At 33.4% G+C, this 61,775-nt stretch overlaps 1 protein-coding gene and 1 long non-coding RNA gene across 3 annotated transcripts; one reads left to right on the top strand and one right to left on the bottom strand.

Annotated features, from left to right (window-relative positions):
• Positions 1–2,218: 2,218 nt before the first annotated feature.
• On the bottom strand, positions 2,219–41,219 carry LOC143068591 (DNA-directed RNA polymerase I subunit RPA1-like). Of its 2 annotated transcripts, none has more exons than XM_076242775.1 (34): positions 41,077–41,219; positions 38,404–38,584; positions 37,335–37,462; positions 36,435–36,645; positions 34,853–35,033; positions 31,666–31,951; positions 28,948–29,091; positions 27,781–27,921; positions 26,864–27,084; positions 24,761–24,890; positions 24,063–24,146; positions 23,234–23,372; positions 22,567–22,681; positions 21,526–21,634; positions 18,905–18,988; positions 18,225–18,389; positions 15,847–15,966; positions 14,861–15,072; positions 13,984–14,065; positions 12,845–13,045; positions 12,177–12,305; positions 11,570–11,728; positions 10,279–10,454; positions 9,519–9,648; positions 9,060–9,170; positions 8,210–8,434; positions 7,375–7,430; positions 6,600–6,767; positions 5,884–6,098; positions 5,060–5,187; positions 4,549–4,629; positions 3,944–4,099; positions 3,242–3,352; positions 2,219–2,542 (listed from the first exon to the last, which is right to left on the bottom strand). In XM_076242775.1, the coding sequence occupies exons 2-34, from the start codon at positions 38,564–38,566 to the stop codon at positions 2,246–2,248; spliced, it is 5,058 nt and encodes a 1,685-aa protein (XP_076098890.1). In that variant the 5' UTR covers positions 38,567–38,584; positions 41,077–41,219; the 3' UTR covers positions 2,219–2,245. The 2 variants fall into 2 exon arrangements, with proteins under 2 accessions (XP_076098890.1, XP_076098891.1); XM_076242776.1 differs by having other exon boundaries at positions 41,159–41,216.
• A 15,514-nt stretch (positions 41,220–56,733) lies between these two features.
• On the top strand, positions 56,734–57,188 carry LOC143068590 (uncharacterized). The gene is made up of 2 exons (XR_012976203.1): positions 56,734–56,923; positions 57,138–57,188. It is a non-coding gene; the product is annotated as an uncharacterized LOC143068590 (long non-coding RNA).
• The last annotated feature ends 4,587 nt before the right edge of the window (positions 57,189–61,775 follow it).

The following is a 61,775-nucleotide window of genomic DNA, read 5'->3' as shown; positions in this document are numbered from 1 at the left end:
TCCTGTTCTTGTCACTGCAACTCCTCTGAAACCACACAACAAAATTTCATGAAACTGTAGATAATGAGGACATAACTGGTACTATGTAGAGGTGCATATCAACAGGAAATTATGATTCAATTTTCCTTCTAAGAGTTATGCCCCTTTGCACTTAATATGTGAAGGTAAGCATTTGATAGTGTTCATTTTTCTTGTGAAGTGATATTTTGTTAGTAGAGTGACAATATGAAGAGGAGGGGGATGTGATAAAATTGAGAATGGAAATGGGGAATGTGTCAAAGAGACAACAACCCGACCAAATAAAAAAACAACAGCAGAGGGTCACCAACAGGTCTTCAATGTAGCATGCTCGCAAAGGTTCCTTAATTAATGTATAAAATTATGTAAACTAAATGTATCTGTATGGCAGGGTTAATCTGATCTGGACCTCAATTTTTTGGTTCATTATTCCATGTCAAGTTTTTCTGGTTAAGTCTAAATATTGGTGTATACCATGATTTTAAGGTGTACTTGTCCCTTTGGCAGAGTTCATCTGACCTTGACCTCATTTACATGGATCATTTATAAAGTTAGGTATATGTGATACTTAAATTAAGATCTAACATGTTTCACAATATCTTCTGCTATTCTCAGTGTACAATGTGTATTTTATGTTGTATGTCTTACTTGTTACCACTTTGGTAAAAGATTATAACTTTTATCTTGAATACTCTCATCATAAAATAAATCATGGTTGGGTATAATGGCAGATCTTTGATAGTCTGTTTAATTTATTCACAGCTTTTCTTGTACTCACATTTTGACCTTTGATGTTATGAGGTTGCTGTCCAGGACACTGTTAGCAAGGACAAACATATAACAGGATCATCCAACGATAAGACCATCTATGGTCATCAAGCAAACAAAAATAATTCACAGGAAACAACCAGTGTTGATTTTAATACGCAAATGCATCCTTTAGAGAATGGCTCTGGTACAGTCAGACATATGATAGAGCAAACATTTCTATTTTTTAATAAGAAATAGCAACAACTATTCCATATTAACATATGCAGGACTTTCAATCTATGGGACACAGAGGATGCCATCCCCCGTTGGCATATAAGATTATAAAGAGACATAGCTCAACAACAGTAAAAGTGACACTTCCCAAATTTGTATTTAATCTGGGTTTTGTGGTAAGAAGCATTGTGTATAAGTTTCATCACATTTGCTTGAGGCTAACTAAAGTAAGAGAACGGAAATGAAACATGTCGCAATTTTTCCATTTGTAAAGGGCAAAATTCTAGAATGGTAAACGTGAAGCTATCCAAATTCAAACTTGATCGCTGTTTTGTGGTAATAAGCATTCCATATATCGGGTAAGTTTCATAACATTTGTTTGTGGCAAAGTAAAGTTGAGAACGGAAAGAAAATTCAGCATTTTTTCAATTTGTAAAGGAAGTACACCACTAATTCATGGACCCATTACTTTCTATGTTAAATTCCTCCATTTCAAGCAGGCACACCTCTTTCATTTCAAGTTCAAATAAAGTGGCAATCATTGCATGTCAAAGCAACACTTAATGGTGTCTTGTACTGAAAAAATCACCATACCTTTAATGGCATATAAGAAAGAACTGGTTCCCCGAAATCCGGATGTACCAAAACAGGTACCGTACTTCAGATCTGACAAACAGACAAAATGTACCCTCTTTTTAAAATTTGGTGCAGATTTTTTAATATTTAAAATTAAAAGTCCAAAAGTGTTCTACAATGATCACCAGTTCTTCAGCTTTCATTTGATGCCAAAAATATCCTTCATATTTTGAATGTTACACTCATGCGTAGGAACTATTTTGTGTTAAATATGTACTACTTTCTGGTATGTGCTTTCTGGCCTGGCCTGAATTAGTGGTGTTACACCTAAAGGGGCATAACTCTTGAATGGTAAAAGTGATGCTACTTAAAATCAAATTTAATGTATGTTATGTGGTATTAAGTATTGTGTTTCTGTTTCAAAACATTTGGTTGAGGCAAACCTAAGTTAGGGAACAGAAATCAATTTGGGACGTACTGGCGTATGGACGGACGTAGGTACAGACAAACAAGGGTTAAACTTAATGCCCCCTAGACTGCAGTGGGGGTATAAAACTTATGTTATGTTATATCTACTTATATACATTTATAGTGTGATTTTCAAGAGATATAATAAAAAATGCCAGATTAAAGAAACATGTAAACAATTTCTCTTTATTAAAATCTGTCAAACAGTTATTCTATTCATCAATTCAAATGATCCAGTACCACATGTAACAAGTCTTCCTGTCACTAACTGAGCAGATGGTGATTTCAATGAATCATGACTTCCATGGATACTAGCATTCACTAGAAAGTGCATTGTTGTTTCAAAACTCATTTGTTGTAAAGGCGAAGAACATGTTTCCATAGCAACTCTATTGAATGGTTTATAAGATCCTTCAAATGTCATATAGTCTGCTAACAAAGAAAGATGGCGGTAGTCTACATCAATACCATAAGCACCAAATACATTCTGTACTTCCTGTAAAAAAATGAAATAACAAAAAAATGAAATAACAAAAAAATAAATTAATGTGCAACATTTACAAAATTGTCAGTTCCCCATGTCAGGTCTTCAGAATAAATAGACGTGCAGATAAAAAAAAAACCAACAGGATTGCACTGTATCTAAAGAATAGAAAAAATACTGTAAATTCAGAAATTATTGCGTGCATTTATTATTGTGTTTTTGCCATTTTAGACTTAAATGCAATTTTAATTTTTACGATTTTGAGAAAAATCCTATTTAATTCATATAAAATATTTCAAAATGCAGTTTTAATTATTACGTTTACAACTCTGTTTGCATTTTTTGCAATAACAAAAACCTCGCATTAATTTCTGAATTTACAGTACTCTATGCAGTATTCTGACTCAAATGACAAGTCAGTTTTGCCATTTATAGTTTTTTTTTAAATTCAATAAAATTGAAATATAACTTTATATGCATCCCATAATCAACTCCTGAACCAACATTTGGTAAATGATTATTCCATAATTGGCAAAGAAGCAAAATGGGAAAAAATTGTGCAGACAAGAGTGAGAGGAAACAAATACCTTGTTTACAAGGTTAGGAAATACAAGTTTGGATAAAGGAACAAAGATGCAGACACATAAATCACAACATACCCTGCTTCAATACATTTAAAGAGGAAGTTGTACAAAAAACAAAAGAAATTACCTTTATAATAACTCTGCCAGCAGCTTCTATACCATACCTCTCTGCCATAGCATGGATATCGTTACTATATAAACGGGATATATCCAGGAAATCAGAATATTTGTACACTTCCTACAACAAAAGTATTCAATTATGAGGTCAAACAGTGCAAACAAAAATAATTCCCATATTTTACCATTGGAATTTAATGTTAGATTTGAAGGACTATACCTTTGAGAATCATGAATACTTAATAACATAGCATCCATTTCTAATGCCACAGAATAACAAATAGAAATAGTCTATTTTTTAAAGTAGAACTAGTAGTTACAAACTTATTCAGAATGGTTAACATTTTAAATCAGTTACTGAGGTAAAAAATTCTACCAAGATAAGCCTATGCATGTATATGAATTCAACAGCATTCCCAATATCAATGGTCAACTATTTTAACAATCAACTAATTAGCATTTAGATGTTGATAAAAATGAAAAATAAAAACATTTGACACAAGCAATATAAATTATTGTAAATGGAACCCTGTGTCTCACCAGCAATTGCTGCTGTTAGTGTAAACGTTTAAGAATAAAGAGTGAGTCCACTTATCAGTAAAATACAGAATTTAAAAACAAAATCAAACTTTTCCCCACCCGCTCCCCTTACATCACTCAATTGTAAGTTGCTTTAGCTGTTTGTATATTCCCATTTAAATAGAAAAGTTACCAAGATATTAATTCCTTCTGTTTTGAGATGAACTTCTCCATTTTTCTGTGTGGACAGGAAACACCTTGTAACACCTGGTACTTCATGGACTACTGCTTTTCTAATGTCAAGGTCAATCAATGATGGTAAATCTATCTTACTGTCCAATATATTAAACTGTAAAAATATACAATTAGATGCTGGATTATAATTCAAATGTTAAATGTTTGCAATTTGCATACTAAAGGCAACCCTATCAAAAATACCCCCCTCCCCCTTTCTTATAAAATTACTATTGATTGAATGTCAAAATGTATTGTCCTTTTTCCTGTAACAGTGTGTTATATGCAATTTTTATATTGCACCACAACAATATCATAAATGCATAGTCAGTATTGTTTTTGAAAGTTTTTTCTATGTACATTACAACAAAAAATAAATCAGTATTGAATTGTTTGTTTTCTCTATTTATCAATAATTTGGTTATACTTGTGAGATTTAGACCATGACTCTAATGCTTGGTCCTATAAATGTCAATTGTCACCCCTAAATGTCATTTTCATGATTTCTTTTATTTTCTTGTTTTTTTACTCATTTACTTCTTATTCATGTTTTAAGATATATACCTGTAAAGTTACTTCACACCATTCCTCTTTTTTAGTATCAAATTTGTAATCTTTTACTACTGCACTTGACTGTAACACACTCTGCAATTTATATGTATCAAGTAGATGATATTTTGCTGTAACAGCGTCACATGAAATATACATGTATCAATATATTTATGTTGTACTTGTGTAAATAAAAAAAGATAATGACAGAGACAGCTATGATTAAGAAAATATGTTAGGATTGAGAAGGATAACATCAACTAAAACAGGTTTGGAATTTAAGTATCTCCCATAATATTTAGTCCTATTTAAGACCAGTTATTCAGATGTGACAATTGGTATTAGAAGAATACAGAATGCAACCTTTATATTAGAGGTACAAATCTATTATTCTAAAACATGAAGTGTAATAGTTACAACCATTTATTTTCATTCATGAGTATAACTTCTATAAGTTATTATCTTCTTTGAATTACAATTATCTTGTACAATCAGAATAGAACTTATTTTCTATTCTAACACTCACATTAATTCTAACTTCAGTTTTCTTTTTCTCCACCTTTATTGTACTTGTGATTCCTTCTTCCATTTCTTCTTCTTCAAGGTCATCCTGTGTTCCTTCCATTTCTACTACTTCTGCTTCTCCCTCTGGGTCTGTAATAATGTGAAGTAAGTAATAAGTATCAGAATTTGATTTGATATAATTTTTAGATTTTTTTGTGTTTTAACATCACTTCTAAGCACCGCATTTAGGTTATTTCGTGGTATCCAGTTTTTATTGGTGGAGGAAGACGGAGCACCTGGAGAAATCCACCAACCGTCGATAGAAAAATTGACAATCCTAGTAAATTAAGATTGGAGTCAAGTGCACATGCACAAGTGAGGATCGACTCACAACCTCAGTGTTGACTGGCTAGTGATTACAGTAGTAACTACTTAGACCACTCGACCACCAAGCTTAAGGCCACCAGTATCAGAATGGAGATCTTGTCTGTCTTTCCTTGGATGGTAAACTTTAATTCAGTATCAAAGCTAACAGCATCAAGGTATTGTGATGCTACAAAAAGCTACCTTAATCATTTTATAATGATGCTGTGATGGATGTGATACTATAATTTCTTATATAAAATGTTATTTCAAAATTCTTGGTTTAACTGAATGTTATATGAAACGCTGTTCAAATGATAATTGTCACATAATAATACCACTTCTCTTTAATTTTATTTATTTTGTTAAGTTAGCAGATAAAATTCACAAACTAAATAGACAACAAACAACATCACTCCTTTATGTCATAAAACAATTACTTGAAAAAAATATTTTAAAAAGTTAAATAACAACTTTTTTTACCATCAATATCCTCTGCTTGTGTTTTATTTTCTTCATCTTCTCCTTCCTCTCCATCCTCATATTCCTTCTCCTCTTCCATCCTTCCTCTCTCCTTCACAGCAACAGCATCCCCGTCATCCTCTTCTACATCAGATAAATCTTCCTGCAGAGCTGTAGCAGCATCATGATTCACCCTTGGTGGTGGCCTCTGTGCTATTGTCCCTGTACTAGTCAGCCTAAATAAGAAAAATAAAAAGCGTTATATAAACTATAAGTGTTTTTTAAATTGTTAAATATCCCTACCAGTCACATAAAAAGCATATATAATGATATTATAGGATGCTCCTTGTGAGCCCATTTTATGGAGATAAAGCATCTTCTTCTTCTTACTCTTCTTCTATACAGCACCTCTTACTGAGAGGCATCTGTTAAACTATGTTGAGTATATAATTATGCAGTAACTACCACATCCAAAAGTTTGGGACATCAGTTAGAAATAAATATATGTGGAACTATATGTATTTTATTTTCTCTGGACTCTCTCAAGAATATATTCATCAAGCAAACTGTTGTAAATTAGGGATATTTTTTTTAATTTCTGGTCAACTTTTGAATAAGGAAACATTAATGTGTTTTTTTAATTTCATACAGGACTTCAGTGCCAACAAAGATCTCAATGTTTGCTGAAAAAATAATAATAAAGCATAGAAAACACACAATTTTCTAAGTAACTATACCTTGCATCTTTTAATTCTTTGATCTTTTTCTTGATCAGTGAAATGAGATGTTTGATGTACACAGTTTCCATATAATGTAGAATATTTTTTGGTCTGACACACAACTTATTCTTATAGTTTGCTGCTGGTAAGAAGTTAAACTTTACTCTGAATACTCTACTTCTATGGCTGGAATAAAGATGAGAACAACACATGCATTTTTAAACCAAATTAAGTAAAGTGAATTCACAATTGGTATAAGGCCAAAACAAATAATATGTGTGATTCCTTTACATCTTTGAAAAAAATAGGGTAGTTATAGGTAGGTATTTTTTTTATTTTACTATTTTTTTTTACATTGAGTCTATCGGAGGGACATTATGACTTTAACAGTGCTTCTCTAAAAATGACAATAAACATTAGGGTAGGCTATTTTTGAGCTTTAAAAACAGAGAGGGTAGGGAAATAGGAAACACACATATTTTTTATTTGGCCTAAGAAATCATCAACAAATTGTTCTTGAATACTGTGAATTCAAAAGTTATTGCAAGGTTTTATTTTTGAAAATAATGAGACTGGGTGAGTATTGCAATAAATTGATTGATTGATTGATCGATTGACTGCTGGTTGATTAACATCTCAACTTTGGTCTGAACATATTGTATAATTTTCTTTTTATGACTACTGTATTTTTTGAAGGATCCTCCAAGTACTTTTTCATGTACAAGTTAGCTAAATGTTTTCTGTGAAGTTGCTTCTAGTGTAAACAAAATTAAATGTAAATATATATAGATACCTTTTATTAACTCCTTTAACTTTCAAATATTCACACACCTTTACATCTCGAAGTACCTGTCAAGCAAACAAAATCAGAAGTGAGTTTTCTATAGAACAGTAATGACACCAGTCCCTTTCTAAAGAAGATACAAAAACTCTTCCCTTTTGTCACACATATCGTTCATATTGGTTAATTTTGTGATTTTGGCTTATTTCAAAGTCTTTACATCTTTTTCAAATTTATATGGTATATTCCTGTATTTCCATGAAAATAAAGCAATCATACATGATTTGAAATAACAGGTGTTTCCCTGGACATTTTCAACAAGTGGCAAACAATTTATGATGAATTCCATTGGTTAAAACTGAGCTGATTATGTATAAATGAATTATATATAAAAAAAAAATTCTTCTATTTGCTACATCCAATTTCTGTGATAGCATGACCAACTTCAAACCAACTTTTTTTCGCAAATACTTTATTTCGCGTTTAGCCCTAACTATCCAATTTTGCGATTTTTAAATTTGCTTGATGTTGTAAAATAAGGAAAGATCCAAGTTTTACATATTCCCATTATTTTTCTACTTGTGAAAATCACCAAAATAAAACGCTCGAGAAAATTAGTTGCTTTACAGTATTCTAATTTGCAGGGGTTAAAGTAATGCTGGCAATACACTAATGATATTGTGACATAAAATAACAATGAGAATTCTTTATCATTTTCTCTGTATAACATCCTTTCATTTTAGCAATTTATATTCAATTATGAAATAAACAAGTATACATCTCCTGAAGTGCTATTTATCTTCATCAAGATACATTTTCAATTTCTCAACATGGTTTATGTACCTACCTCATTTAACAATACTCGATTGAACTTCATCTGTAAATGTTTAGCAACCTGTCTGGCTTCGTCAGTGTTATTGACAGGTATATCCATAGAGGGAGTTTTAATAGCTGCACTGGCTACCATCAGAATTTCTCTTAATCTAGGAATACCTAAGGTCACGTTCATTTCACCACGTCCAGCAAAATGAAAAGTATTCAATGTCATCTGAGTTGAAGGTTCACCAATTGACTGAAATATATACAAATGCATAATAAACAAATTGAAGAATCTTAAGCTTTTAAAAAGATGAAATTTATGTTTCATTTCAAATCTGATACATGATCTTATGTCATTCATCATCAAAATTTCAGAAACAGTTTCTCAGATTTATTTTTCAAGATATTGTGCACAATGTCTAATGTAACTTAATCCTATATCTTTTTAATTTAGTTTGAAAGCTTTCAGAAGATTCGACGAGAATCACAATAATTAGAATTCACATACCAATAATTTCTGAATTTACAGTATGAAATAGTTTTTGTTTATATAAACTGTAACTTTTAAGTTGCAAAATCATAATTTAACAGCAACATGAGCCTATACATACTTAGAACAAGAATAGGACACCTTACTTCATTGGCAATATCACATTTTATTATTTAGTGAACTCTAATATTTTGGTTTTATCCTATTTCGATATATACTTTTAAAGTTCACATCAAAATGAACATGCATATTAAGTTTCAAGTTGATGAGCCGAGCCCACAACTTCATGGTAAAATACTTTTCGAAAAGATTTTAACCTGATACAGGAAGGATGAAATGATAAATGGACAAACAAACAAACAGACTATAGTTTACAGTAATTATTTACCTGTGAACACAACAATCCTACAGATTCACCTGGTTGTGCTAGAGCTTGCTGTACCTTGCTGTATAACAAGTTTGTGAACTCTTCTGGTTTCACATCTTTTCCTGCTGGAAGCTGTAATAAATATATGCATAATACTTGGTAAAAGTATATAAACTTGTGTATAATTCATTTAAATATTAAGTGAGATAAAAACAAAATGTGATGAAAGTTTCCTTGGTACAACAAGTGCTGTAAAGTATCAAAATATCAGCAAGTGGCTGCATAGCCTATGTAAAAATTCCTTAATTATCAACTTTATCAAGCTTCAGACCAAATATTAAATGATTTGGAAGATAAGAAAATTTTTACAAAAGTGTTCAACCCAAGGTCTTTCTGACAGACAGACTGACAGAAGAACTGAGACTATACTGGCTTTCGGCAACTCAAGTAAAAAACAAATATGAAAATGATTTGAGTTACCTTTCCGAGTTCTTGGTGAGCAAATTGTTCAATCATACTGCCCATTTTTTCTGTAAATACTCCATTCTTCTCAAATGGTAGATACTTGGATGTAACAGGATCAGGACAAGGTCCCTTATTACTACAATATCTGTAAAATAGGAAAATATTGAGTTATTCTAAGATCTCAATATATATATCATATTAAAATACAAGCCCTTGAAATATTTCTACATGAATTCAAACCCCAAGGTCTAATTGACAGAGGGGACTCAAATTCTGTGTTAAAAGGCTTTCAGGAACACTTATATTCATTACTACTCTGTATTGTAATGGAAAAAAATGAACAATTTACAATTACTTTTTTCTGTCTTAAAATCGTAATTGTCAACACATTTTTTTACTAGCGTGGCAGTGCGTTTAAACAGATTCTCCTACTCATCAATTTCATACTTTTTTTTAAAACAACTAGACAAAAGAGGACAATCCAACAAACACATGATGTGATAGAGAAGGGCATTACAGTGTATCAAATTATCTGTAATACAATATGAACAGATTTTTCAAAGACAAATAAAGACCATGATAAGAGTTGAATATTTTTTAAGAATTTAGCATAACCCTCACCAATTCTGAAGACCAGGGAATTCTTGATGATTTGATAAAGGTCTACAAGTTAAAAGCTTATTCTAATTTGATTTTGACTGTTTTTATAAACCTCCACTTTTTGAATAAACCATGATTAAGTATTTTTAGTTTTACATTTTTATTCTACACTTACTTTTCCTTTTCACCAGCGTCTAGATTTCTCCACATCTTGGCCAACTGAAGAGCACCCTTTGTACGTCCATGACTATCTATTGTATCGTCGTCACCTTCAATATCACTGTTTTCTCTACAAAATTCTAGGAAGCCAGAATCTCGATGATTCCCATGATTTCTGTGCCATTTCCTTATCTAATGGTGAGATTATCGAAAATATTCAATATTTCAGTAAAACAAATCAAAATAGCTTATTAAGAAATATACACTACTACAATATTCTTTTCAAGGGTCAAAACCAAAGTTTTGTGTTCAGTCTACAAATTTTTTTTTTTGCAATATGTTAATTTTCATAAAATTATAATTGTATTTGAATGTTTTGTGTATTTTCTTGGTTGTTGCATGGTATTAGGGAATAGCATCATGAGTTAAAATTTCTCTGCACAAGATAGCAAATGAAAATAATATTCAACAAGAATGTGTCCCAAGTACACGGATGCCCCATCCGCACTATCATTTTCTATGTTCAGTGGATTGTGCAAATGGAATAAAATCTCTAATTTGGCATTAAAATTTGAAAGATCATATCATAGGTAACATGTTTATTAAGTTTCAAGTTGATCGGACTTCAACTTCATCAAAAACTACATTGATCAAAAACTTTAACCAAAACTTTAACCTGAAACGGGACAGACAGATGAACGGAGGAACAGACGAACGGATGGACGGACGAACAAACAGACAGAGGCGCAGACCAGAAAACATAATGCCCATAAATGGGGCGTTAAAAGGAATAATGTTTACTTGTTTTGATTCAATAACTCTTTTGTTGAATGGAAAAATTATAAAAATGAGCTTCATTAAAAAACTGCAGGCACTACGCGCAAAGCAAGAAGTGGGACAAAACAACAACCCAGCTTTGAAAGGGGGGTAATAAAGATAACATGGATTGAATTTGTATAATTATGGAAGGTTTCTTTAAAACTTTAAGAGATTTTTCTACCTTTTAAATATGTGAAACACATAAATGTAAATAACAAGTAAAACTGTGAGCTACTGCTCATTGATGATACCCCTGAGAAAAATGTAACGTAAATATTCATGGGATGAACGGACTGACGGATGGACTGACGGATAGACAGACAGAGGTAAAACAGTATACCTCACTTTTCAAAAGCGGGGGTATAATAAGAAAATGCAATTTTCTCATTTAAGAAAATGCTCCTGTCTACAATGTTTCCAATTGACCAAATAATCATATCAAATTCCCATATCTAAAATACTATATCTTTCCCAGTCCTAGTACATACCCTCTTCTGCCATTTTTTTACTTTCTTGTCAAATTCCATTTCCTTGTTTCCACCTTGTTTACTCTCTAAGATGTGTTTATTTTCTAGTAGTAAAGGGAACTGCTTCTGTTTTAGGAAACCTGTTTTGCAAATGTCAAGGCCATCTTCACCATAATTGAACTGAAAAAAATCAATACAGAATATAGCTAAACATTTAAATATAATGAAATACTTTAACATGATTAAAAGAAAAATATTTCAGCACAATTGACCTTCGTCGTTATCATTATCTTATTTGTAAATTATGTAATTGAATGTGCTTTATAACACACAAAATTTCTGAAAAATTTGACAAACATTTTAGTATTTTTCACCAAAAACACTTAGAATGGCTGTTTCCTTGATGTCACAACTACATCTATTGCCATATCATGGATTTAAATTACTTATTGTCTTATTAATGTCTAATTTTGCATCATCTGAATTTATACAGACACAAATTGAATACTTATATAATAAGTTCAAACTTCAGTAAAAAAAATAGTCCAACTAAGGTTCCTATATGCCACAGACCTTTAAATTTTGGATTTTTTTAAATATTTTTAAAGAAGTCAATAACAAAACTAACCTGTACAATACTTCCATCACTGTCTCTAACAGTCATATCATAATTTACCATCACTCCCTCTAGATGTTTTATCAGACATCTCTGTAAATAGCCACTACGACTTGTCTTTACAGCTGTATCTACCAAACCCTATAATAAATGTACTTGGAAAATTCTATATACTGTCATTTTTTAATGAAAATGTGTAAATCGATGTTAGTAGTTCTTTGTTAATTTATGTATCATTGTCATATTTTAAACTTTCTTTTGTTACCTATTCTGACATCAGACTCTAACTTCTTTTAAACAGAGTTTTATTGTGCGTGTTGATGTGTGTTTTGGCTAGTGGTATAGGGGGAGTCTGAGATCTAACAAAACATGTTTAGCCCACCTCATTTTTGTGTCTGTCCCAAGTCAGCAGCCTCTGGTCTTCATTAGTCTTGTATGATTTTAATTTTAGTTCATTTATATATTTCGAAGTTTAGTATGACGTCCATTATCACTGAACTAGTACATATTTTTGTATAGGGGCCAGCTGAAGCAAGCCTCAGGGTGCAAGATTTTCCCGCTGGGTCAAAGACCCATTGGGACTTTGGCTATTTTCTGCTATATAGTCGGGTTGTTGTCTCTTTGACACATTCACCATTTCCATTCTTAATTTGATACTACTCTGTACCCCTTTGACGTACCTCTCTACCTGCCATACAATGAAAATAATATTCTTGAGGTCTTATTCCAGTGAGAAACCTGCCAGAAACAAAGCCTCCAGCCATAGGAGATACATCATACTGGCAAAAAGATGGCAGAGTTTTCCCACTTAACATTAGCGGTGGTCGTCTTCCTTCTAATTCAATCTGTCCAAGCAAACATGATATCTGCATACAATTCACCTACAAATAGATAATAAATTTGACTTTCGAGATACAGTTTACATATAAACAAGAATGTGTCCCAAGTACACATATGCCCCACTCGCACTATCATTTTCTATGTTCAGTGGACCGAGAAATTGGGGTCAAAACTTTAATTTGGAATTAAAATTAGAAAGATCATATCATAGGGAACATGTGTACTAAGTTTCAAGTTGATTAGACTTCAACTTCTTCAAAAACTACCTTGACCAAAAACTTTAACCTGAAGCGAACGAACGGACGAACGGACGCACAGACGGACAGACAAACGGAGGCACAGACCAGAAAACATAATGCCCCTCTACTATCGTAGGTGGGGCATAAAAAATAATTTTTGCTAAAAAATAAAAAAAAAACAAGATTAGAAAGGCCTGTTATTTGCACTTATATGGTACATGTATAAAGATAGGCATTATTAGTGAAATCTTGTTGCCAAAACTAACTCAAGAACTATTTTTATCTGACTTAAATATTATTAAAATACCAATTTTCAAGGTTTTAATGGGTATACTGATGAACCACGAATTTAAATGTTCAACAAATTAATTTTCTATAAGGTTGTATAATGTTGATAAAACCAAAAACACAAATATCCATGAAAAGGAAGGTTTTCTGCAATCCACAAAAATTGGTTTCTACACAAATACCTGAATTAACAGTACTGTGGATTCATTAATATTTGTTTAGGATACCAATTTTCCTGGATTTCGTGGGTAATGGGGAACCATGAATTTAAATGTTCAAATTTTCTTAAGGAATGTATGCAAACTTCGTCAAAACCACGAAATCAAATATCCACGAATATGCAATTTTTCCTCAAACCATAAAAATTGGTACCCACGAAAATAAATGAATTCATAGTAACTGTACTTACAGTAGAACCTTAAGCCCCTGACTGTCAAGTTAACTATACTTACAGTAGAACCTTTAGCTCCTGACTGAACCATTAACTGTAAGTTGTTTCTGGGAAAGACTTGTTCTAATCCACCCATACAAGCCCTGCAAAATAGTTCAAGTTAGGAAAGTATTAAAATCAAGCATGCATCACCATTGATGACTACATCTCATATTATTCAACAGGTCACGTGTCCCAAAAAATTATTGACTTTATATTGCTGTCCAAAACTTACGGAAAGCATGGAATGAAAATAAAAAATGTTAAAAAAAAAAGTAAAATCACAAAAATACTGAAATCAAAGGAAAAGGAAGGAAAATTCAAAAACAGAAAGTCCCTAATCAAATGGCAAAATCAAATGATAAAACACATCAAACAAATGGACAACAACTGTCATGTTCCTGACTTGGTACAGGTTATCATAGAAATATGTATTAATTGACAGGTATATCAATGTGTATTTAAAACAATTATTACAATGTGTATTTAAAACAATTATTACAATGTGTATTTAAAACAAGTATTACAATGTGTATTTAAAAGAAGTATTATATGACCTTTTTAATATCTTCAGTATCAACCAAAGATGCAAACAAAATGGAAAGAAAATGCTCCACTGTTTACACTGGTTGAGTGATGACAAGAGTAGGGGTCCTGATCCCGAAATCCCGGGCTTAAAAACACGATATCCCGAGGTCCCGAATTTAAATAAAGTTAAATCCCGGATCTCGAAATTTGAAAAAAAGAATTCCCGGATCCCAAAGGAGTAAATCCTGAAATCCCGAGCTTAAAAACACCCGATCCCGGAGTCCCGATAAAGGTCCTATCCCCCCTCAAGAGTGTGACCTTAAAAATCTACATCAAATGTTATTCTGCAATTGACTGCATATAGTTATTACCTTGCTATGTCATTTTGTACTCTGTCTGTTTTATCTTTCATGCTAAGGTCTAGTTCTCTCAGCTGTCTATCATCTTTGTTAAAATGTGCAGATTTCAGGGCCTTTAGCATGACTTCCTGTTCTGGTAAACAATCAAAACCAAGGGCCTCTGCTGCAGCAGACGGGCCAACATTATTTGATATCTCTATAGCTTCTGTCCTTTTGTCATCAGCCTATGAATAAACAATTAATTTGTGTTGACGATTACTAAACTACTTAATGGCCGAAACGTTTAAAAAATTTGTTTAATACTACAATAAATTAACTAAATGATATTGTCTATGACCCAAAATATCAGTTGTATCATTTAAAGATTTTTTTTTTTAAATGATATAATAAAATATGGCAGATAGTTGGTAGGCTCTGTTGAATGTGAAGGTATGATGTCTTTTAACAAACAATATCCTTCACAAACATGAATTTGTGAAATAACAGTATTTTTTCAGTTTTGAAATTTTTTTCTGGCCATTACTATTTTTATATTGAGCAAAGGCTTTCCCTAAAATTACATTTTACTAAACAAGGGATGTCTTGATGTGGGTAAAATATCTTTATGGCTCTTAACTTATTTTACCAAATACTATGTGTAAAATGGTCTTTTTAGGTGAACTGCATCAAATTCAACATGTTTATAATGTTAAAGCAGATACCTATTCAGACCTTATTTACAAAAAAACGTCAACACTGTATGTTATTTAGATCTCAACATCTGGTTTGGACATTTTATATTTACTGAAGACTTTATGTTGATTTCTGGATGTCGTCTGTGATTTTATTGTGTTGTAAGTTGCTACATCAAAAGTGTTTTACCCCAAATCTCATTATATTCTAATTCAATTAAGTAGTTGATATAGATTTGTTTCCTTTCTTCAATTTTCTATTTAATAAAAGAAGTTTAATTCAGACTTGGTTTTCCTCCTACTTTTCCTCCCATTTCTAATACTAACCTTCTTAGTGACTAGAATATCTTGAACACCCAATGAAAATCCTCTTGTTGTTGCTAGGAAGTTGATAAATAATCTACCAAAACATGTTAATATTTGGCCTGCTACAACACCACCATATAACTAAAAATAAATATGTTCACAATTAAAGAAGAAATATTTATCAAAAAAAGACGATGTGGTATGATTGCCAATGAGACAACTCTCCACAAGAGACCAAAATGAAACAGAAATTAACAACTATAGGTCAACGTACAGCCTTCAACAATAGTCAGCTATAAAAGGCCCCCAAATGACTTTATATTCATATAACACCTTACAAATATAGATTTATTTCGTCTTCAAGCCATTGTTCCACTACTAAATTGTCTATTCTTCTTACCAGCACACTTGGTACAATTAAAAACCTGATAATAAATTGTTCAAATAAGGCCTTCGAAAATAGTGGAATTAATTACTTTTGGAGTGTCAAGAACTCGTTGGAAGTACTTGATAAGTTGCATGCTTATATTGGTGATTTTGAATCTGTTCAAAGTTTTGATTTTTCTACCCTGTATACCACATTGCCTCACATTCTCATTAAGAAAAAATTCACACACCTAATTAAATGGACATTTAAAAAGTCAGAATGTGAATATATATGTTCAAACTCTTTAAGGTCATTTTTTAGTAGCAATAAACAAAAAAACTATGTCAATTGGACATGCTTTGATACTATATATGCCCTTGAATTTTTACTAGATAAAATTTTTGTTCGCTTTGGGGATTCCGTATATCGTCAGATTATCGGAATTCCAATGGGGACTAACTGTGCACCACTTATTGCGGACCTGTTTTTGTATTGCTATGAGTTACAATTTATGACAAAAATAAGCAAAGACCCATCGAAACAACATCTGATAAACAAATTTAATAATACTTTTAGATATTTGGATGATATTTTGGCTCTCAATAATGACGACTTCAGTGTGTATATTAAAGAAATTTATCCTGTTGAACTTACTTTAAATAAAGCTAATACTAACAATGACCACTGCCCTTTCCTCGACCTTGATATCTATATCACTAACGGAAAGCTGAATACTAAAATTTATGATAAAAGAGATGATTTTTCATTTCCTATCGTTAATTATCCATTTTTAGATGGTGACGTTCCCTTGTTACAATCTTACGGTGTTTATATATCTCAACTTGTATGATTCGCTCGTGTATGTAACAATGTTTTAGATTTTAACGAGAGAAATTTATGTATTACTGAAAAATTATTACACTAGGGTTTTCGATATCACAAACTAGTCAAAACATTTACTAAATTTTATCATCGGTATAAGGACATCATTCGTAAATATAGCTCAACATGCAGACTTCTTATACGTTCAGGTATTTCACATCCAATTTTTTATGGAAATATTCTTTATAAAGCACAAAGGTGTCAGTATTCACCTCAAAAACTAATCAAACCTTTGGATAGACTTATTAAGAAGGGATATAGTTACGATACTGTTGTCAGGTCATTAAAGATTGCATATTTTGGCGTTAATATTGATTCACTTATAGGGTCTTTGCATCGGAACTAAACACATTTATTCAAAAACCAGTTGTTGGCATGACACGGGTTATGTTCTTCTCATATATTTTATGATGGTATGATACTAAACCCCTAACGGGAAAGATTGTGCCTGATGCTCATATGATGAAATCATAATCTTTCAGTCAGTTTAATTGAAGTCTGGAGCTGGCATGTCAGTTAACTGCTAGTAGTCTGTTGTTATTTATGTATTATTGTCATTTTGTTTATTTTCTTTGGCTTTTCTACATTGGCTAGAGGTATAGGGGAGGGTTGAGATCTCACAAACATGTTTAACCCCGCCGCATTTTTGCGCCTGTCCCAAGTCAGGAGCCTCTGGCCTTTGTTAGTCTTGTGTTATTTTAATTTTAGTTTCTTGTGTACAATTTGGAAATTAGTATGGCGTTCATTATCACTGAACTAGTATATATTTGTTTAGGGGCCAGCTGAAGGACGCCTCTGGGTGCGGGAATTTCTCGCTACATTGAAGACCTGTTGGTGACCTTCTGCTGTTGTTTTTTTCTATGGTCGGGTTGTTGTCTCTTTGGCACATTCCCCATTTCCATTCTCAATTTTATATGCATATTTTATATTTTATTTACTACCGTATGCTGAATTTTTCTTTTTTTTACAAGGTTAAAATAGACTTTTCTTGATTAAAAAAGAAACGGTTCTTGCTTTTTTTTTTTTTGAACTCCTACAGTATATATTTTTACCCTTTTTACAAAGAGCTGGTTGGATTTTATACATTCAATTCAATAAAATTTTTCAATGGCGTTTGTATATTTTTTGTAGCTTCAACTATGACTGTTACCTCATTACAACAATGTACCAGTCCATAAGGTGTAGGACCATAATGACCTTTGTCAAGGACACCACATAACAACTCCCCATCCCTGAAGATCACATGACTTTCACCCATGTCCTCTGATACATCCTCATGAATTCCATACTTTGGTTTCCTACCTTCTGCCCAACTCTGAAAAACAAAATCTGAATGTAAACATTTATAAAAAGGTTAGACATATAAACTGAATTCGTGGTCACACATTTTCATCATAATAAAAAGTGTGAATATTAGGTTACTTGCTTTCATGGGTCTATGATTTCCCACAACAAATCACAATGAGATAATCGTATGTTCAGTTTTAAAGATACACAATTTTCTTACTTGTTATAAAAGCAATCAAATTTTGAATACATGTGGTATGTAAATGGATGTCTGTATGCTTCTTAAGTGTTTGCAATAAGTCTTGAAAAATCTTAGAGTCACCCATTTATGAGATACTGACATGAAAACATGAAGTATCTCATTAACTAAAATATTTTAGAGGTATTATTGTAATCTTTTACAGGGACTATTTTCACTAAAATGTTATAGGTAATAAATAAATCAAGAGAAATCTAAAGAAAGAAATAACAAATTAGTATAGAACAATACACTTAAGATAAGTGGTATATTATTCACATTAAGAGAGTTGTAATATAACATACCCTTTCATTAATCTTGGCTTTACCATCCAAATGTAATGCAGGTTTACCATGAGGAATGACATTTATCAGAACTGTTGACAAAACCTACAAAAAAATGTGAAAAGGTACCTTTTAAAATAATTACTAATAAAATTACACATTCAAACAAAATCAATCTTTATCATATATTAAACATTTGTCATGTTAATCATAATATCAAATTTACCAACTAATCGAGGGAAAAAATGCAGTTTGCATACAAATTTCTTTCCTGTTATCTATGATGAGTTTATTAACATTAACCAACTGATATGTTCTACAATTTCTACACAAGAACTTAACAAGAAACATTTTTCCTTATTGTCTTTCATGTATTCATAAAATGATTTTTAAATTTGATATTCATAAACCCTGATGACTTACCTGTTTACCAGACAACAGTATGTACAGTCTTATCAAAGCTGGTTTTAACATCTGACTTACCTGTTTACCAGACCACAGTGTATACGCTTCTTATCAAAAATGGTTTTAACATCCTGATATTTATAAACCATGACTTACCTGTTTACCAGACAACAGTATGTACAGTCTTATCAAAGCTGGTTTTAACATTTGACTTACCTGTTTACCAGACCACAGTATGTACGGTCTTATCAAAGCTGGTTTTAACATCCTGATATTTATAAACCCTGACTTACCTGTTTACCAGACAACAGTATGTACAGTCTTATCAAAGCTGGTTTTTTAAACATCTGACTTATCTGTTTACCAGACCATAGTATGTACGGTCTTATCAAAGCTGGTTTTAACATCCTGATATTTATAAACCCTGACTGACCTGTTTACCAGACCATAGTATGTACGGTCTTATCAAAGCTGGTTTTAACATCTGACTTACCTGTTTACCAGACCACAGTATGTACGGTCTTATCAAAGCTGGTTTTAACATCTGACTTACCTGTTTACCAGACAACAGTATGTATGATCTTATCAAAGCTGGTTTTAACATCCTGATATTTACATGTATAAACCCTGACTTACCTGTTTACCAGACAACAGTATGTACGGTCTTATCAAAGCTGGTTTTAACATCTGAATTATCTGTTTACCAGACCGCAGTATGTACGGTCTTATCAAAGCTGGTTTTAACATCCTGATATTTATAAACCCTGACTTACCTGTTTACCAGACTGCAGTATGTATGGTCTTATCAAAGCTGGTTTTAACATCTGACTTACCTGTTTACCAGACAACAGTATGTACGGTCTTATCAAAGCTGGTTTTAACATCCTGATATTTATAAACCCTGACTTACCTGTTTACCAGACCACAGTATGTAAGGTCTTATCAAAGCTGGTTTTAACATCCTGATATTTAGTAACCTTGACTTACCTGTCTACCAGACAACAGTATGTACGGTCTTATCAAAGCTGGTTTTAACATCCTGATATTTATAAACCCTGACTTACCTGTTTACCAGACCACAGTATGTAAGGTCTTATCAAAGCTGGTTTTAACATCCTGATATTTAGTAACCTTGACTTACCTGTCTACCAGACAACAGTATGTACGGTCTTATCAAAGCTGGTTTTTTAAACATCTGACTTACCTGTTTAACCCGACCACAGTATGTACGGTCTTATCAAAGCTGGTTTTAACATCTGACTTACCTGTTTACCAGACCACAGTATGTACGGTCATATCAAAGCTGGTTTTAACATCCTGATATTTATAAACCTTGACTTACCTGTTTACCAGACTACAGTATGTATGGTCTTATCAAAGCTGGTTTTAACATCTGACTTACCTGTTTACCAGACAACAGTATGTACGGTCTTATCAAAAGCTGGTTTTAACATCCTGATATTTATAAACCCTGACTTACCTGTTTACCAGACCCCAGTATGTACGGTCTTATCAAAGCTGGTTTTAACATCCTGATATTTAGTAACCCTGACTTACCTGTTTACCAGACAACAGTATGTACGGTCTTATAAAAGCTGGTTTTAACATCCTGATATTTATAAACCCTGACTTACCTATTTACCAGACCCCAGTATGTACGGTTTTATCAAAGCTTGTTTTAACATCCTGATATTTAGTAACCCTGACTTACCTGTTTACCAGACAACAGTATGTACGGTCTTATCAAAGCTGGTTTTAACATCCTGATATTTAGTAACCCTGACTTACCTGTTTACCAGACAACAGTATGTACGGTCTTATCAAAGCTGGTTTTAACATCCTGATATTTATAAACCCTGACTTACCTGTTTACCAGACCACAGTATGTACGGTCTTATCTAAGCTGGTTTTAACATCCGACTTACCTGTTTACCAGACAACAGTATGTACTGTCTTATCAAAGCTGGTTTTAACATCCTGATATTTATAAACCCTTACTTACCTGTTTACCCGACAACAGTATGTACGGTCTTATCAAAGCTGGTTTTAACATCCTGATATTTATAAACCCTGACTTACCTGTTTACCAGACAACAGTACGTACGGTCTTATCAAAGCTGGTTTTAACATCCTGATATTTATGAACCCTGGCTTACCTGTTTACCAGACCACACACAGTATGTATGGTCTTATCAAAGCTGGTTTTAACATCCTGTTATTTATGAACCCTGACTTACCTGTTTACCAGACCACAGTATGTACGGTCTTATCAAAGCTGGTTTTAACATCCTGATATTTCCATGTTTATCACCTAGTGCTGTGTATACCAGCTGACAGTAGTCATGTCTGAATAAAAATGTACATATATTATTAGATAAACAAGAATGTGTCTCTAGTACAAGGGTGCCCCATCCGCACTATCAATTTCTATGTTCAGTGGACCGTGAAAATGGGGTAAAAACTATAATTTGGCATTAAAATTAGAAAGATCATATCATAGGAACATTTGTACTAAGTTTCAAGTTTGATTGGACTTCAACTTCATCAAAACCTACCTCAACCAAAAACTTTAACCTTAGGTGGGACAGACGGACAAATGAACGAACTGACTAACAAACTGACAAAAGAAAGGACGGACAGACAGGAAAACATATGCCCATAAATGGAGCAATAAAAAATGACAAAGAGTAATGGCAAGATTACAATCAAAAGTCAAAGAGACATTAAGCTGTAATCAAAACCTAACTACAAAAGTTATAACAGTTTGTAACTGCATTAAACAAAAACTTGCATGTGATGTCCTGAAAAGAATACTTTCACTCGTTATTGAATATTGTCCTCATATCGTCATACAGTAAATGAATGCCAAGCAAGTCTTACCTAATCAAATATCAAATCAATCCTTATTAATGAGGCCGATTAATATGTGATGAAAATGTTCCATGCCAATGGGTATGATAAATATTCGATGTATTGTCTAATAGAAAGTTATTGCCTGGCATAATCACTCATACTGTACAACTATATATTACAGAGCAGGAGACCAATTATCAAATCATATTATAATAAAGAAGCTTGGCACTATGTAAAAAAAAGTTATGGACAGACAAGGACATTGCAATACGTATCCCACAATAGAGATATTGTGATAAGTTAATTATGTGCAATGTCTATATATTGTATTAGTTATCTATTTATAAATAGAAAAAAATTACAAATTGGAATTTATATTATAATGCATTTGCTTTTTGAGGAGGAATAGTAAATAGTCCTAATACCTGTTGAAAAACCTTCCCCTCATTGTCAATGAGGCTCCAGCAATCATGTGATCTTGGATTAGGCCTGCCAATGGTGTGCCATCCTTTGGCACTAAATACTGATGATCTGTAGCCACTAATAATAAAGCATGTAAACAATTTAATATTTCTGGTTAGCTATATTATATAATTCCAAGATTTTTTATTGTTTTAAAAAATGCTTTGTATAAAAAAGATGTGGTTTGATTGCAAATGAGACAACTCTTCATTAGAAAACAAATGACATAGAAATTAGCAACTATATGTCACCGTACAGCCTTCAACAATGTTTGTATTTCTTCTGGTGATGATATTTTAAAAGCAGAGAAATAATAAACGGTTACATAAAATTGAGAATGGAAATGGGGAATATGTAAAAGAGACAACAATCAGACCAAAGAGCAGATAACAGCCGTAGGCCACCAATGGGTCTAAAATGATAAAATCCAACATCCATAGGTGGGGCTCAGCTTCTAGTTTCCATTTGTCCTTCAAATTTTTTTTCAAATCATCAAAGTGTACAAAGTTTCTAAAGGAAATTTTAATTTGGTAGTTGTTGAGCCTTTTGTGGCTATTAAAATCACTCAAGTATCAAAACCACCTATAATTTACAAAGTATTGATAGAGAAATTAATATTAATCCTCCTACCTATATGATAGGCTTCAGCTCTACATAGTTCATTCTGTGGAAAATGAGCATTCATTTCATCTCCATCAAAATCAGCATTATAAGCTTTACAATTAGCATAGTGCATTCTTAATGTTTTCTCTCCTGGTAATACTCTAGCCTACAAAGTAAATGACAAACAGTCAATTTATTCAGCCATGTAAGATTTTTACAAGGGACAAGAACAGATATAGTTTTATCTCATTATTTTTACATGAAAAGCAACCTGTACCCAAAATACCTCAGAAATAAGCATGTGTAAAAGGCAAATCATAAAATTACTTTTTTTAAATTGTTGATTGGACTACAAAAACTGCCTGTATGGCCAACATCAATTATCAATACAGTTAAATCTGAATTGTCTTTTTCTATAAAAACTTTTATAAGAAAAAAATTTGAACAAGTTTTAAAAAATATGGACATTTTGGAAACAGATATCTCAAGTATGTAGAAATCATGACCAAACCTAAATGTGACATATAAACGATTTTGTTGTACCGGTAGATAGCAAAAAAAATTTAATATTGATTTCTTGTACTGTGCATTCATTTATTTTTGTGGGTATAATTTTTCACGGATTGATGAAAATTTGTATTTTGATTAACATTGATTTCGTGGTTTGCCCAAGTCTGCATACAACATTATGGAAAAAAAATTATTTGTTGAACTTTTAAATTCATAAGTCACCTGTAACCTTGACATCCACGAAAATTTGTATCCAACGAATAATAATGAATCCACAGTATCCTATATTTGTTCCTGATTACAAGGTTTATCCTTACTTTTTTACCTGGATATTGTCGAACCTTACCTTGTGTGCCTGGATACTAGATTTATGAAGTGTTGGTTGTCTGTTGAGCAATAGAACATCACCATTCTTCAAATGTCTAAGCACCTTCAAACCAAAATATAGCAAGTGAAGCATTTTAAAGAACTAACACAACACATTTCTCATTCATTTTAGAGTTACTGTATGGATTTACAATAATGTTGCAGAACCTGCTGAAAAATCTTCTTCATAAGTCAAACTAAAGTTAAAGCATGGAAATGGCAAATCTAGCAATTTTTCTATTTTTAAAGGGACATAACTCAAGAAAAATGAAAGTGACGCCACCAAAATTAAAATTTGATCAGTTTTTGGTGAAAATAAGCATCGTGTATAAGTTTATATACATTTGGTTGAGGCAAACTAAAATTAGAATGTGGAAAAGTCAAATCTGGTATAATTTTCATTAATAAAGGGACATAGCTTGAGAATGGTGAAAGTGACAGCACCCAAATTTAAGCCTGATGTGTTTGATGAAAATTAGCTTTGTGTATAACTTTCATAACAATAGTCAAGACAAACTAGAGTTAGAAAACAGATTTTTTTTGATGTACAGACAGACAGATGTACAGATTGACAAGGGTAAAACTAAAGGCCCCCTCCGCCACATCTGGGGCATAATGAAATGGTTACATAATAAAAATGTGCTAATTGTATTTAAAGGGCTATTATGGAAGCATTACCTTTTTACATCCCATCATAGATCCATTATTACTTGGTGTCAGTAGCTGTTTAGCTATAGCCTCTCTTTGGGTTTTATCTGTGGCACTTAACATGACCTTGCCACCATTTTCATTTACAACAAAGGATGCCCTAAAATGAGAAATGTCATTAACATGCTCACATTAACAACATAAACATTGATTTCAAAACAGATGATTATATCAATTATATTTCAATATCTATTACATTAATTAATTACTACAGGCAATTTTGAAATCTTTTTAACAATTAAAAACAGATTCTAGTGCAATTTGTATGGCAAATTCAAATTGACATTTTTGGATGCTGTGCTTCAGACACAATATATTCCATGTTTACAGGACTCCACCATAGCTGTTTCCATGATGTCCTTACAAATTGCATACTGAGCAAATGTAAGTTGTTTTTTCGCTACAGTTCATTTTCTATTGCATTGGGGTTTATGGATTAAAACTGATAGATTGATTGATTGTTGGTTTTAAAACGCCACTTTACACACTATTGGCTATATGGTGGTGGCCAGCTTTATTGTTAGAAGAAGCCAGAATGGAAAAGAAAAACATCAACTTTTAGCAGGAAAACTGGCAATCTAAGCAAATTAAGATTGGAGTCAAATGCACCTGTCATGTGCAGAGCTCCAACTCACACTCTCAGATTAAAAAAGATTTCAAAACACTGCTGTTGACTGATTCAAGTTATTAAGAATTAAAACTTTTAACTGTAAAACAACAATTCCATATGTATGCTAAACTTCCACTATTCAAGTATATTAGGAGCCAGATTTTCATCTGCTCTTGAAAGCTTCATGGTATATCCTAATTCAGCTTGTATCTTATTGGAGCCTTCATAGTCATCACTTTGGAAAAATATCATAAAACTATAATCATTAATGAATATTTATTATACTAAATAAGATTATTGAAATTAACTTTCACAACAGATATGAAATGAAAAAAACAGTTGGCTTATTATTGAGGATTCATTATTATTGGTGATATACAAGTTTCAGTGAAATTCATGGGTAAAGGTGGACCACAAATTTAAATATTTTATGGAAATAAAACTAGAGGCTCCGCTCACCTTGGTCTATGTGAATATTAAACAATGGACACAGATGGATTCATGACAAAATTGTGTTTTGGTGATGGTGATGTGTTTGTAGATCTTCCTTTACTAAACATTCTTGCTGCTTACAATTATCTCTATCTATAACAGTACTTTCTGTGGAAAATGTTATTGAAAATCTTCAAATTTTAAGAAAATTGTTAAAAATTGACTATGAAGGGCAATAACTCCTTAGGGGGTCAATTGACTATTTTGGTCATACTGACTTATTTTTAGTTCTTACTTTGCTGTACATTATTGCTGTTTACAGTTTATCTCTATCTATAATAATATTCAAGATAATAACCAAAAACAGCAAAATTTCCTTAAAATTACCATTTCAGGGGCAGCAACCCAACAACCGATTATCCGATTCATCTGAAAATTCCAGGGCAGATAGATCGTGACCTGATCAACATTTTTACTTCCTGTCAGATTTGCTCTAAATGCTTTGGTTTTTGAGTTATAAGCCAAAAACTGCATTTTACCTCTATGTTCTCTATGTTAAAATTACCATTTCAGGGGCAGCAACCCATCAACGGAATGTCCGATTTATCTGAAAATTTCAGGGCAGATAGATCTTGACCTGATGAACAATATTACCCCATGTCAGATTTGCTCTAAATGCTTTGGTTTTTGAGTTATAAACCAAAAACTGCATTTTACCCCTGTTCTATTTTTAGCCTTGGCGGCCATCTTGGTTGGTTGGGCGGGACACCGGACACATTTTTTAAACTAGATACCCCAATGATGATTTTGGCCAAGTTTGGTTAAATTTGGCCTAGTAGTTTCAGAGGAGAAGATTTTTGTAAAAGTTAACTCAGGACGACGACGACGACGGACGCCAAGTGATGAGAAAAGCTCACTTGGCCTTTCGGCCAGGTGAGCTAAAAAATTAAATACCCTTGAAGGCATAATTTTGCAAAATAATGAAATCAAATATCTATGAAAAAATAAATGAATACATAATAAAGTATTACCCTGGATGTTTTAATGGTCCATTTATAACAGCTTGTCTTAATTCATGTACATTCCATGGCGTCACTGGCTGTGGAAAGGTCAACTTCTTAGCAAACACTTCCGGGATGCCAATCTCATTAGTATTTAAAGAAGGATCAGGGGAGATAACTGATCTACAAGCGAAATCAACACGCTTTCCCATCATGTTCTTACGGAACAATCCTTCCTTCTTCTCCAACAGCTGAAGTATATATGTATCTTATTTATTAATGTTTCTATTGGACAAAACTTCGTTTATAGTTATTCCAAAATATGCAGTCAAGTTTTGGCAATTCAGTTGCATATATCATCAATGGCAAAAATGAAAAAGACTATCTAAACTCATTGTTGAAGGTTGTATGACCTGTAGTTTTTAACTTTTATGTCATTTTGTTTCTTGTGGAGGGTTGTCCCATTGGCAATCATACCACATTTTCTTTTTTTTTTAAGGTAGGCCCAACAATGGCAAAAACACAGATTCAGTATGAGAACTTTTAATTTTTCATTTTCAAAAAATAACAGCCAGACAAGCAAATTTTCCAGTCATGTTCTTATCTTTCTGTAATACAAAATAGAGAAAATTGCTTAAAAAAAAACAATTTCTAGAATATTTCTTTATATGCATAATTTTTAATAACAATTTCTGTAGAAGACAAGGGTTTCACTTAACCAAACAGCTTCATAACCGTCCTCCAGTAGCTGTGCTAGTGAAGTACTCCATTAGCTCAAATTGTAGAGCTGTGGCCTACTTTGACAGGGGTCGTCCCCAGATTCAATTTATGGAAAATACAGTGGTAATATAAGAAGGAATGTCATGCAATACTGTTCAACATCAAATGAATTTAAACTATTTCCTGTATATAAACATATAGTTATGAATAGATTTTAAATATTTTACCTGTTTAATTCCATTTCTTTTTTCTGTAGATAATCTATCAAGTTCACCATCATAACAGCTGTTCACATGTGTTTGTAAGAATATCCAACCATTCTGTAACTTATCTACTAGTGTTTTCCCTGGGACAACCGATAAACTTGTCTGAAACACAAGATTCATTATAGGACTTCCAATCAAAGTAAAAGGATAATTTTCAAAATTTGCATTAAAATTGTTTAAGGCTTCTTTCATTGTCTTTAAACATTGTTTGTCAAGCTAATTTTGTTTCAAATGCAAGTGGGAAATCTTCTTTCAATGACACATTTTTCATGGACAATACTTTATGAATCTGTACACTTTGTTGCTCTTCCCAACTTTTTAATTTTTGTCAAATTAGGATGATTGTTTTACAAATGAATGCACTTGAATACTAAAAGTAATAGCATCTTTTATGTCAAAACACAACAAATTTATTCAATAAAACCGGTTGGGTTAAAGGAACCCCCAAAACATGACATGAATTGTAGGTGAGCTCAAACTTCTGTGAAAGTTCAAATTTGTTAACCATACAATTTTACTGCCGAGTAATAACAGATGAAGTTTATTTTAATGGTCATGGTTTAATTCAGGTTGTTTTTATTGCCAACAAATTATCTCCCCTTTTAAATGATTGAATTTCCACTGTAGAGATCATGCCATTTCATGGGAGCTCTTGGAAATTAATCAGTTTATTCACTTTGTGTCATTACTGAGATTATCATACTTTTTTCAAATTTTGTTTATGATTGATGCTTAGACAAATCTTTTATCTTTATTCAAATTTATTTCAATGGAATTTCGGAGGAGTCATCTTCAAAGTACAAAATTATTTACAATAAGCCAAGCCTGTTATTATGCAACTACTTGTCTTTTTAATTATAAAAGAGAGACATTTTATCTGTTATCTTCATACTACAATTTACATATGTATACATTGTACCAGTAAATACATGTATATTGTAAAAATATTCCTAAATTACATGGCTGCAATTAACTTGTTATAAATATGAACAAAGATGTTAATTATCTTAATATTTTCATTTTGATCATTTTTACCTTTTAAATAGAGAGCTCTTTTTCCATTGATTTGATTTCACTAAGTGCCAACCACAATTCTAAATTATTGTTCTACTTAATGTATAGACTTACAGGTATTTCAACAGTCTCTGATTTATCCTTGTTTTGTTTATCCATCAAGTCTATAATCTGTCGTATTATTACGGAATCACTCAGAAGTCTGGAGAGGTTAGCAGTCTGAGGGTTCTCAAACTGTTTGTCACCCATTCTTGCTACCTAAAAATGAACAAATATATAATATATATTGGAACTAAGTTTTATATTATATGATAAAGGTAAACGGACAGAAAGTCACAGGACAAAAAGTCACAGGACATAAAGTCACAAATTTGATAGGACAAAAAGTCACAAATAATTTTTTGACAAATTGTTTGAATATATAAGATAAAATCTTGAAATATTTACTTTTTAATTCACAATGATTCATATATTCATGTTTAACTTTAGGAAATGTGTCATTATACTTGAAAAATGAAGATTTATTTAATTTTAATCATGCAAATGATATATTTCTTGGCACCATGAAGCCATTTAAGTGCCAAACCACTTTGACATTTTGATTTTTAACAATTACTTGATCAATTTTGATATTTCTTGGATAAAATTTGTTAACAAAGTTGGTTTATATACAATAGTTCAAGAAAAATACAAAAATATTTTTTTAGAAATAAGCGTGTTTTATTCAAAGAAAATAATCAGAAAAAATGAATTGTGACTTTTTGTCCTGTGACTTTTTGTCTGTGACTTTTTGTCCTGTGACTTTCTGTCCTACATTCATGATAAATATGGGAAGTGAATGCTTAAATCCTTGTTTCACTTAGAACATTACAAAGAAGATCAGAACAAAAATGATCTATTGTTTATGCCAAATTATGATCTTGTTGATGATTATAATACATTATTTTCCAACTGGTGCTATTTACTAAGAAAATTTTGATGTCACAAAGCAAATATCTTCATGTGACAATGTCCGAAGACAAATTTTCCCTTGAATGACCCTAGTTCATCTAGCAGTTTATTTTTCTTATTTGTAAATCACACATTTTTAATGACTTTAATTTCTTTTCTATAAATTTCAAAATGCTGGTATTTTTTAATAAATAAATTTTAATGAGAAACAAGAAGTAATTGTAACAGGATGCTGTTACGAAGTCTCCCAAACAAAGCTCCCATATTAATTTGACTTGTTTAATTGTCCCATACAAGAATATATATGGTTTAGAGGTGGGGATCTTGACCGTTTACAAGTTTTCAAACAAGAGGGGGTGGGGTGACCCCCTAGGGACTTCCCTTTTATTTCATTTCATTTATTTTATTGTCCCCTACAAGAATATATATGGATTAGGGGTGGGGATCTGGACCGTTTACAAGATAATAGAACATTCTCAAATTGAGCGGGGTAGGGGTAACCCCCATGAACTCTCCCTATATTTCAGTTGTTGTGTTTTATTGTTCCATACAAGAATATACATGGTTTCGGGGTGGGGATATGGACCGTTTACAAGTTTTCAAACACGACGGGGTGGGGTGACCCCCTAGGGACTTCCTTTTGATTTCTTTTTATTAGTTTTATTGTCCCCTACAAGAATATATATGGTTTAGGGGTGGGGATCTGGACCGTTTACAAGATAATAGCACATTCTCAAATTGAACGGGGTGAGGGTGACCCCCAGGGACTTCCCTTTAATTTCATTCGATTTGTTTTATTGTCCCCTACAAGAATATATATGGTTTAGGGGTGGGGATCTGGACCGTTTACAAGATAATAGCACATTCTCAAATTGAACGGGGTGGGGGCGACCCCCAGGGACTCCCCTTTAATTTCATTCGATTTGTTTTATTGTCCCCTACAAGAATATATATGGTTTAGGGGTGGGGATCTGGACCGTTTACAAGATAATAGCACATTCTCAAATTGAACGGGGTGGGGGCGACCCCAGGGACTTCTCCTTTAATTCATTAAATTTGTTTTATCGTCCCATTCAAGAATATACATGGTTTAGGGGTGGGGATTTAGACCCTTTACAAGATAATAGCATATTCTCAAATTTAAGGGGGTGGGGATGACCCCCTAGAGATTCCCCCTTTATTTCACGTGATTTGTTTTATTGTCACTTGATCATTTCTGAAGACTGTGTGTGTTTATCACTTAAAGTTTTAAAGTTATATTCATTTGAAAATTTTCTAAAATAAAATCCCATAGGGTTCTATAGTAAACCCCTCCCTTCTTTTAGCCCCCCAAAATACCCCTAAATAGACCCCAATGTACAAACGAACGATTGATGGCTCACCTAGACATGTTAGTCTAACATTTTATGAAATCCTAAGTAAATCTGACAAGTGGTTTTGGAGAAACGCTGCGGACAAGTTCATTTTTTAAAGTGGCGGAAAAAGAAAAAGAAAAAGAAAAAGAAGAATAATAAAAATAATAAGAACTGAGCAAAAACAATAAGTCTCCAAACTTTGTTTGGGAGACTTTGTTTGGGAGACTTAATAAAGAGAATGCTGACATAGAGGTCTCTTAACACAATCGCTCTGATGGAGCATTCCTTAGTTAAAGCACTATTAATTATATGTATCAGCGGGGGAAATTATGACAAACTATAGGCTCTAAAGAGCCTGTGGCTCACCTTAGCGTATGAAAATCTACAAACTATATCGGCAAAATTTGACTTTTTAATAGATTTTGCACAACAATCATTTTTGTGATTTATCTATAATAATTTCTATTATATATGGCCTAATTAAAAGTATAGGTAATGTGAATACTTGTTTATAAGATATACTTACTGGCCTGAATCTTGATGGTGGTACAGGAATAACATCTAGAAAAAATATATCTGTTGACTGATCAGCCACATTTAATGACAGAGCTTTAAACAAATGTTTCAGTAATGTCTTATCATTTGTCCATAATCCACGCATGTGTTCCCTTAGCTCTGTAGGTGTTAAGTATCTCTGGGTACCAGTAGATTTTGAGGGATTTTGATTCTCTTCCTCATCACCTGGATCTTCTTCTTCTTCTTCGTTTTCTTTATTACTTTTGTCATTTTTCTTTTTCACTTTAGACTTATCTCTGTGAATGATAAAAAAATATATTATAAATCTTCAACGATCACTCATGGTCAAAACTAATAAATTCCTGCCATAAAATCAAATAAATATGGATTTTTATTTTTGTCTAAGGTCATGAAAGTAGTTACAGATAAATAGGAAGAACCTAAATCTTGAGGATATATGACAAAATTTTATGCAGCACTCATGTAATCAACCTCTAGGATTTACCACAGTAAACATGTTAACTTATTTTTTAAATGTAGAGAGTCTTATAACAACAACACTTTAGGGACTGCTGCAGAAAATTTATTGATCGACATGTTTCGGTGCCTAGGGCACCGTCATCAGGATAAAAACAATACATAAAATCATGTTGAAGTAAAAAATCGGGTTGTTAAAATTTAAACGTCACAATGTTACGTTATTAATAGCAACGTACTGAAAGTGAAAGTGAAAGTTCATTGGAAGTATGTAAATAAATTATAAAAAGAAATTAAAAATAAAATGTTTTTGTTGTGAAAATGTTTGTTAAAATTATTCTGCCAACATGTGTTTGTCCTCTTGCATCGTGGAAAGAATAATACAATAAGTTGTCAGGCTGTGTATATACTGTATAGGTTGTGTGGTCTGAATGTTCTGTTAACTTTCTTCCCCAAAATAGACGACATTTTATCAGCAATTCCGTACCATTTCGACTGGCTTCCCTTGGCCAGAGGTACTGCTTCCAATCGCGTCAGGAATGCTGTAAAATGTTTCGGTCGCCGAAAGTAAAGGACAAAGTATAAATATCACTAGTCTATGTTGAATTTTAACTATGTGTTCGTTCATCAAACTATCGGGAATGGCCAGTAATCTGTAAAAGTTGTTGTATCTCGAGGGTTGTATGTTTGATTAACATATTTTCGGGAGCATCAGATTGAATTTGAAGAATACGAAATCGGGTGCATTTAATTTCAAATGAATTCTGTTAGAGAGAAATAATTTCCTATCACTGTTCTTTTCCTCCTTAAGGCTCGTTTTGGGTTAAGATGGTCCGTTATTATCGATTTCTTTTCTTGTGGTTGATGGTAGCATTCTCGGAAGGTTCCTGTGGGTGCCTCAATAAAATATAACTTTGTTTACTCTGTGCGAATGGCTAGTATGATTAGCGCTGGTTGCAACGGCGGTTCCTTAAAAGGAATGCAGGGGTTCACGATAAAAAAAATAAAATCAATTACAAACGAAAGTGAACCAACGCCTGGTGAGTCTGTAGTACGGTAGAGTCCATAAAGTGGATACCCGAGGGTATGCAGGGTCGTTATGATAAAAACATAAAATGTAGAGAGTCTTATAACAACAACACTTTAGGGACTGCTGCAGAAAATTTATTGATCGACATGTTTCGGTGCCTAGGGCACCGTCATCAGGATAAAAACAATACATAAAATCATGTTGAAGTAAAAAATCGGGTTGTTAAAATTTAAACGTCACAATGTTACGTTATTAATAGCAACGTACTGAAAGTGAAAGTGAAAGTTCATTGGAAGTATGTAAATAAATTATAAAAAGAAATTAAAAATAAAATGTTTTTGTTGTGAAAATGTTTGTTAAAATTATTCTGCCAACATGTGTTTGTCCTCTTGCATCGTGGAAAGAATAATACAATAAGTTGTCAGGCTGTGTATATACTGTATAGGTTGTGTGGTCTGAATGTTCTGTTAACTTTCTTCCCCAAAATAGACGACATTTTATCAGCAATTCCGTACCATTTCGACTGGCTTCCCTTGGCCAGAGGTACGGAATTGCTGATAAAATGTTGTCTATTTTGGGAAAGAAAGTTAACAGAACATTCAGACCACACAACCTATACAGTATATACACAGCCTGACAACTTATTGTATTATTCTTTCCACGATGCAAGAGGACAAACACATGTTGGCAGAATAATTTTAACAAACATTTTCACAACAAAAACATTTTATTTTTAATTTCTTTTTATAATTTATTTACATACTTCCAATGAACTTTCACTTTCACTTTCAGTACGTTGCTATTAATAACGTAACATTGTGACGTTTAAATTTTAACAACCCGATTTTTTACTTCAACATGATTTTATGTATTGTTTTTATCCTGATGACGGTGCCCTAGGCACCGAAACATGTCGATCAATAAATTTTCTGCAGCAGTCCCTAAAGTGTTGTTGTTATAAGACTCTCTACATTTTATGTTTTTATCATAACGACCCTGCATACCCTCGGGTATCCACTTTATGGACTCTACCGTACTACAGACTCACCAGGCGTTGGTTCACTTTCGTTTGTAATTGATTTTATTTTTTAAATATTGAATTTATTTTCAGTGTGTTCTTGTATCAATTAAGAAAGCACTTTTAAGATGTACAGTAGCTATAGGATATTATGATAAAAAAAAACATGAAGCTGAGATGGTTTACAGCCGATTGCATTGAGTGTGTAGGTAATGCTAATCTCCTTGGTTAGCTTGCTTGCTAGCTGAACAGTGAAGTCATCATTAGGTAAGGTATAATATCCTCCTTTCAAACTAGGCTTATCATACAGACGGATAGATTGGTTATCTGTCGGACTAGTCTACTTTTTAAAGGAGGGTAGTATACCTTACCTAATAAGGACTTCAGGGTTCAGCTAGCAAGCAAGCTTACCAAAGATATTAGCCTTGCCTACACACTCAATGCAATTGGTTGTAAGATAGTAATAGTGAACAATGAAGCATGCCCATCAACTCATATATTTTATATTTTCTGAAAGCTTTATACAAATACATAACCACTGCTGCCATCAGATAGTAATCCCTATATCTTGAATGCTGCAGCAATTATAAACTTATCCTTAAAAGATGATCCGTGCTGTAGAGTGGCTGAGTTTAGCATAAAGTTTTTCCTTTACATTTAATAAATACTTACTTAGAAGATAATTTATGTTGCAGAAGTATCTTGTTGAAATGCTCATGATGTAATTTCTTCTTTTTCTCTTGGCAATGTGGACATTTTATTTGTTTGGCCAAATACTCTCTCAAAAAGTTAGTGACAAATGATGTCCTGGCAGCAGTTATATGTTTTGATGAACTTTTTTCTATTGTGCTGTCTACAAATGAAAGTAAAAATATTTTACAACAGAAAGAATGGTCACAGATTTCTTCTTATTTTCTATACTGGAAATTGCTATTTTCTATCAGAAAATTGTTGTTCAATGTATGTGAAGGTTAGCCTAAAAAAAACCTTCATTTAGGAGGTAATAACTCCCAAGAGGAGAATGTCTTATTCTGTATGTGCCTGTCCCAAGTCAGGAGCCTGTAATTCATTGGTTGTCATTTGTTGCTGTATATCATTATTTTTATTGTTTTTCATTCATTATTTGGTACTTATCATATATTTAGTACAAAATACAGCTATTTTGTATATCTAATAAAGGTTGTTTTTCTAGTCTGTATCACCTACCCTGTATCGCATACCCCGTATCGCATAGCTAAACCCGTATCGCATACCCCCGTATCGCATGGTAAAACCCGTATCGCATACCTTTTTTTTTTTTTTTTTTTTTTTACATAAAGTTTTTTGTTTTTTTTTTGCTTAAGAAAAAATTTCCTCAAAATAGGTAATTTTTTTTAATGACGTCATTGTTTGGTATGTAACGTCACGAACATCAAGTTTGCATATTTTTTGGCACACTAAATGCAACTATAAAAAATACAAAACACTCAAATAAATACAATAATAAACAAAATATTTTTAAAACAGCAGCAGGCAAATGGTAAGGTAACCCAGGTGCTTTGTATAAGCAGTTATTTTAAGGCTTTGAACCAAAACAAAAGCAGAACTGAAGGTAACCCAGTGCTAATCTATTGGGATCAGAAAACAGTTCATATAATATAATACTCTTCTGTTGAAATATATGATAAAGCGTATAATACATGGCAAAATCCGTATCACATGCCGTATCACCCTCGACCAATATCATCCCTCGGGCCTAAAGGCCCTTGGGCTGATATTGATGTCTCGGGATGATACGACATATGATACGGATTTTGCCATGTATTATTCTCTATATAATCAGACCATTAGTTTTCTAAATTGAATTGTTTTATGATTGTCAGATCATGGCCTTATATAGCTGACTATGTGGTATGGGTTTTACTTATTGTTGAAGGCCATACAGTGACCAATAGTTGTTAATTACTGTGTTGTTTGGTCTTTTGTGATGAGTTGTCTTATTGGCAATCATACCACATCTTCTTATTTTTTTTATATGGCCATGTGAGTTAAAAATGTTGATAATAGCTAAATTTTGACTTCACAAGATAAGGATCTTTTAATTTCTTTTTCTTAATTTCTTAAATCTCAACATGAATGGCTTCATATGTGTAATTCTGTGTGAACTGCAGTGTTGAAAATGAGCAAAAATAAAATATATATTTGAATGGCATTCCAATGACTAGGATTTTAATCTAACAATTCTATATATAGGACCAGGAAGGAATATGCTTACCTTTTATCTGTTTTTGTACCCATTGGTTTACCTTGTCAGGTATCTCATCTGAGTCTTGCATTTCTATTTGAAGGTGGTTTCCATATTGTTCTACTTCCATGGCTGATGTCAAAAGTCCATGATCAAGTAATTCCATTTGACTTATGAATACTGCACTATTTATTGTTTTAACTGCCATTCGTGTACACTCAAAGCAAGATCCACATAAAGTCTACAAGAAAACTATTTTAATTAATCATTTACAAAATAATGGTCAAACATGCATGCCTACAAATTTTTTTTTTTGCCTTACAAAATTTTTCTTTTACCTGATGACACTGTCATCTGCCTTTCAAACACTTTCTTTAAATTGTCAGAATACATTTTTTATTGGCTACAAACAGTGGTTGCCTTGAGTACTCAGCAATCATGCTAACCAGCTTACATCAACCTCACATCATTATTTTGAGATGATACCTGTGGATTCATTATTATTTGTTGAATAACATTTTTCATGGATTTTGTGGATAAAGGTGAACCACTAGTTTAATAATTTACCGAAGTACAAATTTTCTATAGGCTTGATTGCAGACTTTGGCAAACCCTTAAATCGTCATTGAAGGGCAATAACTCCTATTAGAAGTCATCGGACAATACCAACAATGTTAACCTTTTGGTAGATCCTTCCTAGTTGTTAATTTTCACTATTTAAAATTTCTATACATCTATTAGGTAAAAGGTAAAAACACAAACAAATATCATTCAAAGGTCCTTAACTCAAATGAGGAGACATTTAACCTTGAACTTTATAGTAGATCTTGTCTTGTTGATTATTTTTTTGCCTTTGAAGTCAGTTGAGCTAAAAACAAGTTCATATCTTTTCATTTTTGTATGAAATAACATTATTAACAACTAACAAACCTTATACATTATCTTGAAAAATACAGGATTGAAAACAGGAACAGGAAGTTCAATGTGTCCCATATGTCCTGGACAATGGACAAAGTTGAGACCACATGTTCCACACACATCGGTTTTGTCAGTTGGACCTGAAAATATATCACAATTTACAAGACTGTAAAAAATAGACAGGCCAGACAAAAAATATCAAACAAACAACTATGAATTGTATTATTGTTTTATTTTTTTCCTCTACAGAACCACCTTAATAAAATTTCTATTTTACCCAATATAATGCTTCTTTAACATTAAAAGGAATAAAAGCAATGATATTCTTTAAGTGTCTAGAGAAATTCTGACTGTTAATTAAATTCTTATAAATATTCACACTTGGTTTCTTTTTAGTCTAATATACATATATATTCATGGTCTACTGTATTTTCATGCATAATTTTATGTACTGTATCCATGTTTTTTAATCTACAAATCCCATGTTATGCATAGCACACTCTTTTAAGTATTTGTAATTTGTTTGATGAACTCATGTTCCATTGACTTTTCAGCCAGGTACAAATTTATTACAACAATTACTGTATAACATGATGATCAGAGTAAAGATCTGAAATACAAACTCTCTGTACCTGTATTTTCCTGAAAAGCAAAAGCTATATATATTTTTAATGTTAAATCTAAACCCCAAATCTGTCTATATTACATTTCATTAAGTTGTAAATGTTTCTTGGAAAAATTCCTTCAACGGTACTTATATTGTCATCCAAAAACAAAAATTCCTTCAACGGTACTTATATTGTCATCCAAAAACAAAAATTCCTTCAACGGTACTTATATTGTCATCCAAAAACAAAAATTCCTTCAACGGTACTTATATTGTCATCCAAAAACAAAAATTCCTTCAACGGTACTTATATTGTCATCCAAAAACAAAAATTCCTTCAACGGTACTTATATTGTCATCCAAAAACAAAAATTAGTGATTCACAAATGAACTGATGAAAAGACATAAACCATACCCCAACCCTTCATATACAGGTAAAATAATAGGAAGAAAATATGCATCCCTAGACTGTACCTAATGCTGAATCATATAATCCTCCAGGATTAGCATTAAGAAGTGTATCAAATGTCTGTGCATTATTTATTTCCTTCACGCTTAACTTCTTTATTTCAGTGTTGTTATAAAACTCAAAGCTGACTGAACAGAGAGTCTGTGTTACAATTTCTGTTTCCTCCATTGTTTTGACAAATCACATCTGAAAAAAAAGTAAGATGACACAATAATTTCAATTGTTAAATACAAGTTATGGCCTAATATAACAAATATCTGGAACAAACATATTCTGTGAATTTAAAAATTGTTGCAGGGTTATATTATTGTGAATAATGCAACTGGATGGGTAAGCATGGTTATATCAGAACTCACATTCTGATATGTGATTCATATATCTATATGCATTTATTCATGATCATGAAATTGCAATAATTAATTTATTGCATGTTTGTCAATTCTTAAAAAATCGCAATAAGTTCACATAATAATTTCTGAATTAGCAGTAACAAGTCATGCAGTAGGTCCAATCCCTTTATAGTCTTGATAGTCAAAAGTTCTAACACTTGCTTTAATTGCAAATCTTGTTTTTGTTAATTTACTCACAATATTTATAGACTAGTAATGATTTACAGCTTTATTCATTACATGTATTAAGGAAGGACTGATATATTTTTCTGTCTATGAAGAAATAACATCAAAAATGTGGTGCACACTAAATAACCAGGATAGCGGGTTATTTTAAAGTGTGAGCCACTATTTTTTATGTTATTTCCAATAGACAGAAAAAATATTAGTCATTTCTTATAATTTAATTCTAAATTCCTTTTTAAACCAGAGTAAAACCATGAAAAAATGTTGATGACGTCACAGTCACATGACAAAATTACATCTATGAGCCTATAAACATAACAACGTCAGCCAACCAGAAGATGTGTTACATCCAATATTAAATTATTTGATTATAAGCAGAATGTATTTGAATTATTGAAGGCTGTGTGTTGTCCTACTGGTTGTATAAGAGGTATTTTGGTCACTTTTGTTGGATAGCTTTAGCATTTACATATACTCCACATTTTCTATTATTTCTTATTTTAAAAAGTGATTCTCTAATCTTTCACAGCTTCAACCAGTGTTTGACTAGCTTTTCATAGTTGTAAATTGTAGTTTTCATGAAATTGGTCAAACTGATTTTCTGTTTGTTTGACAGTGCTAGGTGTATATAATATACAAATGTATAAATACATTGTCACATCCAACAAATGGGAAACTATTCCCCAAATGAATAACAATCCTTCATTTGAGTAATCATTTGGTAATGCTAAAAAAACAAAATTTTCTGAACTTTAAAGTCTTTTTACTTAAAATGGCATATACATGTATACATCTTAAACAGCATTATATCTTATGTTATTAACAATACATTGAACTACATGAGTGTAAATTAACTTTGTGTAAATATCTGTTTTGATTGTATTGTAATTTGTATGTGAGGGCCTCAGGGAAGATTAGTTTATTGTAATGTAACTAACTGAGTTTACCCTCTTTAAATAAAGAATTTATCATTATTATTATTATTATTATTATTATTATATTATTATATATTCATGAAAAATGCAGTAATTTTTCCAAAATATAATAGACCAGTAAGAGACATTTTATTAGATTTTAAAACAATTTTTCCTGACCATTGCCCCAATTTCTTGAAACGAAGTTGACAACCTTTCGCTTTGCTCTATAGTCGAGATTCACGTTGATAGTAAACATGCATATTTAAAGTCAAAATATGGTATATTAGTATATATATATGGAACAAATAAGTGATATATATTAAAAAATCTGAGATTTATGATAATAAGGGGAGGGACTTTATATGGGGGGCTCATTACAGGATCCTGTCCTCAAGCACCTATGATTGATATCTAATTGTTCTGCTAAACAGACTAACTATCATGACTATGTAATAGATAAATTGAAACCTTATGCAAATGGTGTTTTTATAATAGAACACTTCATAATAGAGAAGAAAATTGTCATTTTATTTGTTTCTATCAACTTTTAAATTTTTTGTTACCATAGTAAACATTACAGTAAGCATTATTTATCGCCTTCTCTAACAAAGAGCTTCGATTCTTTTGTTCTATTTCCAAGGGGTTTCCGCCTGAGTAATAGTAAATTAGCATAGTTTTTAATCACAGGTACTAGTTTCTATCCATAGGAAGACCAACTATCAATTTACTCGTAAATATACAACAAATAATTCAGAGTTCGTGAAAAGTGGTGGTCCTCAGGATTTTACCACCAAAATTTGGTATAGGACCGACACAGTTTTGGTATTTTTCAATAGAATTAATTGTGAGGACCTGCAAATTTTCTTCAAGGACCACCAGGGAAAAAAGATTTAGAGAACTCATTAGGTTGAAAGTGGGTCTTCCTATGCCATGGATAGAAACAAGTGCCTAGTTTTCAATTCCTTTTGATGAACCTTAGTCATATCACAGGAGTTTGAAATCCTACCAATAAGGGGGTAAAAATATACCAAAGTCGACTACCACAGTAGAGCTTCTCTCGAAGAGAGAAGCGAGAAAAGCTCTACTGTGAAAGTCTACTTTGGTATATTTTTACCCCCTTATTGATAGGATTTCAAACTCCTGTGGTCATATATACTATAACAAATAGATTGTGATTTGTGCATACCTGCATGAAATGTGAACAAAATGTCAGCAATAGAAAGACTTATTATCCTAAATTATCACATTCAGAATAAAAACAACATTACCACATGGAGCATGGAACAGGGGATTTACAGCGCAGGGGACAGAATCTACTGTTACGAGTACGTTAAGTACATATTAACTAAAAATCAATTCCGGATTCTCAAATACTGAGATCCGTATATCGTAGACAATTTATTTTTAATCAATAATGGGCTGAGACTACTATGTGTTATAGTAGTCTCAGATATGGGACAAAATATTACAAAATATATTTTCATCGAATGTAAAAAAAATATATATAATATTCTCATATACAGCCCGTAACAGAGAAGTGATCGAATTGATGTTTCTTTACCGTCAAAATTAGCTACGTTATCGACAAACTTAATTGAGTAGTGACCGAACTATCAATTGGTACTTTAACGTTAAAAAGATTGACAATGCTGACAAACTTTCATGTGTCGATAATCAAGTTTAATACCGATAATATTGAAAATAATACTAATAATATGAAACAAAAAGTTTGGTATTTTCTAGTCCGAGATTACTCTGACGTCCAACGGCTGTTTTGCCAGACAAGCTGGGGCCGTGGGACGCCCCAGCTTGTCTGGCAAAACAGCCGTTGGACGTCAGAGTAATCTCGGACTAGCTATTTTCATGCACAGAAATTTTGAAGATATGAATACTTGTTAAATGTTTGGAATAATTCATTGCATTGTATATAGAGTACTATTAATTCATTTTAGACGCTGTATTTCTAAAGAAAAATGTGCTCTATAGCTGACAAAGAAGTGTGAAAATTTTGCATTGATACTTCCACGGCCCGGCGTGCTTGTGTAAATGAAACAACAAGTTTGATAGAATCTTGATCGTTTCCAGTGAGTTCTTGAAAATGTTTGGCCGCCACGCTGAAATAACACACATCTGCTAAGGCACGAAACAGTTTGATTTTCAGGAGGGGAAAAGGGAGGGGGGTTATATAGTTATATATCTCAGAATATTTTAATAACCGCTTCGCTGGTCAGATTTTTATGCCCCCTCCTTTAGGCGACGGGGCATTAAGATTTACCCTTGTCTGTACGTCTGTACGTCCGGTCTATAAAATTTTTGTCAAATATATATCGGCTTGTGTATGTCGGATTGGTTTGATATTTGGTCTGCAGCTTTATCAAGGTGAATTGTACCGTGTCTCCCCTTTTCAGGTCTGTCATTCGTCTACTTCCTGTTTGGCGGGAGCATCTGTGTCTCATAGACACATCTTCTCTGTTTTCTATTACAGTTTATACAGGAAAATTTTGTTGACAATTTTTTTTTCATATGACAAAATATTGAGGCAGCAGATTTTTAAAGTCAAAATCAGGGTCAGAATATTGTTTTCTAAAAACTACCAGGCCCCTTCCTCCATGAAAATTAAATGGTCCGTGGCAAAAATAAAAAATTCCAACATGTTCAACTTCAAAATTTGACCAGATTCTATTCTTAACTGTCGGATAATATACTAGGATAACATAGAAAATGTCCTCTATGGGACGATTCTGTACTCATACTTCACGCGTAGTTGGGTACAAGTGTCCTCGTAGTGAACGCACCCGACTACGCATGCAGTAAAAAGTGTACTCTTACGTCGGATACCGGGCAGTTTCTTTGTTATATCTGTACTTTGTCAAATACATGTACATGTTAATATTTACTATATATTAAATAGATAAAAAATATTGCTGAAAGCCTGTTCAGGGTTTCTTTCTTGTGTATGATTATATAATTTTTCACATGCCTGAACTCATTGACGATAATGTAAGGTGCTCTATTAGAAAAACATGGATTTCCAGTTCGCGTTTGAAAAAGAAATTTCGCCTTTTCTTGAGCCTGTTTTGTACATTTAGTTTAACAGATATGATCCAATGGAAATTTTCACATGGAACCTTCGGTAAATAGGAAAATTAAAAGATATGGGGTAATTTACAGACAGACCACACTCCATCCATGAGAAAAACGGAGGGAATTTAAAAATCTAGAGGTCTCCGCAAGGCTTTCAACAAGGGTGGAATCTCACTCCTTCTGAAAAGCTCTAAACCGCCCCAACGTGTTCATACGTTTGGTCATCAAGAGATTCTGGTTTCTCTATTTGTGTGTCATAAACATTCAATTCGGATTTGAATTTAATTTACCGAAACATTTCCGGACATTAAATCTTAGGACGGTCAGAACATTTTAAGGACGTAACAGATCGAAGTACAAGTTTAAGTAGTACATAGATGTGCAATAATTCAGCTTCCTGTACATGTTCATGAAGTTCTAAATTTTGAATATTGATTTCTTTAAAAAAACACCATTTTTTTACAATAAAAAATCTCAAAATGTCCGTTAACAATGAAAAAGTTTGACCGTGAAAAATCACATATCTAAGAAGAGGAAAGACCTTAAAAAGCAGTCGTTTAATTGATTATAAGAAAGTTTCAGTATATCGTCAAATTTCTTTAATTTGAGAGTTTTCCTTTAGTTACAAATGTAGCTCCATGTCTGATGGTGAAATAAAAATGAATGTCTCAGAAAGTGGTGAATTAGTTTCCATAAATGACAGATGAATCGGGCCAAGCTTAGTAACTTACAGTAAACAGACTACTGAAACATTGACGCACTGGTCGAACTGTTTAAACGATTTGTGTTTATGACCAAAAATTTATATACAACTTCATTTATAAATTAATCTGAATTTCATAGCGCGTCGTCACAATAATGAAAGTTATAAAAAAAAATCTATAACCAGCAGATCTATACTTCTATAAAGAAAGTATTCTTGTACAAAAGGGTATTTATTATAAAATGGTCTTAACTATAGAATAGATAGTTTACAGCAGAAATCTTAAACGGAAGTTTCGACAATTTTCAACAGAAGAGATTTGAAAATAAATTTAACTTTAAATAAACACTGAAATAATTTTAATACTTCAAAGGTGTGAATAAACCAACAATCGCAATCTTTCCTCGTAACAAATGATATAAATTTCGGAGATCCCGTAATTGATCCTTTACCGTTAAAATGAAAATGCCAATGACAGAGGTTGATTATAAAAAATGTTTTACTGTGTTAAAAAAAAAACTTCGACTTAAACAATGAAAACTTACACGCTGGACATGAAATATTTTGTCGATGAAGAAAATTAAATTATGTCACTTCTGAAATAAGTCTGTCGATAACGTAACTTATATTCTGACGGTAAAGAAACGCGAATTCGATCACTACTTTGTTACGGGCTGTAACGTCCTTATTACGCTTTGTAAACAAAGCCGTGTTCTAATGAGCACAACATATGTTTGACACATGCGCACGAACTTACTGTTTATATTAACGTTATTTCCATCGTTATCCTTTAAAATATATATATTTAAGCAGCTAACATAAACTTTTATTATATTTTTTTCATGAAAACAACATATATTTACCCTGCTCGTTGCTTTTAAACTAATCAAATATGAAATGCAATGCACAGACTCCTCCAGGAGGAAACGGGAACAGCCAAACATGTTTACGGTAATTTCGTACGCTTCAACCTATACAAGTACTTTATTTGTCCTATTAGAATCCAAATAATTCCTTCATGTCATGCTCTATGTTCATTTTAACATGGGTAGGCATTATATTTGACCACATTTTACACCTCGCTGACGCTCAGTGTAAAATATCGACAAATATAATGCCTACCCATGTTAAAATGAGCATAGAGCATGACATGAAGGAATTATTTCTTAATCAGAGACATATAATACAATAATATACACAAAATAGAGGAAATGAGAAATACAAAATTAATGTACAAATGATTAGTTTGATGTGAATAGCTGAGTTTAATATATTGCTTTGGAATTGATCATGATTTTAAAGAGTCTACTGATGTGCAATGTATGATGTTATCGGGCAGTTTGTCCACTCGGTTATTGTTTTCGGTGAGAACAATCTTTTCTGTACTGTGTTTTGCAGGATAGAACTTGGAAGCTGCTCAAATTTGAATCGGTCATGCCGTTTGTCTTTGTCTATTTCGACTTTTGTGGAATTGTTTTAGCCGGGTATTGCCTATCTTTTTGTGTCTTATATTGTAAAGCATTGCCAATCATGAATCTCGTGCACGGTTCTTCTGTCAGACAGGCTGTGTCATCTTCAATGTGTTGTAATGTGTTACCAACGCTTGAGGTGTTTCTGTATTCGGGATCGTATTTGTTGGTTACAAAACAGGAAGCCCTTTGAACTTTGTCAATGCATAGATGTAATACCCATGGTCAATGCTATCATGTCTTGTTGTTAAAATGGATCCAAAACATAGGGACTTGTATGCTTTAAATGGATGTTGAACTATTATTCGGGTTCCTCCTTAGAAAGCCAAGAGTGCTGTAAGCTTTCTTGCATAAAACATGTTGTTGGTTATACCATTTAAGGTTTGAGCTGATGGTTACCCCAGCTTTTTTTGCTGTTATATGTTCTACAGAGTGATTGTGTAATGTGTAGTGAAATGTGATTTTTTTTGTGTGACTGGAATAGCATTACGCCTACCTGTGTGGTATGCCATTTTCACTGTGACGTAGTTTTCCAAAATGCTTTTTGTAATGTAATGCATCAGAATTTCATTTTGTTAATACTAACTTTTTATTAAGTTTAAGTCCTTTCCACTTTGCGGGAGCGGCGATTGCTGTCTTGAAGCGGTATTAGCGGGAAGTTGTACACACTTACCTATGTGTCTAATCCGCAGCGTATCATTAAAAAGACGTGTAAACATATGAAAATATCTGAAAATCATTTGGTTTATACAATTCCCAGTAGTGCTGCAACGGATTTAATCCGTTGCAGTTGCAGCACTATCATCATTTGTCACATGCTTCAGCATTGTTAAAGGTCTTAAAGATGTGGTACAATGAGTTATATATATCTTAAAAAAATATATATAATACTATAATTTAATAATGTTAATATTATAACATTGTCGCCTGTGTAAACAGAATATTTTGTTTCATCTATATACATACACATACATGTATGAGGCCCCTCATGGGGGGGTCCTAGTAATCACATAATCACCATTTTTTGCCAATATAATCACATAATCATTTAATATTTGCTTATCTTTAGTAATCAAATAATCATAAACTAAAAATACAGTCCTAGGTAATCAAATAATCATGAAATATTTGGCTTAATAATCAAATAATCATTAAAAAAACGGCCAAGTAATCACATAATCAAAAACCCCATGAGGGCCCTCATGTATATATATATCTGGACTTGTCATTTCAGAGCCTTTTATAATGTTGTATCACACTTCTTGATTTAACATGCAATTTTTTATTGGTATTTGACCAAGTTAACGACTACCACTGTTTCTATGCCCCACCTTCGATAGTAGAGGGACATTATGTTTTCTGGTTGTGTGTCCGTTCGTCCGTCCGTCCGTCCGTCTGTCCGTCTGTCCCCCTTTAGGTTAAAGTTTTTGGTCAAGGTTGTTTTTGACGAAGTTGAAGTCCAATCAACTTGAAACTTAGTACACATGTTCCCTATAATATGATCTTTCCAATTTTAATGCCAAATTGGAATTTTACCCCAATTTCACGGTCTAATGAACACAAAATTGATAGTGCGAGTAGGGCATCCTTGTATACTAAGGACACATTCTTGTTAATTATAGATATGATTTGGTAATATAAAATAATAACAGTTTAGCAACTTTGCTACTCAATTTTTAACTTTGTTCTTTTGTTGTGCTGTACCTAATATCACAGGTTAGGGTGGAGAGTGTTTAGCGCTCACAACATGTTAAACCCCGTCACATTCTTTTCATTGGCGGATCCAGGGGTCCTAGGGTTTGCAACCACCTCCCTTTTTACGATCAATACTTTTAAATGAGGATATATGGTTGGAACCCCCCTTTTAAAAGAGCTGGATACGCCCCTGCTTTATTCGCCTGTCCCAAGTGAGGAGCCTGTTGATGAGTGGTTGTCGTCGATTTATGTCTAATATTTATTTTTCGTGAACTGGGTTGTTATAACTAAAACCGTTTGGTTTCTCAATTGAATTATTTAAAATTTTCATGTCGAGATCTTTCAAGCCCACTATACAGTATGTTTTTTTTTTCTCTCAGTCATTGTTCAAGGCCGCACTATTGCCTATATAAATATCAAAGCTTGCATATACTACATTTGAACTTTGGTGGGTAGCTGGTGTATTTCCATGTGTTAAAACAGTATAAAGTAGATCAATGTATTGTGCCGAACTGACCAACTCTTAAAGAAAGATATGGTTCACTTGGCTATTATTGAGACGTTATAAATATTATGCTTATATTAAATCTTGGCGTAAAGGTTGACTAGTAATAAACGTATATTGATTTGTTTGAAATGTACGAGTATTGCAAACATGCGCAAATATATTGAACATAGATGAAAATCATGAGAAAAAAATAATAAAAAATAATGAGGTGTGGTATGATAGCCAATGAGGCAACTATTTAACAACGTTTAAGTGAAGTGGATGTTAGTAATTGTACGGCCTTCAACAATGAGAAAAGCCCATAAAAAATGAAACAATTCAATTAAGAAAACTAACGGCCTAATTTATAACAAATAATTCACCAACAAACAAATATGACAGACATGAACCAGCGACAACCACTGAACTACAGGTTCCCGACTTGGGACACGCATAAACAGAATGTGGCTGGGTTAAACATGTTTGTGAGCGCTCAACCCTCCCCTTAGCTGAGACAGTGGTGTAACAGTACAACATAAGAACACACTAAAAAAAGTTAAACACTGTCGAAAAAGGCTTAACTCTGCAGATATATACACACAGAAATGCATTTAACAAAAATGAAGAGTGGACATTGACGGGTACTTATACATCCTCACAACAAAAAGACACTTATTACATATATCAGAGTACTCGCAATTACTGGTAGCTAGTTCAAAGCCAATAACAAGAAATATGCACTTTTCCATGACATCACTGATTTCCTATTCAATTTGCTGGTTGAAATTGTTCTACAATACTGCGGAAAGTGCATTACTTTGCGTAATATGTGTATATACATTATCCATTTAACTTAACTTTGTTTTTCCACTAAAATAACAACCTTTTATCATGTTTTTTTGCCGGTAAATAACATACCGCTGAAAGACTTTTCCTTTCAAAATTTAAGTAGCAAACTAAAACAATGTTTTTTGCTTCGATTAGTAAACTTGACAGATAATATGTATATGTATTTTCATGGATGGTTTCCTATATAACACAAGCTAATAGTTTATGATACTTCATTTGTTAAATCACTGACTGATGATTTTATTTCATCTGTCCCTTTATGTTGACATTAATCGTTGAAAATACCAATTAAAAAGACAGAAATAATCGATCTTTATTGGTTTTCTGTGATTGAGTGAGACATGGCCATATCACATCTTGCAGATCATGTCTACACATCTTAACATCAAAATACTTTACGAAGGCATGATTTAGAGGTCGAATTCATTTCGTTCAATCTTTTTTTCTCTCTTAAAGACTACAATACTTCAAATAAAAAAAAACCGGATATGTTTTGTATACTTTCTTTGAACACAATCCTTTTATCTTATATAACTCCTCATAAATGTAATGCTATTGATTTATTGTCTTTCCATACTATAGTTCGCAGATAGAGTTTTCATATGCAGTGACCTTAAACACGCGACTTCTTGTTAGTACTAAAAGTACTTCGACATCCGCGAAGCACAAGTGCGAGGGAGAAATCGTGTTGAATGCCGGAAAGGTTCAACTTTCATGGAAGTAAGAAGATGATTATAAAGGGAACCTTTTAACATACCAAATTCTTTAACAGCTATTATGACAAAATTCAGTTAATAAATGGAAACGCATGGAACCTATAGAAAAAATATATACCAACCATTGCTTTATTGGATGTCTTTACACCGTGGGTTTTCACGTGCTTTATCAATCTGTAAACTTCGATAATAAAACACGAAACTTAATTAGCAAGCTAAGTTTTCAGTATAATATTGTTTGTCGATTATACGTTATGAATTCGAGTAAATAATTAAAAAAAAACAATCATAAAGGATGCATATCACCCCTAGTTTTTGGTGGGGTTCGTGTTGTTTATTCTTTAGTTTTCTATGTTGTATCATGTGTACTATTGTTTATCTGCTTGTCTTTTTCATTTTTAGCCATGGCGTTGTCAGTTTATTTTCGATTTATGAGTTTGACTGTCCCTCTGGTATCCTTCGTCCCTCTTTTAATGGACTTGGATAAGTATATTAGCGGCAATAAGTAAAATTAGACATTAAGTTTAAATCCTAGGCCTATTGAAGTTATTGCCTGAAATTTTCATGCAATAAGATTATTTCCTGAAATTTGGAGATGATTTTTCAACCTTTTGCCTCAGTTCAGACAATGAGTGACCTTTTTTTTCTTATCTTCCAAGGGCTATTGGTACTTTACGGAACGGAACGGAACGGAACGGAACGGAAAGGAATTGCATTTAAGGTATCCAAAGGGGGCATTTATCAAAATTTCGAAAAATCTTTAAAACAAAACAAACATTAAAATTTCTGTGTTTTACGGTTTTCCATATACAAATAACACAAATGTATACTTAATCTCATCTTCACAGGTTAAAAGTGTAATAATGTATAACATCGGGAAATATTCTGTAGATGAATATGTCGGATTGTCCTGATAAATTATCATGAAATTAACGCATTTGCAAGTCATGCATTATGATATCTAGACTGACCTCACGTCGTCCTTGATTAGAGACAGTGATCAAAATGAATCTGATTTAAACTTTTTAATTTATTTTTCCGTTCCGTTCCGTTCCGCAAAGTACCAATTGCTCTGAGGAATTGGTATTTAACGGAAAAAACGGAAACAGACATCTTTAATGTAATTAAAGCAGTATGATAAAAAAAAAATTGTCTGACACCTCTTTTTGCATGGGTGGTATGTGTTTTAGATAGCATTTTCGACTTGATCAATAATAAAAAATTTAACACAAAGGCAGGTTACACAAAAAGTCTTTCTCCTTCCATCGGTAATTATATTTTAAAAAAGAGGCCTTCAACAGCCCGTTCCGACGATGATTAGAGACAGTGATCAAGTTGAATCTGATGTAAACTTTTTAATTTATTTTTCCGTTCCGTTCCGTTCCGCAAAGTACCAATTGCTCTGAGGAATTGGTATTTAACGGAAAAAACGGAAACAGACATCTTTAATGTAATTAAAGCAGTATGATAACAAAAAATTGTCTGACACCTCTTTTTGCATGAGTGGAATGTGTTTTTGATAGAATTTTCCACTTGATCAATAATAAAAAATTTAACACAAAGGCAGGTTACACAAAAAGTCTTTCTCCTTCCATCGGTAATTATATTTTAAAAAAGGGGCCTTCAACAGCCCGTTCCGACGATGATTAGAGACAGTGATCAAGTTGAATCTGATGTAAACTTTTTAATTTATTTTTCCGTTCCGTTCCGTTCCGCAAAGTACCAATTGCTCTGAGGAATTGGTATTTAACGGAAAAAACGGAAACAGACATCTTTAATGTAATTAAAGCAGTATGATAAAAAAAAATTGTCTGACACCTCTTTTTGCATGAGTGGTATGTGTTTTAGATAGCATTCCCGACCAGATCAATAATAAAAAATTTAACACAAAGGCAGGTTACACAAAAAGTCTTTCTCCTTCCATCGGTAATTATATTTTAAAAAAGGGGCCTTCAACAGCCCGTTCCGACAATGATTAGAGACAGTGATCCAGTTGAATCTGATTTAAACTTTTAAATTTATTTTTCCGTTCCGTTCCGTTCCGCAAAGTACCAATTGCTCTGAGGAATTGGTATTTAACGAAAAAAACGGAAACAGACATCTTTAATGTAATTAAAGCAGTATGATAACAAAAAATTGTCTGACACCTCTTTTTGCATGAGTGGTATGTGTTTTAGATAGCATTTTCGACTTGATCAATAATAAAAAATTTAACACAAAGGCAGGTTACACAAAAAGTCTTTCTCCTTCCATCGGTAATTATATTTTAAAAAAGAGGCCTTCAACAGCCCGTTCCGACGATGATTAGAGACAGTGATCAAGTTGAATCTGATGTAAACTTTTTAATTTATTTTTCCGTTCCGTTCCGTTCCGCAAAGTACCAATTGCTCTGAGGAATTGGTATTTAACGAAAAAAACGGAAACAGACATCTTTAATGTAATTAAAGCAGTATGATAACAAAAAATTGTCTGACACCTCTTTTTGCATGAGTGGTATGTGTTTTAGATAGCATTTTCGACTTGATCAATAATAAAAAATTTAACACAAAGGCAGGTTACACAAAAAGTCTTTCTCCTTCCATCGGTAATTATATTTTAAAAAAGAGGCCTTCAACAGCCCGTTCCGACGATGATTAGAGACAGTGATCAAGTTGAATCTGATGTAAACTTTTTAATTTATTTTTCCGTTCCGTTCCGTTCCGCAAAGTACCAATTGCTCTGAGGAATTGGTATTTAACGGAAAAAACGGAAACAGACATCTTTAATGTAATTAAAGCAGTATGATAAAAAAAAATTGTCTGACACCTCTTTTTGCATGAGTGGTATGTGTTTTAGATAGCATTAATTCCCGACCAGATCAATAATAAAAAATTTAACACAAAGGCAGGTTACACAAAAAGTCTTTTTCCTTCCATCGGTAATTATATTTAAAAAAAGGGGCCTTCAACAGCCCGTTCCGACGATGATTAGAGACAGTGATCCAGTTGAATCTGATTTAACCTTTTTAATTTATTTTTCCGTTCCGTTCCGTTCCGCAAAGTACCAATTGCTCTGAGGAATTGGTATTTAACGGAAAAAACGGAAACAGACATCTTTAATGTAATTAAAGCAGTATGATAACAAAAAATTGTCTGACACCTCTTTTTGCATGAGTGGTATGTGTTTTAGATAGCATTCCCGACCAGATCAATAATAAAAAATTTAACACAAAGGCAGGTTACACAAAAAGTCTTTCTCCTTCCATCGGTAATTATATTTTAAAAAAGAGGCCTTCAACAGCCCGTCCCGACGATGATTAGAGACAGTGATCAAGTTGAATCTGATTTAAACTTTTTAATTTATTTTTCCGTTCCGTTCCGTTCCGCAAAGTACCAATTGCTCTGAGGAATTGGTATTTAACGGAAAAAACGGAAACAGACATCTTTAATGTAATTAAAGCAGTATGATAAAAACAAGTCAGACCCTTCTTTTTTGAATGAGTGGTAAGTGTTTTAGATAGCATTTCGACTTGATCAATATTTAAATAAACAGCTGCGCCATGAGCGCATGATACGCCCGTCGTCTTGTGAAAAAAACATAAATCTTTTTTGAATAACACAGGGTTGTACAGGATGTCATGCTTAGTATATCCTGACTCATTCCTTATTCCCGCTCAATAGGAAGATTGTACAAGATGTATTTGGAAACCCGACGCAACATTAGCCTGTTAAGTTTTAAGCAATAGAGATACAGCGCAACATGTGAAAAAAAACTCTTTTTTTACAAAAAACTCAATAACTCGAAAATATAAAAATGAATCATCACCAAAAAGTGTACAGATCTTTAGATCAATATAACAAAGAAGTGTGTAAAGTTTTAAGCAATAATCATAAATCGTTTTTGAGATATGGTGCGACATGTAAACCCCCCCTTTTTTTTTACAAAATACTCAATAACTCAAAAATAAAATTTTGAATCATCACCAAAAAGTATACAGATATTAAGATTAATATAACTAAGAAGTATTTAAAGTTTTAAGCCATAATCAAGAATCGTTTTTGAGATACGGTGCGACATGTGAAAAAAACACACCCCTGTTTTAGTTACAAAGTGCCGTAACTCAAAAAGTTGTAATCTTATTTACACAAAAAAGTATAAAGATCATTTTACCATCATAAGAAACAACTATGTGAAGTTTCATGAAATTTGGATAAGTCGTTCTCAAGTTACGGTGCGACATGTTTACACCGGACAGACGGACAGACGGACGGACACTGGACATTTGCATACCATAATACGTCCCGTCAAAATTGACGGACGTATAAAAAATAACACAAAGACAGGTTAGACAAAAGGTCTTTCTACTTCCATTGGTAATTATAAATTAAAAAAGGGGCCTTCCGAAGATGATTAGAAACAGTGATCAAGTTGAATCTGATTTCCGTTCCGTTCCGCAAAATACCAATTGCTCTGAGGAATTGGTATTTAACGGAATCGAACGGAAACAGGCATCTGTAATGTAATAAAAGCAGTCTTGATAATATCAGTGCAAAGTTTTTAAAAATTACTTCTCATCTTATTTCAGTTCCCTTATGTCAAATTTTTAATTCAAGCATTAAAAAATCAGTTTATCCATCATTATTCAAACTAGCTAAAGTCATACCAGTTTTTGAAAATTAATGTTAAAAAATGATGTATTTAATTACAGACCAATTGCATTTTTACAATAAGAATCTAAAATACTTGAGAGACACGTAAAAACTTTTTTAATGAACTATACGGACACATATAATCTGTTGTATGTCCTGCAATCAGGTTTTCGTTCGAACCATTCCTGTCAAACTGCCATGACAACTTTGTTAGATAAATGGTTAAAAGCAATTGATGAAGGCGAATTAGTAGGAGCAGTATTTCTGGATCTTTGTAAAGCTTCTGATGTTCTTCATCATAAACTGCTCCTCCAGAAATTACAAAAATACAGATTTTCTTATTCTTCACTGCACTGGCTTACTTCATATCTAACTGATAGACAGCAGGTTGTATACATTTCAAATACTTTTTCAGGTATATTAAAAGTAAAAACAGGTGTACCTCAAGGGTTCGTTTAAGGTCCCATATTATTCTGATTATTCATTATTTTTTTGCCTTTGTGTAATCCAAATCATAACAGTGATCTTTTGGCTGATGATAGTACTATTTCTGTTACTGGTAAAAACAAAAGTTGTATAGCCAGACACTAAATACTGTGTTAGAAAATATTTCTCATTGGTGTGATGAAAACAAAATGTTAATCAATGTATCCAAAACAAAGAAAATGTGTTTATGTTCAAAACACAAACTTTCTGTCATGTGTAATGAACCTTTTAATATCTTCATTAATAATCAATATATTAATGAAAGTCAGCGTGAACAAGTCCTTGGTATTTTTGTGGACGCAACTCTGTCTTGGTCTGATCATATCAAATATGTTATTAAAAACTTTAAGGTAAATTCTTCCTTTAGCTCTACTAAAAAGGATCAAGAAATATTTAAATCATAATGCAAGAATTTTATTTTATAATGCATACATTCTTCCAAATTTTGACTACTGTTGTTCAATATGGGGCAACTGTAACACATTTTTAATCGACAGTTTGCTTAAATTACAAACTAGAGGCTCTCAAGAGCCTGTATCGCTCACCTGATTCTACTTGGGTTTTTGAAATCATATGAAAAAATATAAAATTTGGCTAAAAGTGACAACACAACCTCATTGATAAGGAAAGGAACATGTTTAATTTCATTCAAAAGTCCCCCACTGGCGGCCATCTTGGATGGCGGATCGGCTACAAAGTAACAACACTTGGTCAGCACCTCATAAGGAACATTCATGCCATGTGTGGTTTTATTCCATTCAGTGGTTCTCTAAAAGAAGTCATTTGTATGCATTTCCCATAGGGTCCTATGTTAAACTAAGTCCCCTGCTGGCGGCCATCTTGGATGATGGATCGGCTACAAAGTAACAACACTTGGTCAGCACCCCATAAGGAACATTCATGCTATGTTTGGTTTTATTCCATTCAGTGGTTCTCTAAAAAAGTCATTTGTATGCATTTCCCATAGGGTCCTATGTTAAACTAAGTCCCCGGCTAGCAGCCATCTTGGATGATGGATCGGCAACAAAGTAACAACACTTGGTCAGTACCTCATAAGGAACATTCATGCCATGTTTGGTTTCATTCCATTCAGTGGTTCTCTAAAAGAAGTCATTTGTATGCATTTCCCATAGGGTCCTATGTTAAACTAAGTCCCCCGCTGGCGGCCATCTTGGATGATGGATCGGCTACAAAGTAACAACACTTGGTCAGCACCTCATAAGGAACATTCATGCCATGTTTGGTTCCATTCCATTAAGTGGTTCTCTAGAAGAAGTTCAAAATGTAAATTGTTAACGACGACGACGACGGACGACGACGGACGACGGACGACGACGACGGACGACGGACGCCAAGTGGTGAGAAAAGCTCACTTGGCCCTTCGGGCCAGGTGAGCTAAAAAGGGAAGCTAGAATTATTTTAAATGAACACGATTTTCAAAAACCATCTGTTGAAATTTTTAAAGAATCTGGAATAATTCCAGTAAATACATGTAATAGAATATTATACCACAAGTCCTTATTAATGTATGAATAAAACAATGGATTGGTACCCCAATACTTGTCAAATCTTATTGTAACTACAAATAGCAAACAGTCATACAGTACTCGACTCTCATCTTCAGATAATTTTATTGTTCCAAAATCAAATACAGAATTATACAAACCAAGCTTTTCTTTTAGTGGTCAAAAGGTGTGGAATTCACTATCCAAAGAAATAAAAAAATCAAAAAAATGTATCGTCATTCAAGTATACTTACAAATCATTATATATTTTAACAATAAAACTCAAAACACTATCATGTAATCCGTTTTGTTCATGTATTTGTTTATGCAATTTAATATTTACACTATTATTCATCATTGTGTATTGCTAGATTGATTTGGTTTATATCAACCGTGCAAGGGCTTTTGTCAAGGTCGTTAAAAAAAACCGTAGTAGTAGATTATGTTTATTCATGTTGTTAATATTGTGTCTATAGAGAGCCTTATTGAAAATTGATTTAATGTTTTTTTTTCGTAAATAAATATGTTGATTCTGAATAGAGAAAATAAATAATTTGGCCAGCAAAGGGAGAAAAAAAATTTTGACAGAGGATATTTACCATAAAAAATAATGTTAAATTTGAAAAAAATAATTTGAAGCGCCACTTCCCAAAAATAAAAAAAAATGCGCGCATGCCTCCCCCTCTGCAAGTTAAATGGTCCGTCCCTAAAGATCATATAAAATGTGTCGATACGTTGCTTATAAGGATCTGAAAACGCTCAATTTTACTTTTTGTTTAAAGATCTTTTGAGGTTCTCTTAATTTGTCGGATTAATTATACACACTTTTAAAATTTGAAAGCTTAAATTTTTATTAGCTGATGTAAAAACTACCAGGACAGAAAGTAAAACGGAGTGTTGTCAGATCCTTGTACGCAAACTTTTTAAGAGTAGACACGGGATTTGAATTTTGATTTAATTTGGTTTGAATATAAATAAAAATTTATGTGTTAATCTTCTTTGTTTATCCTACTATAAATTTCATGATTCTTCTTTTGGAAATAAATTCAATCAACGATGACAGAAGGAATGTTCATGTAACATTATACTTGCCTGACGACGACAGAAGGAAACTGGAATCGCAGAGCCAATGCAGTGTAGTCTATATAAACATAGCAGACATAATGGGTATTCTGTTACACCTTTCCTCAATTTGTGTATTTCCTTCGATTATATTCTTAATCTGTTTATGTGTTCCAGTCTAGGAGGATTATCCATCTTTAACCTTATAAGAACATTAAAACATCGTATCATCGCTACCTTTCCCCTTCTCACAAAAATCTCAAACTGAACATTGCAAGGTCATACCAGTTCAGGAGAACTTTTCAAAGGACAAACGTCATCTAGGACACAATTCGTGGCTAACCACAGAGTGAGTTAACTTTACAACATTGTTTTTGAAGCCTTCAAATTTATACTCTATACATATTTGAACATTCTCTCTGTGAAACACTGGAAATTTAACTGCTCTTGAAAGTACAACATTTTCTCGGATTATACGGACTGTGCTATCTATTACTTTTGACATTTCGTTTTAATAACATTAATTGAACACATTGTAAAATTGTATTTTATTTGTTTTTCAGCTTTTTACCATATGTCAGATTGGTTCATAATTAAAGTATCAGCACCTGATAGTCTTTTCTCCTTGAGCCCAATCGTCGGTTATACTTAATGGTCAGGCCATTACAGTAAAAAGTCTACAACTTGCCTGTTGTGTCTCACAGATAACGCCACTCCACAGGTACACAGCAACCTACCCGTTGAGCCCTGCATGTACGCGTCATCCCTTGACGTACAGTAAATTGACGACAACCTGTCTTTACATATCCGGACAAGGAACGACAACGTAGCAACGTACATACCTTCACACTGACAGTGGACTACATATCTTGTGTATACTGGACAGCAACCTAACAACGTTGAGTCAACATGGATCCCAGTCATGTGGAACAACAAGAAGAGATTCAGCCCCAAGAAGGAGATGTCCCTGAACTATTAGAAAATCCGTCTAATACATCACAGTCAGATGAAACTCCCGAGGCTAGGCGAGTACGTGACCTCACGGAAAAAGGACAAGGAGCTTTCACTGAAAAACGTGACAAGTTCTGTCAGGAACTAGAGGCTCTCTGGGCAGACATTGAATCCCAGTTATTGGAAGTAACAACGCCTCCTAACGATCTCCAGCAACTCCTAACAGTCCAGGACAAACTTGTTAAAGCCTGTAATAATTATCGTAGGCTTACAGATGAATACCTAGACTTTCTGAAAAGGACCCGAACATTGGAGAGTCAAAAAGAAATTGATGCATGTAAACTCTCTTTGGATTTACGTCTGTCCAAAGTGGAGCTAGTTATGGAAAAACTACACGAGCATCGCCTCGCTCTAACAAAGGCCAAATCCACTAAAACAAAGACCTCAAGGGGTAAGAAGACCTCGCAAAGCGGTAGCTCTAACGTGTCAGACATGTCAAGCCTGGCACGGAGAAAGCGAGCCAAGGCAGAGGCTGCAAAGTCTAAGATAGCATTTGTCGAAAAACATGCCCTTATCCTACAACAGGAAGCAATGTTAGAAGAACAAGCCCTGTTCAGACAAAATGAAATGGAACAGGAAGCAGCACGCAAAAAAGCTGAAATGGAACAGGAAGCCAGTCGTAAAAAGGCAGAAATGGAGCAAGAAGTCGCTCAACGTAAACATGAGGCCGCACAGAGAACAGTTCAGCTAGAACAGGAGGCCGCTCACAGAAAAACGCAATTAGAACAAGAGGCTATGCGCAGGAAGGCTCAAATGCAACAAGAAGCTGCACGAGTAAGCCGGGAAAAGGCCGAGCTTAAAGCCAAATTTAACCTTCTTGAAGCACAGAGAGAAGCTGCAGCCGCAGAGGCCGAGGCTCGTATCCTGGAATACGATGATAGCCAAGCGTATAGCGATCTCCCTGACGAAAAGGAAGACCCGCTCCAGCGTGTGCAAGATTTCGTCAATAAACTTCCTGTATCAACTGTTGTTAAGGAAGTAACAGGACCTCAAAAGAAAAAGCAAATTCCTGTTGAGATCGAACTGAGTCACGAGGCACCAGCGTTCGTGCCATCCGTGGCATCGAACTTGCTGTCACAGACATCTGCCGTCTTGCCTTCCGATAATAAGTCACCGGAAGTTACCTTTATCCCAGATCTGGGATTAGTAACCGGCATACAAAAACTAGGTCTTTCAGATGAGAGCCCTACCGAACACAAAAAACAGGGTGTTAAAGAAGCGATCCCTGTCTTACGCACAAAACAAGACGTAATAGAAGAGATCCCTGTGCACACCAGCAACAAATCAACCTTACATCAGAGATAACTAGATTCCTCTTACGCAAGGACCTGCTTTTCTCCCGATTAACAAGCTTTAACGATCGGGCAGAATCCTTTCATACTTGGAAAGCAAGCTTCAAGAACGTGACTGATGAGTTACAAGTCTCTGACTCAGAACAGATCGATTTACTGATCAAATGGCTCGGTCCAGAGTCTGCTAAACACGCCATTAGCATAAGAGCGTCGAACGCCAACAATCCTTCCATAGGTATACAGAGATTATGGAAGAGGCTTGACGAGCGGTATGGTGCTCCAGAAATGTTGGAAGTCTCTCTCATGAGTAAACTTGCCAAATTCCCTACATTGACGAATAAGGACAACGCACGTCTCTACGAACTGTCTGACATTCTATCAGAAATAGAATATCACAAGGAAAATCCCAAGCTGGGATGTTTGTTTGCTTATTTCGATTCTTCGTCCGGTATAAATCCTATTGTGGAAAAACTACCATACGGACTCCAAGAAAAGTGGATAACAAGGGCTTCAAGATTCAAGTCCAAATATGAAGTTGCCTTTCCGCCATTCACAGAATTCTCTGTCTTCATCAGGGAAATGAGCAAAATTAAGAACGATCCTGGGTTCATCTTTGGATCAAAAGTAACACCAAATACAAAAGACTCTACGCCAAGGTTCACACCTCAGACGTACTCTAAAGTCAACGTCCATAAGACGGCTGTTGAACAGCAAACTGAAGACGGCAGTCAACAACAAAATCTGTGTATCCTACACAAGACAAAGCATACCTTGAATGAATGCCGAGCATTCCGAGTCAAACCAATCGAGAAACGCAAGGAACTGTTAAGACAAAACAATGTGTGCTACAAGTGTTGTGAGTCAACCACACACAGAAGTCGGGACTGCAACGCAAGTATCATTTGTAACGAGTGTGGAAGTGAACGACATACCACAGCACTTCACATCACTAGACCACAACAATCTGAAAGTTCCCAGTTTAGCTCACCCAGACAAGCCTACGGCGGGGAGCAGACAGAGTCAGCTGAAACAAAGTTAACCTCTGTAAGTTCGATCTGCACAGAGATCTACAAAGATCATAAGAGCGAGAAATCTTATGCCAAGATATTACCTGTGGACGTGTACCACAAGGACAAGACAGACAAAATTATCAGGATGTACGCCATTATTGACGACCAAAGCAACCGGTCTCTTGCCTCGCCTGAATTCTTCAGTCTGTTCAACGTTCGGGAGAAACCTGAAAACTACTCTCTTACGACATGCTCCGGCAGAGTAGCTACTTCCGGGAAAAGAGGAAAAGATTTCGTCATAAAATCTGTACATAGTGACGTACAATTTGAGCTGCCTACATTAATTGAATGTAATAATATTCCCAATAATCGAGACGAAATTCCTACTCCTGAAGTTGCAATGCATCATCCTCATCTGACAGAACTCAGAGGAAGTATTACACCACTAGAGGAACGTTGTCAAATTCTACTTCTTATTGGAAGGGACCTTATAGAGGCACACCACGTTCTTGAACAACGCCTAGGACCATCCCGAACTCCATTTGCCCAAAAGTTGAGACTTGGTTGGGTCATAATTGGAAAGACATACATTGACAAGCAAACTGTTCCTATTGAAGTCAAAACAAAGATAACTTACGTTTCAATCACGGAATCAAAACAACGTCTTGCCTCAAGACCGGAAATAGCCGTTAAGGACAATAATCCAATTGTTGTTCAGTCTAACGACAAAAATTTTCATTCGAATGCCAAGGTCGCTAAATCGCATTCAATACAATCCCTTGAATGTACAGGACCTAGTACCAAGCCTGGTAAACGCACAAATTCATCTAAAGGGACATCACTCGCGTCACTAAAATCAAAATCTGTGACTTCTATAGAAAAATCTATAGATAAAGAAAGTTTCAATCCGAAATCAACAGAACCTAAAGTTCATGGAGAGGAAATCAATAGCATTCACAAACCTATTCCGAAAGAAGGACCTATTGCCAATCTAAATCTGCCTTTGAGCAAGCAACCTCTACTCCGAGGAGGAAGCGGTATTGCCAAATCTGACTTGAATTTTAGTGAAAAGGAACCAGTAGTCTTATCTGGACATCATCACAAAATAACACCTTTTCTTGGACATTACTACAACAATATCAAACATAGAGGACCCCACTTCACAGATAGAACAACTGGATCAGCAGGATGGAACGTTAGGACGAAACGCTTAATTTCGTCTGATACTCAAAAGAATGTGACAATTCGTCAAAACGGACAAGTACCAACTACTTACACTTGTCATGATTATTGGAGGACCATCTTCGATCGTCATCGCCGTCTAACAACGTTGGAGAAAACAGTTCATATTATTGATACAGCAGAAGTGGAACATTCTACAGAACACAACAATGTCGTCCGAGACACCCCTTATCTAAAGGACAAGAAACTGTGCCAACCCAGTTTCCCGTGAAATGTATACATTCAGGAACCTTTATAGTGAAAAGTCGTTCAGACCTGATATTTCTCACACGACACAAATAGTGGATAATTCACCTGTATATATTTAATTTATATTTGGATTTATTCATTTATCTAGATCTTATGTTCATATGCGATTAATTTATGGAATAGTGATATCAGATAGACATCAGACGGGGAGTATTCTGTTACACCTTTCCTCAATTTGTGTATTTCCTTCGATTATATTCTTAATCTGTTTATGTGTTCCAGTCTAGGAGGATTATCCATCTTTAACCTTATAAGAACATTAAAACATCGTATCATCGCTACCTTTCCCCTTCTCACAAAAATCTCAAACTGAACATTGCAAGGTCATACCAGTTCAGGAGAACTTTTCAAAGGACAAACGTCATCTAGGACACAATTCGTGGCTAACCACAGAGTG

Source organism: Mytilus galloprovincialis, chromosome 3 (genome assembly GCF_965363235.1).
Source record: "Mytilus galloprovincialis chromosome 3, xbMytGall1.hap1.1, whole genome shotgun sequence".
NCBI lineage: Eukaryota > Metazoa > Mollusca > Bivalvia > Mytilida > Mytilidae > Mytilus > Mytilus galloprovincialis.
This window is presented reverse-complemented; position numbering and strand designations above follow the sequence as displayed.

Excerpts from the sequence above, each read along its gene's own strand:
- LOC143068591 (XM_076242775.1), bottom strand. The coding sequence starts at position 38,566 with ATGGAGGAAACAGAAATTGTAACACAGACTCTCTGTTCAGTCAGCTTT. Across the intron at positions 18,390-18,904 it reads AAGCCAAGATTAATGAAAGG|AGTTGGGCAGAAGGTAGGAA; the intron begins GTATGTTATATT and ends TTTGTTTTTCAG. Across the intron at positions 6,768-7,374 it reads GTTAAAGGAGTTAATAAAAG|CCATAGAAGTAGAGTATTCA; the intron begins GTATCTATATAT and ends TCTTTATTCCAG.